The sequence below is a fragment of the Calliphora vicina genome, chromosome 1, assembly GCF_958450345.1.
Source record: "Calliphora vicina chromosome 1, idCalVici1.1, whole genome shotgun sequence".
NCBI classification, from domain to species: domain Eukaryota; kingdom Metazoa; phylum Arthropoda; class Insecta; order Diptera; family Calliphoridae; genus Calliphora; species Calliphora vicina.
Genome location: NC_088780.1, coordinates 110,679,943 through 110,745,629, shown reverse-complemented (window position 1 = coordinate 110,745,629; position 65,687 = coordinate 110,679,943). Strand labels below are relative to the sequence as shown.

The following is a 65,687-nucleotide window of genomic DNA, read 5'->3' as shown; positions in this document are numbered from 1 at the left end:
CCACTTCCGAAAATCATTTTAAAGGGTATAGATTCATGGTAGGCGTTCATATTGTTCAGGTTACGATGATTTTCGTCAAACAACCCGAATGTGAACAAAAGAGCGTAAAAATACACACATTTCATTCAGTTGTTTGATGTTGTTGTAGATATTTTATTTTTTACCCAAAAAAGCACACAAATTAAATGCCTCTATTTGCCTACCAATGGTATAGATTATTTAAAAAATATTTTATTCAACACAAATAGGTTTCATGTATACAGAAATCATGCCACCTAATTTTATGGCGATTGGTCCATAATTAGATTGGTGTCGGGCTTGACCGACTATACTTTCTTACTTGTTTCTCTTTTAAAACATTTCGAATTGAAAGATAAATGAAGAGTAAAATTCCACAACAAAATTTCAATATTCTGCTGGCCCGAAAAAACTCACTGGATATTTTTACTTTTTTTTGTGCGGGGTTATTTTCCCTGTCTCTCACCCCCAGATAATTATCACGAAAATGTTCAATTATAATTAAAAACAACCAACAACCCAAGTATTTATCGAATTTCAAGAAAAACTATCTAAAAAACAAATAATTTTAAATATTGCTTAAATTTATTTTTTAAATTATTTTTTAACTAATATTTATTTAAATAGATCTAAAATTTACTCAAAAAGCTTTACTGAAATGAGTCTAAAATTAATTTTGAATTATTTAAACCTCAATTTGCATAAAATGGTTAATTTTCCAATTCGTTTATAGTGTATGCTTAGGTTATTTCGTTGGCTCTATTTAGACTTTTTACTACAAACAGTATTCTGTAAACCTAAAATCTGACCTAACAATATTAATGAACGTTTCTTTATAAAACGACTACATTGATTCAGCCGTCTTTTTTACATATTTATACTCGTATATTCAAATGAATAAACTAATAATAAAAATTTGTCTTTTCAATCAGCTTATTTTTGGAAATATTTTGTATAACTATCTATATATTTATTCAATTTATTAATACTCATTAGAGCTTATTAAATGCAATATTACTTACTTACATACCTACATACATATATTTACATATAATACAATATTTACACTTAACAAAACCCCACACAAACAGTAAAACAATAATAATATTATCAATATAACTTGAACAAATTTTATAAATATTTTGCAATAGTATTTTAAGCACAAATAGTTTAATTTATAAGCCAACTTTTGTCTCATTTTGGAGAAAATTTGATAACATTATAAATCATACTTTGTTAGGCGTAAAAATGCTAGCGCGGATCCACCAACTTATTATTTATTATTTTCAGAAATTTCATATAATTTTAGGAGTAGTACCTAGCTTGTTAATGCCTTACTATGGATCCGTGTTTGTTAGACTGTCAGCAAGAGTAGAGCAAGCCTTGTTGATCTATGCTAAGAAACTATTAGAAAGACATATCTTACAAAATTTTATAAAAAAAAAATCAATCTTTAATTATTCAGTTTTCTTTTATATTCGTTAACCTTTGTAACATTTTTAAAACATAATTAGCAAAATTATTTTGAAATATTACGGTAAAATTAGCATTAAAGTAAATGTAATTTCAAAAATTAAAAAACCTATATTTTATATATCATGTAACTATTTCATTTCATTACTAGCATTTCAATATTCAAATTAAACTTAGTTTAAACCTAGAGTAGGCATTTTAATTGCATGTTTTTAGTTTATATTAAGTTCGGGATTTTTACTTGAAGATTGCAGATTAAATTAAGTATAATCTCTGAATGTTGTTTTTGGGTCGTCGATTATTTTGTCAACATTGGCCGCTTGATGAAAAGCTGATGAAAAATATATGTGTAGGAAAATATAAAAAATTAAATATTCCGGTGCTAAGGAACTTGAAAATATATTCACACCTATCGGCAATAACATGTGAAATTTATGTTCCCATGAAATATTAATTTCCCTCGAAGGGAAATGGAAATCATTCACAATAGTTGATTTTGTTCGTAACTGCTGTTTATTGTTCACAAAATTCCATCTAAAAATTTCACAACATGGGGAATTTGTGCACATGAGCAAAGTTAATGAACGAAAAATAGAAAATGGAAAAATATTCCATGTGATTATTCGCGATTATTTGAATAGATTTTTTAAATAAATAAATAACTCGCTGTTATGATAAGAAAATGTGAAATTTTCTGACTACTACGATGTTTAGAACGTTATGTAACGTTAATACACCAAAATGTATTAACATTACATAATCTGATTATTAATTGGCATTTGATCTTCAAGTGAAAACCCCGCCCTAAATGATTTATTTTGGCGGTTTAAACTTGCAATACCAACTTTCTAATTTTCCAATTTTTAAAAAATAGCCGGTATATCTTTGAAAATATCTCGAAAATTGCACGCACGATTTTAGTATTTTGGACAGATTTATTCCCTTTGACATTTTTCAAAAGATATTAAACTGATTAATAGCTGATTTCATGCTACAAAAATACGGCTTTCATTTTGTATAATTACGAAAGCAGTTAGCGCCAAATTGAACAAGTAAGAGCCGAATCTTGTATATAGTATTGGCCTTCTATGGGGATTTGAATCAGTTATGGTTGCGAACTCTACAGAATTTGAAACTTTAAATGACTTAAGACTAAATTTGTGTTAATATCATTATATATGAATTATTTATTGACAATAAAATATGTTGCTGATACAGTGGTTATATGTGAGGGTAGGGTCAATTATGGATCGATCCTCACAAAAATTGTTACAAAGACTTTTCATATAAAACTTGTTTATGTACAATTTCATCACTATATTAATTATTATAAGACAATTATGAATGTTCAAGTCATTTTCTGAGGAGACCTTGAATGCGGATTAGGGAAAATTTTTGCCCAATTTTCGCCATACTTTACAGTATAAATTCAGAGTACTTATACACTTTTATGAGGATTGCCGCATAATAGAAATACTTATGACTGCTCAGGCAGTATTTCTTGAGGACATTTGTATGGGGTGTAGGTGAAATCATGGACCGATATTGTCCATTATCAATACCAAACAAACCTTATCAGCCAGCTAGCAACTTTCGTTTGGGCCCTATCGTATTTTTAGCAGACTGACAGACGAACGGACATAGCTAGATCATCTTAGAATCTTATGAGGATCCAGGATAGATATACGTTTTGGTTCTACAATGTATATTTCAATTTCCCATTTTTTTAATGGGTATACAAATGTGGGTGAAAATATGAGTACCTACAGTGCTTAACCTTAGGCCTATTACATATATTTAGTAAGTTAGCGAGTACATTTTCGCTGTAGCACAGTGTTATTATCTAATAATTTCTTATTTCTTAAAACTTAACTTATATTTGTTTAACCAATAAGTACTCCTTTATATATAAATATATAAAATATCAATGTAAGTAAATGTATAAAATACCCAATGATAATGGTCCAAAACTACTTTCATCAAACAAATATTAATTTTATTTAATATAAAAAGAGATTAACCCCTAAAAAACACTCAAAATTAAATGTTGAAAAACATACAAGTGAAATTTTGTTGAATCATAAATAAAATCTGATGAAATAGCAAAAAATTATATATAACCATAAAAGTAAATGACTATGTAATTAAAACTATATACCTATACATACATATAAAATACATATTTATTGAAAATAAAATAAAATATACTATATATACATACATATATATAAAATTAAATGTAATAAAAATAAAATAAAAAAGCCCAAACATTCAAAATGAAGAAAGTTTTTATAGAAATCATAACTAGAAAGACTTGATGTTAGTTAATAAGTTTAATTTTAATTTTAAATAACAAAAAAGATCAACACAAATAACACGTACATACCTACATATATTCATATACGTATAAGAAATATTATTGTATACATACGAGTACATTTAAACAAAAATATAAATATTTATTCTTAAATTATATTATTCTTATTATTAAAAACAACCTGATATCTAGAAGATGTAACAAAAAATTTGCTGATTTGGCAGCAGTTTAAATCAATTTCAAATTACTTTTCTGCTACCAAGAAAGCTTAAAGCTGTAGCAAGCTTTAAAGTTTCTAGTCATGTCAGCTTTATTTTATTGATTTCAGATATTAAATTACTATATTTTACTTTTTACTTGCTAAATAATTCAAGAATTTATACTGACCTTAGTGGAGTACACCCAAATGATTTCTACTGTTAACAAATCATCAAAAAAAAGTAGCTGAAAATATGTCTGAATGTCGTATAATTTGAAACTGTAATAATATTTGGTATAAATATTTTTTTGGTTTACTATTTGATTTGTATTTAAAGAAATAAAATGTAAGACAACTTGTATTGAAAAAAACAATAAAAAGTAAATTGTTAAAAACACAAAATTTAATAAATAAAAAAAATATATTTAAAGGAAAGCAGGAAATTAGTGTTGTTTTATTTTGTTAATGCCGAGAATTTAAAATAAAAAATTTACAAAATTCTAATTAATGCGTCGTGAAATATATTTGAATATACACTTTACGCCTTGAAATTTCTTTAGTTATGATACAATTATAAGTACGGAACTGAAGAGAACTCAGCAGAAGTCTTCGAAAATGAGAAAATCACGACTTTTCGTAAAATTTCTACCAGACAAATTGCGAAAGACATCGATCGAAAAAAGTGGTAATGAATTTGTATTTTCCAATTCGTACATATGAAAAAATGTTAACATTTTTGAAATCGATGTCTTCCGATCGGTATGAAATTTGCACCAAGGTTAGTTCTATTGGATAGTAATTCAGACACAAACAAGATCGGTCGAGAACTCTCTGAGTTAGAAGGGGTCAACATTTGACATTTCGGCCCATCTGGTGTTTTTTATCATCCATGTAACTTATTACCTATTGTTCTTAGCAAGAGATGTCCCAAATAGTTTAGATATATATTTCTTCAATCTTTCGGAAAAAAAATTAAAAATAAATAATAAAAAATTTTTATATTTTTTTTCGCAATCAAAAACATTTTTGACTTTTTTTTCATAGGAAAGCTTAGATATTTTCCTTGAAGACCTATTTGGTCGCTTAGTGGGATGCGAGTGGGATATCTATCAAATTAAATGTTTTGTAACTCAAAACATAAAATTTTTATTTTTTTTTGCAAAATCAAAAACTTTGTTGACTTTTTTTCAAAATGGACCCTTTTTTCATGTTTTTTTTTTGCTCAAGATATAAAATTTTTGATTTTTTTTTTCCATAATCTAATTTTTTCAAAATGGGACCATTATACATTTTTTTTTGCTCAAAAAAAACTTAGGTCCATTCCGGGCTATCTATCAATATAAATATTTTGTAACTCAAGACATACAATTTCTGACTTTTTTTTGCAAAATCGAACTTTTTTCCAAAATGGGCCCATTTTTTAAAACAAGAAAGAAAGCTTAGGTCCTTTTCTTTAAGACCTATTTGTTCGGTTAGTGGAATGCGAGTGGGATATCTAAAAAAAATATAATATGGTGATTTTCCATGAAGAAAAAAATAAAATTTGAATTAATTTAAAATTTTAACGATAAAGATATCATAAAATTTGGAACTAATGTAGATCCAAATGTCCTTAAATCAATGACATTTTAAATTGGCAAAGTTTGGATAGTTCTGGGGGGGCTTGGTCCGCTTAAGTGAGCCAAGTTTTACTGTACACGCTTTTGTATTAAGTTCTCTTTTTGGATCATATAATAATTTTATATAGTCCTTTAGAAAATTTTTTTTCTACAAAAGAAAAAATATAAGAACCTATATTTTTTTTGAAAAAAAAAATACGGACCTTTATAAATGTTCCAATTTTGGATGAGTGTAACATTTTATAGGGATCAGATAACTGTTAGCAAGTTGATTTTATTTTATTTTTTTATTTTTTATTTATTTTATTCATTCAAGTAATACAAAGCCTTCAAGGCCAAAATTACATATTACTTCACAATAATACCTAAGCATAGGAAAAAAATTAACAAGGTGTTAAATATAAATAATACAAATAACTTATTAATCTGAATTTTCTTATATATAACGGTTCCCCAACCGTAATGTAAAAATTAAAAAGAATTTGAAAAAAGTAACAATAATTAAAGAAAAAAAACAAACAAAAGGCCCAAATCAATATTTAAATAGCTGATTTTTTTCTTTTTTAAATTCAACCCTCCTAGGCCCTTCATATCTAATCTAATATATATCGAGCAAAATTAAAAAAACATAAATATCTCTTCAAATAAAAGAGATAAGCGATTTTTAAAAAAAAATGTGAGACCCGAGGTGACCAAATTTGAGGGGCCACACACTGGCCCCCATTACCCCAAGGAAGCTGAACAATTATAAATCAACTCAAAAACAACCCAGCCTCAACCATGTGAAATTTCGTAAAAATATCTTCAATAGTTCCCGAGATACCGAATTATTTAAAAAAAAAAAACGTTTCTAAAACACTGTGCGTTGTAATCTTTTTATTAATGTTTTGTTTTTGTTTCAAAAAATTTGATTTTTCGAAACCGATTGTGAATTTGGCATCCGTTCTGAAGTGAAACATATCCCAGAGAGAGCGTACTGCATCGATTGAAACAAATATTAGTCGGGCGGCGCAAGGTCTGGACTATAAGGCGGGTGAGCCAAAACTTCCCACCCACTTCTTTCTAAATAGTATTTAAAATGTATTGCAACATGTGGCCTAGCGTTGTCATGATGGAATATTACAATTCATGTCTGGGCGTTTATCGGCCAATGCTCGCTTGAAACGAATCAGTTGCGTTCGGTAAAGGTTTCCTGTGATTGACTGGATCAGATTTCAGCAGCTCATAATAGATAGGTATCTATCGAAATAATCCAAATTAGCGTTATCTTTAGCTTTTAATCGTTTCGAATCGGTAGCCAACCTTGGTTAAAAATTAAATACTTTGAAAAAAACTATTTATTTTTATATAAATTTTAACTTTATTTAATAATTTTGTTTGTGGTTTTCTTTTTGCATTTATTAAACATGAAACTTTGAAAGTTTTTATATACAATTTACGTAATTTTTTCATAAACTTAATTGAAATGTTTTTTTAATAATTTTCTTAATTAATTCTTTTTTCTTTTCTGTTTCAAAAATTTTAACTCACATCTTATTTAAACGTTTTCAACGTATTTAATCATTCTTTTAGATTTAGATTTTTTACATATAAATATTTTGTGTTTTTTTTTTTTTTTTGAAAATAATCAGCCTACAATGTTAATATTTTTAGAAAATATTTATCAATCAACACAATTTTAAATTAGGCCAGTCAAGAAGAGAAGAAAAACATGTAACGAAAGTTAGTAATTTGAAAGTTGTTAGAGTTTTAATAGAGTTAAAAAATTTGATCCAAATCATTTAAAATCAAATTGAGATATGGAAGCTTAAAGGTCATTGAAATAACTAAAGAATGGTACAGATAAAAACATCTGCCGACCTTGTGTATTGAACAGCTGAGTTTTGATAACATTTAACAGTTTATTTAGAACGTAATTGTAAAAATTTACAATACATTATCTTCTTTGCTGAGTCTTAGCCTTTTTTCTTAAATTTTACTGGATCTAATCCAAATTGAAATTCAAACCGAAAATGTTTCTATATATGATTTGTTTTTTATGATTTTTTTAAATACTGTAAGTATGTTTTAAGTGTTTTAATTATTATATTGTTTTTCATTTGTTAATTATTTATTTTGAAAATGAGTTGATATGTGATTAAAAACTACTACCTTTATATTTTTCATGTACTTTTTTGTTTTGTTAAATATTTGTTTTTGTTTTTTGTTATAAAATATTTTGTTTTATATCAGCACCTTGTTTTTTTTTAAATTAATTATAGATGAAACTAAATGACTAAATTAATTAATTGTATTAAGTAAGTATTCTAGTTGCTCTTGTTTTTGTTATTTGTTGTAATTAATTAATAAATCAATAAATTAATTATAATAAATATAAATCAGGTAATTAAGCTGTTGTTGATTTTTTACGTTTTTTTTTTTTGTTTGTGTGTTTTTATGAAAATATATATGATATTTCTTAAATTAAATTAAAAAAAAACTGTCTACTGTTTAATATTTTTTTCTTTTTTTGTTAATTCTTCGCTTTGTACATGTAACATAAAGTTAAATTTGAATATTATTTTGTTTTGTTTTATATATAAATCAGGTAAGTAATAGCAAAGATTTAAAAGAGATTTTGAAGCATTATAAATGTAAACACTACTCAACAAGATTTTTAACTTCAAGTCTCATTTTTGGATAGTCAAATTTATATTTGCTTGCAAAAATGTTGCCCTTTTTCTGCCCTAATCATAAGCAACAGTTAAAAAGTGCATGTATTTTATTTATTGATGAAATTGTATCATTTTCAGAGGACAAGCAACACATATCAGTAATAATAACAGAACAACATTTATTTGTTTACAATTAGTTAGTTTTAGAAATATTCAAATTAGTTTTCTCTGCTGGCAAACATTTGACCTTTCTCTGTCCTTAAGCATCTTTTAAAAAGACCCTGTTTTTTGATTTATGAAAATTATACCATTTTGAGAGGCCAAGCTAAACTTGAATACATATGTATAATTAGTAAAAATTATTTCGAAAATATATTCGCTTAGCTTATTGAAAAAACTATAAAAACCGCAATTCCGCAATAAAATTACTTTTAAGAGAGACTGAAACTTTTTTTTAATCTTCGCAGTCATTTTAGAAATGAATGAGGAATTGAAAAAAACGACTGCATTTGTTTAACAATGAAATTCTTTTTCACCAGAACAAAGCAAGTGTGCATACTAGGGTGGCCCTTAATAATTGAAAGTTGGATTTTGGCCATTCTCACCCCCTAGTTTGGTAAACATTGGTAAAAAAATCATCCTGAAAAAATTTTAGGTAAATCAGTTGGGGTTAAGACGTGCCCAAGCCCTCTAAAGTTTTGTGATGCATTTACAAGGGGAAAAAAATGCATTTTTTTCAGTTTTTGTAAAAAATTTGCTATTAAACAATTACTTTTGCAATTTAATTTAAAAGAATAGAAATGTGTACGTAATTGTCGTTCTAATGAGACATAATAAAAAACAGAAATTGGTTAAAAAATGTTAAAGTTATTAAAAATTCGCCAGGCCATTAATGTATCTCAGGCCACTAGAACAAGAAATGCAGTAACAAAATTAACATATTTTGAGAAATATTAAAATAAAAGCTAATTTTTACTTAAAATATGTCCATATTTACTTGTATATGAGTTTTTGTCTTCGTAGGATACCGTTAACCTATTCTTAGGTATGAACAAAAAAATAAAATTTTTTTAACGGCAGTTTCAAAACTCCATTTTCAAATTTTTAAAAATTTTGTTAAACAAATTTCAGAATTTTTTGATCATCTCATTGGGATTTATTAAGAATATAATAGGGAATAAAAATGTGAAAAAATTATGAAAATATCTCTTATAGTTTTTCCGTACCTGCTACTTAAATTTTGAAATTTTCGAGAAAAAACAATTATTTGGCAATTTTTAGGCCAATGAGCAGCTCTATTTCCTTACACATCGCGAAAAAATTTGCGAAACTTTTTGTTGAACAAAACTAAATAAAATTGTTTTAAGATTTCTACCATATTAAGCACATCAGAATTAGGGTTCCATAGTTGAAACAAAAGGTTGACTTTTCGATTATTTAATCGTCGACCTTTCGACTTTTTAAATGATTTAGCTATTTATAAAAATCTACTTTTTTATCCTGTTTTAAGCAACCAAAGAAATGCACATAGGATCTAGCTTATCCCCCAACAATAAAGTTCAGTGAATTTATCCAATAATATTTAAAACAGGGAAGAAAGATAACAAAAACTAATTTAAATAAAAAGATACTTTCGATTGTTCGACTTTTTGACGACCTAAAAGAAGATTTCAACTTTACGACATTTGTTTGGTATTCTTCAGATATGTGCTGGTAAGTTACCATATCTAAAAAACATAAATAGTAACCATATTACATATTTCTCAATAGAGGACATTTTGATGTCCTTATTGATTCGCTACAGATAATTAATCACAAATATATTTGGCAAAACCTCAATTGATTTTCATTTCAATATTTCTATTATACATATTTCGGTGCAAAAGCTGTTTTTTGTTGAGTAGTGTTTTTTTTATTTAATTAATTCATTAATTATATTTTAAACAAAAGCTTAATAAAATTTAATAATTGATTTTAAAAATGTCGACATTTTATTTAAATAAAAAAAATTAAAAATGAGTAAGACCATAGAGAAATATACATAGAGTGGAAACTAGAAAAAAATTCAAACAAAGCAATAGATAGTGTTATATTCGGCTGTGCCGAACCTTGTATACCCACTATCAATATGTAGATTTGGCTTTCTATAGGGACTTGAATCAGTTAAGTTCCGAAATGTCGAAATGTCGAGCTTTTGTCAAAATACAAATTTTGTCGAAAATATAAATAAAAAAAATGTTTACTGCGCTTCATCTCTGGCATCACATCAAAACAACTTAAGTCAAAAATCATACTTTTTTCAATATCAAAGATTTCCGGTTACAGTAGCATTTTTAGTAAAACCGCAGCAATAAAATATAACTTCTAAAGAAGCGAATAATAACTACAACCTGTTAGATAGGGCTTTATGATTACTTTTTGATTATCTTTTTTATTGAACCGAAATTTATGCTTTTAATGCAATAAAAAAAACTGGACATAAGGGGTTTTAGAGCTATCATTTCTATTAAATATTGTGTGTATTTTTTAATGAATTTTTATACTCGCTAGACAAAACAACTAATGGTGCAATGATTTCTGTTAATTATTGGAGAATTCTTCCATTTGTCTACAAAATTACATTGTCAATATTTAAAAACATATAAGAAAGTATAGTCGGTCAAGCCCGACCATATGATACCATACACCGAGAAGATGATATTGTCCCCTCAATAAAACAATAGTGTATAAGCATATACACCATTATCTACATAACTGATTCTATATGTGGTCAAAATTTGGTGAAATTCTACTTCCACAAAATGGGTCAAAAGATCAATTGAAATATTAGTAACACAAAAATTTTAAACTCAATTATTTCGAAATGGCAAAAAAATTACACACGCTATTATATTGTTTTCTTTTGAAATTTATATGGGAGCTATGACTAATTATGGACCGATCGTCACAAAATTTGATAGCGCGAATTCGGCTTATATAAAACTTATTTGTATATAATTAAGATACGTATGAGAGCTTAACTATTTTCAGATAGGGCAGTTTTATAGGCTCTAAGAGAAATAATGGACCGATTCTAACCAAATTCAATAGGCTTCGTCCTTGGGGTAATAAAAAAGTTTCAGTTAAATTCTGTCGAATTATCTATGGAATTGCGACCCGTAGGTTGATTACAAGGTTTACATGGACGGACGGACATCGCTTAAGGTGGGTGTCGGAACAATAATATTTTGTACGTTACAAACTGACCCTCCCCACTATGGTGGTGTATCCTACATGTAATTTTAGAAGCTAGTTCACAAGACTTTGCCAGTTAATAAAACAACTTATTTACTGTGCTCTTATCGTGAAATTTGGGTTTATTGAATTATGACATTGTTGCAGCAAATGAGCGATTTGTATTTTATAACCTGTTAGAAAGGCAAGTTTAGGCAGAAGATAATTTATTTCAAATATTTACAAATTCAGCAATTTGTAATTGCTATCTATAGCTATAATGGACCAATCGTCAGAAATGTTGTATGTAATAGATTTCTATGTATTTTTTAGAGATTCTCGGTCAATTATGTACTGATATTTTCGGATACAAGTTACAGATCTCTATAAAAATTTAGTTCAATATCCATATTGTATAATTGTAATTGTACCTTGCTTGGCAGCAACCAAGGTATTTTATTCAACACAAGTCACTGGTTCTGACTCAGTCACATTAAGAAAATTTATACACATTTTTTGGACTTTTTTAGTATGAAAACTCAATGAATATGTAATATATAATAAAATCTTTATTTATTAACGAAACTCAATGAAAGCGTTTTTTAAGTTTGTCATTCTAAATAACAAGGTGTATAAAAACTTGTCAAAAGGTCAAAGGGAATCCCGCAATTCCTAAAAATTGGAGCAAAAATCCCAAAAATGGTATTTTTAACAATTTTTCCTTAGCGTCCACATTTCCTTCGGGGCTGGGAAAATACTTTAAGGATAAATAGGGAACACATCAGGGTTTCCAAAGCTGTTTTCCGTTTTCTGATCCCTGCTTTGGGATTTTAGAACATGTGGCCCAAAGTTGAAATTTTTATAAAAACTAGGTCAATTTCTAAAGGGCCAAATATAGAAAAACATAAAATTGTTATACGTTCTTAAAGAAAGTTGTTTTTTTAATAAAAAAAAGAGTTAACTAGTTACTATTTTTTGAATTTTTAAATTGAAAATCGGTTATTTTTGGATTCGTAATTGATATTGCTCTGAAATCTTTTGTATGTTATTGGTAATTTAGTTGTCTAACTAACAATTCGAGTCCATTCGGTCCAAAAGTGCGCCCTATATTTTTAAAAAAGCGGACCAAGGTATGGCAAAATTTTAAAATTTCAAAATATAAAATTCTTTGAAATCGGATGGGAAACAAAAAAATGGCAGGTGTTTAAAAATTTTACACGTCGAAGGTACCCTACTTTGAGCCCCCATAGCGCCGCCCCTGGAGTATTTGTTTTTATCCCGCTCGGACCAGCCGTTTAGAAATGCCAGATTTATTTCGAAAAAATTTCGATTCTGCCCCACTGTGCGTTGTAAGGGTAAATATTGACAATATTGACATAATTGTACCTGTTTGATTCTGCCATGGGTTGAATTTCAACCTTATGGAGATATGCAGAAGAGATTTACGAGTAATTAAGTGATGTTGTGAAGAGTTATCCAGAATTATGATTTTTGGAAAATTTTAGTTCGATCTCGGTATTTTTTAGATAATTATGTAGGTTAAGGAGTTTTTCGGATGTGGTCCATATATGGGAGTTATTACCAATTATTGGCCCATCTACATAAAACTGTGTACAGCTACTTTTATATATAATGGGATTATATGTGTCAAATTTCATGGCAATATCGATAGTTATAAGAGATTTCAGAGTATTTGAGTGAATTTCGGAAATGGACCATATATGAGAACTATGACCAATTATGGACCAACCTTTATAAAATCCAGTAGAATGATTTTCAGATACAAATAACAAATATGTGTGAAATGTTTTGGTTCGATATCGATATTTTTCTCTAAAAATATTTTCATGTGATTTCTTTTTATATGAAACTTAATTTTGCTGAATTTTGTATATTGCTATTCTATAGATCCATATTTCGGGAAGAAATTATGAACCGATTCTTACCATTTTCAATGTGTGCAAAATTTCATGATATTATGTATGTAACTGCAAAATATTTAGAGAAAATTTAAATTTGTGAAATATATATTTTTTTGGAGGTTGTCTGACAATTTGGTCCATAACTCGCGTTCAACTGGGCCGATTTTGTTGATTTTCAATACCAAACTGTTTGGTAAATTATAAACAAAAATTGTAAATTTAATTTATTTCGTTTGTGTAGTTTGGACGTAAGAGTGTTTTACACAGATGGACAGACAGACGGACATTGTTTTACTTTGTTGGGTCTCAGAAGAATATTTCTCAATGTTACACACTCATTCACCATTTTTGGTGGTGGAGAGTATAAAAAAAGCATAAACTAACTTGAAGTCTTAGCTGGATTTTTTTATAAAATTCAAATATATAAGTATGTAATTTAATTTAAGTCGACTTAAGATGTTTTGCTATGTATGTATGCATATTAACACAGTTATACTCAATTATTGTATGTCTGGCTGTATTTAAATAAATTAGCATAATTCGTATGTACAAATAATGTTTAAAGATATTTTTGATTTTTATTTGAATAAAACCGTTTTTCTTTTTTGCAAATTTTAATTAATTTAACTATTGTGTACTTTTGTGTTGTCTTTGTTTATTTCATTTGCTCATAATACGTTTTTAATATTTAATGAACTAAGTAAGTATTTCTATTTTAGTTTTATTCTTATTATAATTTTATATTGTTTTGTATATAAATTCAGAAACTCTTTTGTTTATTATTTTTCTTTTTATTTTTGTGTTTGAAAATTTAAGTATTTATCAATAATATATATATTTATTTATTAAGTAAGTTAAACAAATTTAACTGAACACAGTTAAATAATTGTACTTTCATTGTGTAACTATGAGATAAATGGTAAACTATTGTGGGAAAGGATTAAAAAATTAAACTAAAAATACGTCTGGATTTTAAAGAATTGGCACGGTGAAAAATGTAAAAATAAAATAATTTAAATAAAACAAAAATTATGTATTTTAGGGATTAATTTAAAAGTTTTTTTATTTGTTACTTACAAAATCAAAATATAAAGAATTAAGACTAAATTGTTACATTTAAATAAAATTTTAAACAATTAAAATTATAATAATTAAAGAAGGCACAAAAAAAACGTATGGAATATAGGAATTTGGGTAAATTTTGTTGTAGTGTGAAATAAAATTGAGTTTAATTCAGTCATTATGTAGAAATATGAATAACTTTAATTCACAGAAAAACAAACACTTTTTAATAAAGTGACTTTCACAAAGAAAGATTTTGAATTAGAATTACATTTAAAGAAGTACATTTTTAAAAGAGTGAGGACTTTTTGAAAAAAAGTTAAAAATAGGTATCTTTCATAGCTTAGAATTAATTAATATTCATAATTCAGCATAAGAACCTTTAGCAATTTATTCCATAAAACCATTCTCAGCATAATACATTATTTAGCATCATTCAAAGGCTTTCATTTGAATAAGAATCCAATAATTTTTCATAATAAAATTCATTCAACTCATAATAAAATTCATTCAAATTCGTCTAATACAAATTTATGTGCTGTTTTTCTATAGCGAACGAGCACTTTGAGTGGAAATTTAACATGTGTTTTGTTATTGTAACGAAAACAAAATACATGTAAAATTTCCACTCAAAGCACTCGTTCGCTATAGAAAAATAGCACATTAATAAAAAATATTTTTTCTTAATTCTTTTTTATTTTTGTTTGTTTTGGTTTTATTTAGCTATTCTGTAATCAAAAGAAAATTTTAATGATTCAGTAAGGTATTAATTCTATAAACAGGCAATTCTCTCATTACACGTTTGAAGTACTAACGAATTGTGCATAGTGAATTCTTTAATGGAATGGTTAAGAGAAAAAATTAATTTTGGTTTTGAAAACAGAATTTTGAATTCATTATTTTGAACTTTTGCTAACCTTTTAAAAGAATGCTTTTTTAAAATGGTACTTGTTTTTAAAGAAAACAACAATAACTTTTAAAAACGTACCTTTAAAAAAGTACTTTATGATTAAAATATGTATTTAAAAGAGTTCTTTTTTGAAGTTAGTTTTTAAAAGAGTACTTTAAAAAATACATTTAAAAATAATACTTTTATGAAAAAATTACCTTTTAAAGCAGTACTATTTCAAAATTATACCTTTTAAAAAAATGCATTCTAAAATACTTATTTTGAAAAACTCTTTTATAAAGTACCTTTCGTTAAGAAAACTATTTTGATAAAAGTACTTTTTTGAAAAAAGTACCTTTTGTTAAAAGTACTTTTTTGAAGGAAATATCTAAAAAATAACTCTTAAAATGGGAACTTTTTCGAAAAAAAGTTTGTTTTTAAGAGATTATTTCTGAAAAGAGTATAAAAATAGCATCATTTTAAAGGAGTATGTCCTTTACTAAAAATGTACTTTGATACCTATTATTAAGAGAACTTTTTGATAAAGTACCTTTTATTAAGAATTCTTCTTTGAAGGAAAATATATCTAAGACATATATTTTCAAAAAAAAACACCAAAAAAAAGTACAAAAGTATCACCACCTCTTTTCCAAAATAAAAAAAATATCTCTTAAAATAAGAACCTTCTATAAAAAATAATTTTTTAAATTAATATTTTTTTTTTTCATAAAGATTATTTTTTTAAAAAAAAGTACCTTTTTAAATGAAAATATCTTTAAACAACTCTTTTCGGAAAAATAACTCTTTAAATGAGTACTTTTGGGGAAAACGGTATATCTTTAAAGTTTGTACTTTAAGAAAAAAAATTCTTTTTCAAAACTTTTTAAAAAATTATATTTTTAAAAATATTCTTTGAAAATTATTCCATTTTAAAAATGTACCTTTTCAAATAAAATACTTATTTTTTAAATACTACATTTTTAAGAATATGCCTTATTAAAAAAGTAGTTTTTGAAACAGTAGCCTTGAAAGTCGTCTTTTTAAAATAGAAATTTTCAATAAAATCCGTTTTTAAAAAATATCGTTTTCCAAATTTACATTGTTGGAAAAATAAAATTTTATTTCAGCTCAAAAAAAAAATTAATTAAGAAATTACCAATAATTTTAATAAAAATAAAATATATTTAACTAAAACACAAGAAATGAATTACAACATAACATCATCATATTTGTAGAAAAAATATCGGAAAAATTTTAAACTATAATCTAATAAAAAGTACTACTAAATTATTTAAATGAAAACAACAATATAATATTAATAATATTAGGTCTATTAACTAGGTTATTTTGTTAAGAGTCAAAGTGGTTTGGAAAAAAATCCTAACAAGGGATTTTTTGTTTATGGTAGACGAGAGACATGGCATTTGGTTGCTCAATATAGGAATCGGGATTAATGTTTTATTTTATTATTATTTTTTAAATAAAATATTTCTTTTTTTCTTTTCATCTTTCTAATCAATCAGTCATATGTTAATAAATCTTAATATATAAATGTATTTTTATTTTTAACTTTATTTTGTATAACTTAGCTGCATATTTGTTTTTTTTTTCGGTTAAAAATTCTAATTATTAAATACTTAACACAGTCTTGTCTAAACTTTTGTAATTAGGTGGTGAAGATTATAGGAAAGTTGAAGATAATTTATGATTTAGAAAGATGTAATACAGAAAGTAATGTACAAATGAGCAGACAACGTGTTTAAGAGGTATACAGCATTTTTAGTAGCTGTGTTATATAGATTTCTACCAACACCTACACTAATTCTCCTTTCAAATATTTATATTTTTGTTTAATTGTTGTATGATTTTAAAAACCTCATAACGGCATAAGAATTTATTTTATAAATTTTAATTCCAGCATTAACTTTTCACTTTCCTATAAATTTTGATTATTTAGCTTGAAATTGTGTTAAGACAAGACTGACATAAAATGTATTATACATATTTATTTGTTCTTATGTTTATATTTTGTTTATTTACTTTTTACTTTCGTGACAAATAAAACTATATGTATTGTAATTTATAAAACAAATAGTAAAAGCATTATGAAAATCGTGTTATACAAAAAATGTTACACCATCATTGTGCGGCATTTTTCATATAAAAACGTTTCTCAAATGATTTAGAAACTAATTTTCTAAAACAATGATCCCTCCAGGGTCGTAAAATTGTAAAGGAAAACAATTTCTATAACATATTTCCCTTAAGCTTATTTTCTCAAAAGTCTAGAAAACTTTTTTTTTCTTTAAAAATCCCACTAACATAATTTTATTATGTTATAAGACAGTAAAAAAGTTAACTAGTTATGTATTTGAGTAAATTTAGCATAGGTTTTATTTAATTACTCGTATATATTTCTTTCGTAATAACGACTTAGAGGAGCGGGTTCAAAACTCAAAACAATTATTTTAATTAGTTTTAAAACAAACAAAAAATTCTATATAATTGTTATTAATATTTTTTGTATTTTGTGGCGCGCCTTTGTTAATATGTTATTTTGTATCACTCTTGTGTGCACTTTATATTCTAACTTAACGATTGTGTGGAAGTTAAAATTAGTAACAAGAGTGATTTAATACCTGTTCTATAAACTTAAATTGTTAGAATCTTTTGCATCGACCACGATATTGTTGGTATTGGTTTTAATTAACATTGTGGTGGGATATTTTTGCAGTTGTAGAAAACGTTCCATAACACAGGAGGAGGAGAGTCGAGCCTCGGCATCATGATCCCAACATTCTTCCATTGTGTCACAGATAATGCTGATGCCCTGTAATGTAGAAAATTTAATTTTAAGTAAAGTTTGTTCAAACATAACAAGCACCAATGTCAATAAAATGTTAAAAAAAAGAAATGTCCCGTGTCGATTTTAAATAGCAATCGAACCAGGACTATACCCGACATATTAATGTATCAATAGTTTTTGTAAGTTAAAACTTCCGAAAGTTTATTTCAACAGACAGGCGGATGCTATATATCCCGATCGATCGGGATAACATTTTGCACCAAGTTTAGTGCTATTGGATAGTAATTCAGACACAATTTATCAACAAAATCGGTCAAGATATGCCTGAGTTACCCCCATTAACACGAAGTCTGGTTATGCCTTAACTAATAGTTATACTGTCGGTTAAAATTATTTTTGTATGAAAACTGTCAGTATAACTATTAGTTAACAAATAACCAGACTTCGTGTTACTGGGGGTTACAGGGGTTAAAAATTTGACATTTGTTTTTTCTCAACCATGTAACTTATTACATATTGTTCTTAGCAAAATGTGTCTCAAATAGTATAGATAGCTATTTCTTCAATCTTCCGAAAAAAAAAAATTTAATAAAAATTTTACTTTTTTTCCAAAATCAAAAACTTTTTTTCGATTTAAAATCGAAAAAATCAAATTTTGATTTGAAATTTTTTTTCAACCCAATTTTTTCACTAAACTCTTTCAAAAAAAAAAATTTTCACCAGCATTATTTTTCTTAAATTATACTTTGGTGAAGGGTATAAAAGATTCAGCACAGTCGAATATAGCGCACTAGTAGTAGTAGTAGTGTTATATTTGTTATACTAACCGGATGTGAACGCCATGAATTTAAAATTTGTGGACGTAATTTTTTCATCACAACATTCTCTTGTACTTCATCCAAGGTAGGTCTTTGGCCCAGCTGGAAATTGAAAGAAAACCATATATAAATGTGTTACTTAAAACAAAAATACATATTAAATATTTAGTTTATATTGATATATCAAACCTCTGCTTCGAATGGCAATAAGAATTCTCCCACAGGTCCAGTATCATCGCAACGTGACACCATTTCCCACAGCACAAGACCACAGGCATACACGTCTATGCGTAGAAAAGCATCACGATTGAAGTTGATGGCGCCCTCTAAGACTTCAGGAGCCATATAACGTCTTGTGCCCACCTGGCCATGTGTGTCACCACAAGGTTTGCCTTAATTTTTTTTTTTTTAGAAATATTTCACAATTTATTTATTTATTTTTGTTTTAAATAGTTATTACATTTTTTGATTAAATGAAAATGAAATTGATTTCATGCTAGTTTGTTAGTAAATTCATTTTATTGAATTTTAATTTATGTAAATAAAAATTGTTTGCACCAATAAAAACACAAATAAGAAAACAATGAAATAAGGGAAATTGAGTAAACATTTTAGTAAGGCACTTGTTCTTTTTTTGTGTTACAAATGAAATGAAAATATAGTGCTCATGCTTGTTTATTAAATGCCTTTTTTAAATATTGAAATAATTTTTTATTTTTTTTTTAATTTTGACACCAATCACCAATTAATTAAAAAGTAGAAATTAAACATAAATAATGAAAAAAGGATATATCCACCGAAAATTATAATACTAAGTCTTGGAATTGTCTTTAATTTTGAAGTTATTTTTACTTTATTAATTAATAAAATTAATAAAATAAAAAATAATAAATTATAAAATAAATATTTTTACATTTCTTTTATCTAAATATTGCTCTGAAATACATACTGGATTTTTTTAAGTCTAATATCTATCTATTGCTTACTAAAGTTATTCTGCTAATTTTCAATAATTACTATTCCAAACTACAACATACTTAAATACTAATCGAACAATTTCTTATAAATAATTATTTGAAGAATGTAGAAATTATCATTTTCGAATGACGTATAATTCGAATAGTTTTAGAAAGAATAATCAAATAAAAATAATAAATATATTTGCTTTCATTTTTATTTTTTTTACAATTTTCGTGGTCTAAATAATATTTATAGGGAATTATTCTGATCGAAAAAAAATATATTGTTTTGAAACAATTGAAAATTTGGTTCATTAGCTCATTCTGCAAAATATGCAAAACAAATAGTGTTAGGTGAAGCGCCCAAGGTATTCAACTGTAGATTTTAAAGATTTTTAAACTAAAAGCACAAGTGTTTTTAAGAACAAATTCAATTCTTTATTTCTAATGTATACCGTTAAAATTCCTGGAATTCACATATTTATTTTTATAAAATTAAACAAAGATAATTGAAATATGTACATATTACTAAATTTTTCGTTTGGAAACCAAGAGACAAACTTCTTGATATTACTAACACGATTACAAATTCATTACAAGACCGCATATAAATTAAGCAATCCAACTATTTGCGAATGTGATTAACTCACGCGATAAGTAATAACTAAACTACAATAGCTACAATTAGTAATACATAGTAGTGATTAGGCTGTGACGCTAACAGACAGAAACATACATTTTAGCCTTCCAAGACGGGCAGCTAAATATGGTGGTGAAATATTGGCAGAATCGCTTTTATATATTAACTACGATATACAATTGACATTTGTTATTAAGTATATGATAAAATAAGTAATATTAATCAAAATGAAATCTGTGAAATTTTTAAAAATGGATTTAGACAATACGACTTGACAGACAAAGAGAAAAGTTTTATCTATTACTTTATTTAAAATCATTTGATTAATTGTAAACATGTAATCGAATTATTTGAACAAAGGAAAAATCTAGTAATTTGGATACCCTATAAAATACATCTTAGTAAATGCGAATTTATACAGCTGACGAGTCTTAACGAGTTTTTGTTGTTAAATTCCAGTTTTTATTCCAGAATTTAAATTCGCCTTACTTTATACATATACAGCTGTTATTTTTTGTCTGATGGGGTAAAAAGCAAAAACAAAATGTATGTGGTTTTTGTATTGTAACAGGTAACTTAATACATTTAATCAAAGATAACGTATTTTTAATTTGTATGAAAAAAATATATTTAAGCATTGATTAAGCCTTAGTTTTATATATTGTAAATCATAGAAACTTCAATTGTATTTTCTTTAGTTTTTTCTTATTGGGTGATATTTTAGATATTATTTAGTAAAAGTGCTATAAAATGATAATGAGCTATGTTTATTGGTTTGTCATAAAATAACAGTTTTTTGTTTGCAGAACAACAAGAATTTGTTTAAACTAAAAACATATTTTACGACATTATGACAATACGACCTAATAGCAGACCGTTTGAATCCCTCAAATATAATTGTAAAATATGATAAATTATATACATATACGTATCTGTATTATACTAGATCACCAGATTGTAATATATTTTATACATTGAATAAAAATATCTGAAGTAAAAATTTATTAGATAATAGGCTATATAGTTTGTAAAAGTAACCAGTATCTTAAGAATTCCTTAGAATCTGATTTCTAGTTTTTGGCATGCTTTTTCCCAGCAGTATAAACAAATTTCTATTAACACAAAATACAAAACTTAGGTACATGAATTTCAAGATAACGATGTGGAGTGGCGCTGTTTTTCGGGGCCAATGTTATGTATCCATACGACAATAACACAACTCTAGGACTCAATCGATCAGATGCGGTTATAAGAGAATGGCAAAATATTTAAAGGCAGAAATTGTTTTAATGAATCGTCGCTATGAAGCAGTAACAAACAAGTATGAAGGAATAGTCGGTCAAGCCCGACCATATGAGAAGATGATTATAAATTTAGTGTTGCGGCTTATTTAAAACTTATTTATGCTGAATTTGGTTATAACTAATATATTTATGAGAGCTTAACTATTTTCAGATAGGACAGTTTTATAGGGGCTAGGAGAAATATTGGACCGAATCTAACCAAAATTATGCCAAATTTCGTTGAATTACAAGGTTTACATGGATAACTCAGATTGATATACTTTAAGGTGAGTGTTGGGACAATATTTTGGCACATTACAAATATCAGCACTAAGCCAATATAATTCATTTATATTTAAACTAAAATTTATATTTTTTAAATTGATTAATTAAGTAAACTTAAAGAGGTAATTTTCTCAGTTTTTATCTCTATTGGACCTAAATAATACTTCATTCAAACCTAAAGTATACATATGTTCACCACCTTTTTTGACTGCTTCCAATGACAAATTTAAGAAAAAAAAAACAAAATAAATTTTATTTGCACACCAGGAGATAGAAAAAATACATAAAAAGTCTACTATCTCAATCGGTCCACTTTCAGAGGATTACTAAATTAAAGTATATATTAACAAAATACTAAAAAAAATATATACTTCTTAAGAATTTTTGCCAATTTATTGAATACTTGGAAAAATTTGTATTGTGTTGTAGTGATACTCAAAATTTTGACTGGTCATTATAGTTTTCTGCAATAATTTTGACGAGAATAGTTTTTTTTGTAATAAAATATATAAATAGAATAGCCTAGGAACCTAATAGATTTAACATATATCCATTTCAATATTAACGTGGCAAAAACAAAAATACATATAAATAAATTTACATTTACTTTTAGGTTTTAAACAAAAGCAAACAAAAATTACACAATTAAATCATAAAATATATAGGAAAAAGAGCTTTTTAAAAAGAGTTAAACAAAAATTATAAAACAGGACAAGTTTTTGCAATATGTAAAATGACAAAAATGAGCTTGATAATTAATAAAAATAAGAAAAATATAAAATGTTGAACTTACCCGGTTGAAATATCATGGCTAAACCAAAATCAGCAATGCACGCCGTCAAATCATTTTTGAGTAAAACATTTTTCGACTTAAAATCACGATGCGCTATGGACGGCTTAAGGCCTTCGGTTTTCGCCGACAAAATCTCCTCGTGCAGGTGAGCCAAACCACATGCCATCGATTCGGCTATTTTACACAGTTCCTGGTACGTGACCGTATGCGCTTTTAGATAATCACACAATGAACCATTATGTTGATAGGCCGATATCAGCCAGAATTCTTGTTGTATTTTTTCGGTGTGTTTCTCATGGCCCAAAAACTCCAAAATATTGGGATGACGCATGCGGGGCAATTTGTAGATTTCCAATTCAGTATTCCAGGATTCTTTCTCTTGCATGCGGAATATTTTCACAGCCACATCTTGATTGTGAAGTTTTCCCAGCCAGACGTCACCGAAACGACCGCTGGCTTTCAATTCTAACAGCTGAATGGGTCGGTTGCTGAGCAAAGGCGATGAATTGGTAATTTCAGCTTCGTTCTGAAATGTTTATTATTAGAAATAAGTGTTATTTGTGTTTGAATACTGGTTGACTTACTGTGGGTATCTCGTTAAAGTGGGCTTGTTTACGTCTACGGTATAAAAATAGACCTATACCCGTAATGGTTATTAATATGGCAAGTATGATGGAACAAATTATAATATAAATTAAATCCGCGTCCTCGGGAGTCTTCTCCTTGGGTACTGAAATAAGAGAATAGAAAATAGAATTTAACAAGAGCTAAAATTATATAACCATAGATAAATAGATATAGATCGGAAACTCTCCTGTCAAAGACCCTAACTCTGTTGTCAAAAACCTAAGTGCTGCGAATGTATTAGTTTAAAAAACTATGTGAAAACAAAAACAACATTTATATGTGTGATTATTTTGAGTAATTTATTTGTTTGAGTTATTTTCTAGTTTCCTCTCCAAGTATATTTCTCTATGTAAATAACTTTTTAAAATTTTTGTGATTTTTTTTTATTTGTTCAACATTTTATTAAAATCGAAAAACATGAATGCATGCATGTATTTTTGAATTTTTGAATTTTTTTTAAAAATTGGCCAAGTTTGTATACGTCCTCTGAAATTTTGGACGTGATTGGAAATGTTGCTAAACCCGACTTAAGTGATGTTGTTTTAACTTTTTTAAGTGTAAATTTATCTTTTTTGGGAAAAAAAGTAAAAATTACGGACATTTTGAGGTACATATTGTAATTATGTATGCGTGTAACCTTTTATAGGGACGAGATAACTGTTAGCAAGTTTTTTTATTTTATTCACAATTTTATCGCAAATATAGCTAATATTTAAAAAAAAATGTCTGTAGGAACGCAATGTCTAAAAAACAAAAAAAAAAGATTTTTTGTTGATCTTCTCAAGGACTATTTATATTTTAAATTTCAGCTCATTCGGATCATAAGTGGATTTTTGGCGATTTTTTTAAAAAATGTGCGAATCGAGGTGACTAACTTTGGCGGGCCACCACTGGCACCCATTCCATATACGTTGCCGTACAACAGTAAATCAACTCGAAAACACGTCAGCTCCAATTTTGTGAAATTTCGTTACGATATCTCCAATTGATTCCGAAGTACTGTGCAATATTATATAAAGCTTTAACTTTGAATCTCGATAAAAGACAAATCTAAGCGAATTTAAAATTTTTGAGCAACTTCAAATTGTATTTGTCCATAAAGAACCTGTGTAGCAAGTTTTAACAAATTTGGAATGGGTAAGGTCCAATACCTTGTCATAAGGATTTGAAATGATATCCCTCTAAAGTTATATTTATAGTAGTTAACAGTAATGTCCTTAAAGAATTGGAACATTTTATTACCTTTGTGTCATAAACATATACGAGTAAAATAAACACTTGTAAACAATTTGCATTTTTCATCTTTAAATGACAGTTTATTGAACTATTAAGACTCATCCATCAGTTGCATAAACAGTACCCTCCCCCCTTTTTTCCAAATACCCAAATAAATAAAGCATAAAAAAGTAAAACAACCCCTTTCATTTTCTTAAAAATTTTACATTTGAAAAAATAATTACAAGGTAAACACAGCGTTTTTTTTTTGTTGTTATTTCTTTTCGTTCGTGCATATTTCTAAGGAATAAAAGATTACCCTCCAAAAAAAAAAGAAGAAAAAATCATAAGAAACGAAATGAAAAACAAAAATAATATCAAGAAGAAACTAAAACAACCTAAAAAAGAAATACGGCCTACAGGTGAATAACATCACAAGTGGCCAAATACAAAAACTTAAGCCCCCCCAAAAAAAAGAAAAACAACACAAACTGCAAGTCAGAAGAGAGCTGCTCAAAATGGGGAAAAATATCTAAAACAGAAAAAAAAAACATTGTACTCGTACCTCTACTCTACTAACTGCGATACAAGAAGATTCTAACAAAAACACACATAACATCGCATCGTGTCCTCATCAGCCTCATCTCGTATGCAAATTTACAAACATACTTGTAGTGTGCAACGAAAACTGAAAAAAAAAATTCATAAAAATTCTACTCTATACAAAAAGAAAAATGAAAGTTCCCCCAATTTATTAAGAGAATGCAGAAAAAAAATTATGTATAAAATAAAAAAATAACAAGTGAATCAACAAGAAAAACGTGACTAAAAACGGAAAATTTTTATGAGGCAAAAGGCTGCCTACTACAACAACTACAGCAGCAACAACAAGAAAAACAGTAGCAACAGTAAAATCTAGAGGATTTTGCTTTACTTTTTTTTATTTATGTTTTAAGCATCACAAGGATAAGTAAATATGTGTGCATGAGTATGTGTTATTATGATTGTGTGTATAAGTGAGTGAGTGAGTTCCTTTTTTTTAAGTGGCAAAAATACAAACAAACACGAATTCATGATACACAACCAACCAATAAACATGATTTGCAACATATGGCAGCATAAGAAATGTTGCTGCAACTGCACAGATTCTTCTTCTACTGCTGCTGCTGCTCCAAATGCTTTGATTTTTTTTCTCATTTTACGGAGTTCATTAACTTCAACAACAACAGCAGCAGCAGTAAAAATAAAACAAAATGCAAAAGTATATTTAAATCGGTTAAGAATGGCACTCAAGCAACTGTACAGTAAATCGGCATATTATAATTCCGAATAGCTATTTATTAATTTATTTTATTGCAATGCTGTCATATACAAGCTGCTGTGAAATGGATCCTGCACATACCTCTGTATGCTCTCCTCGTATAACATGAATTCCATAAGACATCACAATAAAATATTCCTGCTCAAGTAAACTTGACGGGTGTGAAAAACTCTCGATTTTATTCGTAATTTAATGTTGTATCTTTAAATATACGTATCTTATGAAGCTGAAGTCAGAATGATCTCATTTAAAATATATATTTTTTTCTTTTAATTTTGTATATATAAATTCGTAAGTTTTTAATTTCTTTGCCAACTGTCCTCAATAATGTCATATGGACGCTGAGGCAATAAATTTTTTGTAATAATTACATACTTGAATAAATGAATACATATCCATATAAATATATAAATGTATTTGTAAGTTTGTTTGTTTGTTGGTTTGTTTGAGCATCACGCCTAAACGGCTGAACCGACAAAAGAGGGAAAAATTTGTACCACCCATACAAAGTAAATAGTTATTTTCGAATATCTGCAGAACTAAAATTGTGACTATCTTCAAACTTTATACGAATCAATTTCGTATCACTGTTTGAAGTTTAACTAAAAATGGGACGGATCGGAACAGGGGGTGTGACACCTCCCATACAAAGTAATTAGTTATTTCTAAATATCTTGAGATCTATAATTACTAGATTCTTCCAACATTGTCCGAATAGCTCTCTTATCATTTTACATAGAATAGCTGAAAATGGGAGGGAGTGGATAAGTGGGCGTGGAACTTCCCATGCAAAGTATATAGTATTTTCGAATATTTGCAGAACTATTATTGCGACAGCCTTCAAACTTTATACGAATCAATTTCTTATCAGTACATGAAGTTTATCCAAAAATGGGATGGATGGGAACAAGGGTTGTGACACCCCTTCTTAATTTCTGGCATAACAGGACACTGGCATCAACGTAATTTACACAAAGTTTAAAGACTCTTACAATTAGATTCACTTGATATTAATATATATTATCTACAATGGTAACAAAATAACTCATTTGAAGCATTACTTTAACTATTATAATAAATAGCTTTCATATCATTATAAAAAAAGCTTCAAGATTTTTTAAAATCACAGGATATTTTTTATACCTTCAACGGCATAGTATGCAATTAATCACAAACAAGAAATTCCGGTATTAATTATATTAATTTATTTGCTTATAAAATCTTTTGACATTTTTTTATTTTACTTCGACAGGGGTAGCGAAGCGCACCGGGTCAAGCTATTTTTAAATAAAAAAAAGAAAGATGCATTTGAAAGATAATTATGCAATCTTTGGACTACATAATTAAAATAGGAATACGTAGGTCCTGTCTGACATGCCACGGGGGAGACTCAAACTGTGTGATGGTGAAGTTTAAAACACTTTTCCGGTGACATCTCAGAATAAACTGTTGCTTCACCTTGACTTTGTGTTCCTTGACCGGTAGTCTTTTCGTGAATATAGGTTTCGAACGTTATTTGATCACACTGGAGCAGCATAACTGACCACTGACCGACCAATAGTATTGTAAGTAGCTACCAAGCATTATTTATCTAATCAAAATTGCTGCCGTCTAGTTCCCTAAGGGCCTTATTTCTATTTCGTAATTTGAGCTATCAAAAGTGACGCCGTCGATAATAATTCTTAAGTTGCGTTTGAACTCATTTGTCCAGGTGGTGAAGAGTTTTACCGATGACTTAATTATGCAGCCGTCTGCATAGGTTATTACCTCCACACCTTATGGGGACACTGGGAGTTTAGAGAGGTAGAAGTTAAACAGGAGCGGCGACAGGACTCCTTGTTTAACTCTTCACTAATAATAAATTATAATTTATGAAAACTGCGAAAATAATTAAATACGTACATATTTTTTATCAATTTTTTTTCAATTCAATTTATTTTTTGAATTTTCATATTTCTCAAAACGAATTATTCGTTTCTGTTTAAACAATTTATTAATTCTTCGGGGTTTGGGCCTTTGTCTCTAAACATGCATGACACTCAGATAATTCACCATCCATCGCTGAAGAATGTGGCGTGACTGACAGTGTCGAATGCCTTCCACAGGTCAAGTGTCACTAGGATAGTCCGTTTACATGGCCTCTGCTGCTTTAGCAGGACCTGTAAGATCCGAATGAATATGGTGGATAATGCTGTGTGTTGACGGGCCAGCTGGGGGAGAAGCAGAGGATCGAGTGTCTTCGCTACAGGTGACTGGAGAGAAATTGGTCTGAACGATTGTCCCTCACTCGCCATTTTTACCGAATTTTAATAACGGGTTCACTCGACCAATTTTGCAGGCTCTGGACATTATTTCGCTCCTTACTGACAGGTTAAAATCCGTTGTCAGGTAATCGACTCCACGCTCGATAAGGTGTTTTAACATCAGCATGGATAGTCCGTCGAATCCTATCACCTGCTGATATCTGAAATCTTAATCGCGACTATATCACCCTTCTTGAACTATATACCACAACTTGCAGTAATAACCTGCTGATATCGCTGATATCTTATGTGAAGAGCGACAGCACTACGGATATTCGACCAGCGGAGATTAAGCGATCGGCTGCTACGATCACAGTTTCGCGGAACTTCCTCTCTTAATCGTGTAGGTTGGAGGGGATCGGAAGGCCATTGAAGATGTGGTGGCTTTCTTTAGGTTGATGTTTATTCATAGGGTCTATCCAGACAAATGAGTATGTGTAAATGGTCTAATCGCTGAGAAATAACTGCACAGTTAGTCAAACCATGAATGGTGATATCTAGCCAACTATCGCAATTACCCATACTACATCATCATGCATCATCATTTAGTGTACAGAAGGTGGATTTGTCAATCAGTTTCCCCAGCGACTCTCTCTGGTGTTCCTAAAGACTTGAGCTGATGATGATCGCTAAAGTCCCCAAGAACCAGTAAGGTCCACGATGTTGTTTTTTTAACACCAGTGGTTGCTTACTTGACAGCCCTTGGACGAGTGACCTCTGGAATAGTCCACCAAGATATAGACGCTGCTGCCAATGATTTTTTTTAAAATTGTCACTATTTTTAAGAATGATTCTAGAACTAGTTCTTATATTAATGATTTGTATATGAAATATCCTACTTCTTAACAAATTTGCATAAAATTAGAAAAATTTGTGAACATATGAAGTTCAAAGTCACATATCTTAAAAATATACTTAGGAGGGGGTTTAGTCAGCAACATATATTTTTTTTAAACATATCTAAAAATGTGAATTTTGAGATATAGGCCTTTGAATTTAATAACTCAAGAATTGAACTTAGGACTTTTGAAAAAAATATGATTTATTACCAACATTTTGAAATAAATATCTTTATCTTTCAAATAAATTTGATGAATTTCGTTAAAATTGGATATGAGAAAACCTACTTCGGTTCGCTTTATGATGGATCATACTTATGTTGTTATGAGAAAGAAAGGTTTTATAAAAAGTTAGAAAAAAAATTTGCCTTTGGTACAACTTTTTATCTTCCAACTGTAACTTGTCAGGTGGTCGATCCTGTGTGCTAGTAAACCACACTGTAGGGTACTTAAAATTTTATGATTTATATATGATGATGAATAGATGAAGAAGAGGCAGTTGGAAAAAACAAAACTAAACCGAAACGAAACGAAACGAACCCACGCTTTTATATGTTGGAAGCGAAGGAATGAAGAAATAAAAAAATGTATAATACTAAGAAAAAAAACAAAAGCCCATGGAAAATAAAACAAAAGCAAGTTTAAAAAAAAAACAAAATATTGCTAGTATAAAATTGGGGTAAACATGGCATTGTGGCATCCAGCCTCCATCACCACTAACATCAGCATCAGAGCCATCATCAGCAACATTAACAATAACAACAACAATATCTAACAACATACATATTGTACACACGTGCCTTGCAATGAATTTGAAAAACAAAATAATAACAACTACAGCAGCAGGAACAATTGAGAATAGCAAGCAAGGATCCCTTTTCTATCTAACCTCCTCTACACACTAACATACACACATACGTTTGAATGTGTGGATTAGGGTTCTCACTTATTCGATTATAATGTTGATCGAATAAAAGTTTTTAATAATTCGAGTGATCGATTCATTTTTAAAATTTCCTCGATTATTCAAACGAATAATGAGTAAAAAATATTATTCGAATAATTAAATAAAATATATGGCACTCGTTCCACAATGTATTAACTCAAAAACTTTTAAGTGTTCTGGAGAGACAAAAAACTTCTATAACAAAAATTCCGCAATATTGAGAAAATCCATCAATTCTTTTTTTCCGCTGCATATCCATTTTATTTGTTCATTGTCAAAAAGATAAAAAAAAATTCAGTTAATACAGTATTTTTGAACTAGTGCGATACATATCGTTACGTCCGTTTGCATTTAAGGTGACGATATATATTCTATCTATATATATATATGTATATAAAAATGGATGTTTGTATGTATGTTCCGAATGAACTCAAAAACGGCTGGATCAATTTTAATGATATTTTCAGGGAATCCTCAAAATAGCCTAGCTGGTAACACTGTAAAGATTTTTGATTTTCGGTCTGTGGGCGGAGGGGTGTGGCAAAATCAAATTTTAAAATTATACCACTAATGACATCTATATATATATAAAAAACCGCTGGGCCGATTTTTGCAATTTCGTGCAATTTTGGCATCAAAAAATTATGATGTTAACAAGCTATGATGACCAAATACAATTGAAAGTGCCTGGCGAAACAATAAAATACAAATCGATTGACACAGTAATGAACGAAGAACAAGTCGTCAATTATCGTACTGAATTTTTGAATTCATTGGAACCAGCCGAAATGCCACCACATGTATTAACATTGAAGGTTGGATTACCGACTTTTTCCGACACTGTATATTAAAATCGAGCTGCAATATAAAACAGATGTTTTCTAAAGGCCAGCAACGCGGACCGAGTTCAGCTAGTATTTCATTTTTTTAGTGGTTTTGTATAATTAATGACATTTGATATCAAGAAAAATCACTAACAATTTTGTCATAACGCAGCAATAATACAAATAAATGGAGGCTATACCTGATAATTTTGCATCTTGACAACCATTTAGACGTTTATCATGACAAAAATTTATCAGATATAAAGAATAAGCCAGAAAAAACTTATACATGTATTAAGTTTAATAAAATTTAAAACGATCAATATAAAAACTCTCAAAATGTATTAAAATATTGTACAAATTCATTAAACATTAAAATATTGGTATATTACATGGTATTTATAAATTTATCCACTATTTCGGAAACCCTTCCATTAAAGATTTTATAGTTGATTCCGTTACCTATTTGGACGAGGTGTTTCACTTACGCTTAAAATCGTACATGTCCTGGGATGGTTGGTTGGTTTAGATGGATGGATGGATTTGCCTTCCGTGGTACAAAATTTACATTATTATTTTAATACCACTCAAGGTCCTTTTTTCCATAGTAGCATGATGCCAAATCGGGCCGTTTTTGTAGACACTCTGTAATATATATTTCTGTGCTTATCGTGCCTGATGTCATAAATTATCAGCTTCTTTTGTCACAAATAAATGGCCCTGCAAATGGCTTGCCACACAAGAAACTTTATGGGAAATTTTGTTTCATAAAAATCTTGTCCCGGAAGTTGTGAAAAGTCTACCAGTACATAATTTTCAGCACGCGTCACACAACAGGAGCATTTTTTAAAAAAATTTAACTCAATTTTTTCGGTTGATTTACCGCATTGCGATCTGGAACTTTCTGAACCTTATAAGACTTCAACCCAGCATTAACTTTGGCTATGCGCTCAAAAGAATCAGAGCATTTACGAGCTGATTTTCTGATAGAAGTGTTCGGTGCCCTTCGAAAGAATTGTTCGACTTTTTGTGCCTTACCAATATCTGTTAGACATTTTTCATCCTGATCCAGGTTTTCTTTCAATATTCAAGTTTTCCTTATACTTCTGAAAAAGTGAAAATGAACCTTGGAGTTTTTTGCAAAGTTTTAATTATTTTTTCACGTACTTTTTTTTCGCTGTTTTGCTGCATTTTGACCGAAATAACAGTTGCAAATTAATGATTTAGAACCAATAATGCTTTTAAATTGATTTTCTTATGAGTAGCTTTCGATCTACTTCCATTTTTCAGTATTGGATGTCATAAGTAAATTCGTGTGCCCGTTTCGTAATCTTATATGTACAATTCTATAAACAAATTGATACGATATACATACTTACAATTACTATAATTTTGGTATGAGAACTGTCAGTATATCGTCCCGATATGAAATAACCATATATTGAGAAAATGGGGCAAAGTGAGAAACACGTATTTCAATTACTTTAAGATGGTGATTAGGGCATTGAATAACCGTGGTTTCCAAACAAATGTGTATTAAACACTAAAGACTGTGGGAAAGCGGTAAAGGTAGGTATCGATACCGATAACAGCTTATTATTTATTGTAAACTTCTAAATCGAATAATATTTTATTCTAAATCGAATAATTTTGATTCGATTGACAACCCTAGCATATATGTATGTATGGTGTTATTCGGTTACCCGTATTAAATCATGATGCTGAGGAAATCAACAGAGAAACCAACCCATCATTTATTTTTATAGAAACATTTTACAGGAAAAAAGGGGGAACAACAGCAACATTGTCGTACATAGAAAGGAGTTGAATATTTATTTATAAATACAAAATAATAACAACAATAATAATAAAATGAAATGAAATTTACCTTGTGTTGTTGCTTCTGTTGTTGTTGGCTCCCATTTTTGTGCAGTGTTACACATTGATTGTTTGCAGCAACAAAAATGCAATAAATTCATATTATTCTTGCGAGGCTCCGAACTCGTAACACATTCTGTTTGATTACATTCAGGAGTTTGTGAGAAGCAACCCTTCATTTTGATATGGTCTTCGCCTGTAAAATAAATATGTATATAGGAAAAAGTAAAAATATATTAGTATATATACATAAATATGTATAAAATACATTCATGTACATTAATAAATAATAAGGATTTTTATATTTAAATACATATTATATATTTATAGAAAAAACATTGCTTTTTTACACCAATTGCTAATACTAGGATTCAGTTAACTTAACCCTACGAAAAATGTACACAGATTCATGAACTCTTAAAGTTGGTTAATTTTATCCTATGTTTGTTTTAATATCTGAAAGTTTGTTTTTATAGTAATTGCATGAGAAAAATATTTAATATCTGTTTAATTTTTTATAAGGCCGTTTCTAAAATATTTTCATATACTGCACAGTGGGATAAATTCAAAATCACACAGGTAAGGCCCTCAGACATGCAAACACTTGCGAATTTGTTGTGGTTTGACTAAAATTAATGATTTTAATCTATACAAATAAAAATCAAATGTCGTTCGTTGGTAATTGCATCAGTATAGAACAGCCGGACCGATTTACGCAAATTTTTTTTAAAATGTTGGTCATAGCCCAACTTAGGTTTCTACTGAAAGAAAAATTGAACACGCCAATTTGGCCAATAAGCGTTTAATCCAGAAAAGCAGCTCGATCTGTGATCACTCATATTTCTGAACAAAAATCGATTTTTTATATAAAAACTGAAAATATCTAAATTCACTAATAACTTGGCCAATAAGCGTTTAATCAAGAAAAAGAGCTCGATCTGTGATCACTCATATTTCTGACCAAAAATCGATTTTTTATATAAAAACTCAAAATATCTAAATTCACTAATAACTTGGCCAATAAGCGTTTAATCAAGAAAAGCAGCTCGATCTGTGATCACTCATATTTCTGACCAAAAATCGATTTTTTATATAAAAACTCAAAATATCTAAATTCACTAATAACTTGGCCAATAAGCGTTTAATCAAGAAAAGCAGCTCGATCTTTGATCACTCATATTTCTGACCAAAAATCGATTTTATGTATAAAATCTGAAAATATCTAAATTCACTAATAACTTGGCCAATAAGCGTTTAATCAAGAAAAAGAGCTCGATCTGTGATCACTCATATTTCTGACCAAAAATCGATTTTTTATATAAAAACTCAAAATATCTAAATTCGCTAATAACTTGGCCAATAAGCGTTTAATCAAGAAAAAGAGCTCGATCTGTGATCACTCATATTTCTGACCAAAAATCTATTTTTTATATAAAAACTCAAAATATCTAAATTCACTAATAACTTGGCCAATAAGCGTTTAATCAAGAAAAGCAGCTCGATCTGTGATCACTCATATTTCTAACCAAAAATCGATTTTTTATATAAAAACTCAAAATATCTAAATTCGCTAATAACTTGGCCAATAAGCGTTTAATCAAGAAAAGCAGCTCGATCTGTGATCACTCATATTTCTGACCAAAAATCGATTTTATGTATAAAATCTGAAAATATCTAAATTCACTAATAACTTGGCCAATAAGCGTTTAATCAAGAAAAAGAGCTCGATCTGTGATCACTCATATTTCTGACCAAAAATCGATTATTTATATAAAAACTCAAAATATCTAAATTCGCTAATAACTTGGCCAATAAGCGTTTAATCAAGAAAAAGAGCTCGATCTGTGATCACTCATATTTCTAACCCAAAATCGATTTTTTATATAAAAACTCAAAATATCTAAATTCGGTAATAACTTGGCCAATAAGCGTTTAATCAAGAAAAGCAGCTCGAGCTGTGATCACTCATATTTCTGACCAAAAATCGATGTTTTATATAAAAACTGAAAATATCTAAATTCGCTAATAACTTGGCAAATAAGCGGTTAATCAAGAAAAAGAGCTCGATCTGTGATCACTCATATTTCTGACCAAAAATCGATTTTTTATATAAAAACTCACAATATCTAAAATCGCTAATAACTTGGCCAATAGTGTTTAATTAAGAAAAGTTTTAAAAGTTTAACTTTTTTTACTTGTTGTTATACTTTTTAACAATATTTTCGTATCGAAATCTCACACATATTAAAATATATTGTAAAAACAAACAAATAACCGATGAAATTGATTCCCATTTATTTTCTTCTATCAATTAATTATATAATGAATACATTTTAGCTATCTGCATTTCAATAATATTTTATATCTGGTAATACTTTTGAGACATTTTCCTGATCTGGAATAGAACTAATAATCTTTGGCGAACAGTTTAATTGCATATTTTATATCTTTTTTCGAATTCGAGATGTATTTTTGAATAAACCTAAGCGATTATAAAATTAAGAGCAGTAGTTGTGGGAAACGGGAAATGCTTCTTTAGGGATGGTAATAGTGCGGAATACTTTTGTTGCATGTGCCAATAGCGGAATGATTCCCCAAGAGTTTAAGGTTTGTCTGCTTTCAGAATGCGAATTATAGGGTTAACTTTACATACATATATCGAGAATCAGTACTCAAGTTTCTAACCATTGTTATGCTGATATGCATTCACAATTTCATTAATCTCTCCTCAGCTACTCAGAGGAGTTTCCAGCACGTAGGATATCATGCTCTTGTGACAGAAACTTAATTTTAAATATTTTTCCACCAATTATGAATTACTTTAAAAATAATTGATTTCAAATTGATATAACATAGTACATAACATGTTTATTATACAAAACAATTTTCTCATTTCTTAAAAACGACATTTTTAATTCCTTTTCTTCACACATAAAATTTATTCGATTTACAGTGCACTCGCGATAATATGAACTAATTAAAACCAGGCCAGTTCACTTTTGCAAGATTGTTCATATTTGCGAATGACATCTAATTCCCATTAACAGCTAGGGATGTTCAAAAATTATTAAGCAGTTGACTTAGAATTTAGCCAATACCCCACCCCGTTGATTTAGATTTCAACTCGGTGTAGATAGATAAAATATGTTAAAAAAAAAAACAAAAATAAACTGTTCATATTTTAAAAAAGCTTTAAAATATGAACAGCATAATTCACTAAGTTCATATTTTAGAGTACTCTATGAAAGTAAAAAGTGTTCATATTTTGGGGGGTGTTAATATTATCGCGAGTGCACTGTATCTTTAATATTTGAACTTACCCGTTATTTCATCGCGAGACCATAGCACATAACAACTGGGCGGTTTATCCGAATCAAATTTACAATGTTCGATTGTTGTGGCACAATCACCACGCGTCACACATTCTTTCTCGTCGTAGTGTTCACAATCAACATTATGATCTGGCGGTAAAATGGCTGATTCGGAGAGGCAAAAACAAAAACCTAGTAGCAAGGATATACCTGAAAATAAATAAAAATATACATACATATAATGAATTGCTAGATTTAAAAAGCTTAGTTTAAAAATTATTAAGAAACGTTCATTATATTCAAATATTTTATAATGTAAGTGTGACCATTATTTATGATTTATACTACATTTAGGGACGTTTCCTATAAATATGTTTTTGAGCTCGTATGTTATTTTAATGTCATAATCATTATTCAATAATATGTAATTTGTTTATCCTTCGCCATGAGTGGTAATTGTAAAAATAACTTCCACAATATTTACTTCCCGCAAAAAAATGTTTAATGGAGTCCTTTCATCTTGTTGAACGTTTCATTTAAATATGTTTTGGAACTCGTATGTTATTTTAATGTCATAATCATTATTCAATAATATGTAATTCCTTCAAAATGAGTGGTAAGCGTAAAAATAAGTTACACAATATTTACGACCCACACATTATGAAGTCTTATGAATGGTAGCATCCTCTTTTTTAAACATTCCTTGATGTAAATTTCGGTATTTTTAATGCCTTTTGTAACAAATGTTTGGCTTCTTTTGCCGCAACTGCATATTGCTTGCCAAGAACTTTTTGGAAAAATTTTCTGTTTTTGGGTCCTAAACTTTTCGACAACATTCCCTCGAGCATCAGCAACATAACAATATTGAAAAGGAATCTGCGAAAAATTGTCCATACGTACGTTTCATCATCCATTATGCAGCAGGTATATTTTTGTATAAAATTTGACTTCAGTTTCCGTGCTCTGTCTATGGCCTCTAAGTTTTTAGCAGAGTTCCTGTCATGAAATTTTTGAGCAGAGATCAAAAGTAACTCGTCCAAATATCAAAAAAACCAAATTGTGATTTATATTTTTGTGATAAAAATAAATCACTGAAAATAACAGTTATAAAATGATTTTTATTTAAATGGTTTGGTATGACCTTTATTAGTTTTTGTTGTTTTTTAATGGTTTGGTGTGAGATAAACAATTTATTTGTTCTTGTTCTTAATAACTGTTACTCTCTCTTTTATTTATATACAATAACATATTATGCATTTTTGCGATTTATTTTTCATGTTCGCAAAACTGACCTTTACGAAAAAAATAAATTATAAATCACTCATCCAGATTATTTGTGTTTGCTTCTTTGACTTTTGATTGTTGGGCCAATTAAAGGTCTGCTCTGTTTTCTCGTCACTCATTTTAATCAGATTAAGAACAAATGATCATAATTGCATTAAACATAATAACTGACATGCTTTACAAAGGTAACTTTAAAATCAAATAATACTTGGGTTAAAAGTTTTAATGAAAAACGTTTGTTAAGGTTTTTTCGATATCAGTCCTTATACATATAGTTTTCTTTTCGATATTAGTGAAGTTGCCTGCACTGTAAACAAAAACTCCATAGTGAAAGGAGTAACAAAAAGTTATTTTCTCCAAAGCTGTTGTAATTAAAAAATATATATCATTTTATTTGCACTTTAAATTGCTTGCTCTCATTCCTTACTAACTAAATACGTTGACTATGTAGTGTAGTAATAATTTCAAAATTTCAATAAAAAATCCATTTTACTTATATTTACTGCAAATTTGAACTGTATACCCCGGGGTATATATAATGCTAAACTCTTTTTTTTTCTTAAATTTTTACTATTAGTTACGATTTTATATATTTCATATAAAAATACATATAAGCAAGTATTTACACTACAGATGCATCTAACTGTAGGAATGCATGAATGTATGTCTATTTGTTTGGCATTCACTATAATGTACATATTATAGTATATCAAGCATTGGCTGGTTGGTTGGTTGATGGTAGGGAGTGCAGTGAAAATAAATTTCTGTTTGTAGTTTTCTTTGTTCTCATATCAAATGTATTTTTTTTCCTTTTTTGTGAAGGGATTTATTTTTCCTTTTTTTATGTTTTTTTACTATCATACACTATACAAGGATATACATTGGCGGGTTATGAGCTGTGGATGGATATAGATGGTTATATTCAACTGCGATATACATACGTACACTGTGGTGCAAATGTAAGGCAATTTTTATAAACGTTTTAGGAAAATGTCAATAAATTTTCAGAGTATATTAGAAATTTAAAATAGTGTTTATAGATCATTAAGTGTATACTCTTCGATAACTAATAACAAGACTTCTATTTACACTTCTTGCCTGAATATATGGATAATTTTACATTAAGGTCTTTGCTCATTTTTGCATCAATGTTGCTCAATATTTGACACAGTTCAATAGTCTCAAACAAGATACTCCATATGTCGATGAATTTGTCGAAAAATCATAAATATCTGTCCTAAGTAATGGATTTCCTAGCATATTATTGGGTATATTTTATCTTTTGTTTTGAAACATTTGTACATTTTTATAGTTCTAAACAATAGTGATGATTTTCCGGCAACCCTACCATTAAGGTTTTAATAGTGATTTCTGTAACTTTGTTCGATCAGGTAGTCCATCCATAGTGACAGGGTGCCAAATCGGTCCAAAAATAAGTGGCCACATTTATATGCCTTATGAATGGAAGCCTCCTCTTTTGTGAACATTCCTTGATGTAAATTTCGGTATTTATAAAGCCCTTTGTAACAAATGTTTGGCTTCTTTTGACGGAACTGCATATTGCTTGCCATGCCAGGAACTTTTTGGGAAAATGTTCTCCTTTTGGGTCCTAAACTTTTCTATAACATTCCTTAGAGCATCAGCAATATAGAAATATTGATCCGAAAGCTGCATACGTTTCGTCATCTATTATGCAGATGGTATATTTTTTGTATAAAATTTGACTTGAATGTCCAATCTCAAATCGCATTTGCCTCAAAATTTTTAGAAAAGTTCCTGTCAGGAACTTGGCTTTAACTTTTCGTACCAAATAGTCCAAGTACTGAGCTAACCGGACTGCTTTCCTTCCGGATGTGTTGGGAGCTCTTTTGAAAATCCATTCTATTTATTGGCTTTAGAAACATCATGTGGCCATTTATCAGCGAACCAGTTCTCCCGATACTGTTTAATAACATTGGAATAAGTTTGACGTAGAGTTTCGTGTTCGGTTTTAACCACATCCGAAACCGCGGTTTTTCAAGGCCTAAAGCCGAAACCGACAATTATTATTTGGTTTTTACTTTTAATCTATTTTCAGCAGAAAATTCAAAATTGAGAAATGAAAAACAAACTTTTTCATTCAATGATCCATCCAATTTCTTTAGATTAGATTTCTTTAAATTTTTGAAATTGTATTACAATAATTGCATCAGATGATGTAACAGGCTGCCTTTCGTAGGCTAGACAAGGAAACCTTTTAATAAAGAATGACTCAAACTCATTTAAAAATATTGATCATACGAGTATTTCCTAACAATTAAAATGCAAATGGCTGGAATGCCAAATTTCTGGGTCCATTATTATAGAAAATTCAAAAGAAAAGTACCACTAAAGTCACCTTTTGTGAATTCTAACTCATTCAGAATCATGTGTGCCTAATTTTTAATTTTTAGGTTTATTATTATAAAATATTCAAAAAATACCATAATCAGTCAGTGTTTAATTTTCAGCTTATCGAATAATTTTTATAGAAATTTAAAAAAATACAATTTGATAAACAAAACGCACTTTTTTCTCGTCACTCATTTTAACAACAAATTGACAGGTAAACATAATATCAAACATGCTTTACAAGGGAAACTTGATCAAAAAATATTTAAGTTAAAAGTTTTAATAAAAAGCGTGTGTTAAGGTTTTTTTTCGATCTCAGTCCTTATTTGAATATTATTTTGACACATTTGTCATTTTCCATCTCAGAAAAGCATTCTTATTGTTTTATTTTCTGACCGCAAGATGTGGATGTTAGAATTGAAATATTTTTTTTTTATTAAGATTTTCATAATTTTGTATCGATTCAAATATTAGCATTAACTCATTTACTAAAAAATCCTATTTCTCATATTTCAAATAACAAATAAACCGATTAATTTGAGTCGATTAACCGATTAACCGAAATTACTTTTTTTTAAAAGATTAAAAATCTAATAAAATCCATGCTTAGAAAAAACTAAAAACTAAAAAATGCTTTACTTTCGATTTCTCCAACAACTACAATCAGCAAGAGAGTTTTTCCCAAGTCAAGTTTAATTAAAACTAAAGAAAAGATTTTATTTTTTGGTTGAATTGTTATCTTTTGTTTAGGTTTTTGTTCTTTTTATAATTGAGGAGCTGCAGAACAAATGGTACTTTTTCACACATTTAAAATTTTTGGGAAAATGAGTTTTATTTATTTTGCCCCCTTAAAATCTACATGATCCTGGAAATGGTAACAAGGTACTTATCAATAGATACATCTAACTGCCATAAGTCACCACATTAAATGTTAAGGATGTTTGATATAAAACCATGTTAATATCGGAAAAGAACCTTTTGTTAAAAAATAAAGAAAATTCAGACAAGAAAAGTTAATAGAAAGAAGTCTAGTTCTTCATTACCAAAAAAAAAGGGCACTAAAAAGTGTTTCAAATTTCTAAAATTCTCCAAAAATCGTTTAACTATTTTCTAAAAGTTTTATATTCATTGTCTTACTTTTGCACCGCAGTGTATGTGTAGTATGGCGTATTTGTTAGTTGTTTACTATTTAAACTCTATTTCATCCTTGTATGTTGTCGGTGTAAATTGAGTATCAAAGCCATGAGAAGATGCCTGATTATTTTCTGTTCATTTGTGTATGTTCCTTGTTGTTTTTCTATATTTACAGTTGAGTAAGGACATGCTCAATGTTTTTTTTTTTTTTGTTTTCTTTTTATTTATTTGCGTTGTTGTGTTTTTGTATTTACTTTTATTTTTCATACCACACATAAATACATAAATAAACTCACAGCCACCCACCCACAAATCAACCAACCAACCTTCCAAACATCAAGTGAATGTGCCTGGTTATCAAGTGTGGTGGGAGGAAAAGTTGGAGGTTGGTGTTAGGGTTGGTTTGTATAATAAATATAGCACATAATCAAATTTAAGTTGGGGTAGGTTATGATGTTCTTACTACAATATATGTATATTTGTGTAAAGAATCATTTTGAAATTAAAGTTCTTTTCTTGTTTTTACTCGGATTAAAGTGTTGCGTAGTAGAAAAACATTGTAGTTATAGCAAAACCAATTTTGTAAACAAAACGTAGATAACGCTATAGAACAGATACATATATTTAAAGATTTAAAGGGATTTACAATTAGATTAGGCAACAATTTACTACTCAGAAAACTAGACTTTATTAAATCAAAAGAAAATTTTACGCCAACAAATTAACCAACATTTAAGTGAATAAAGTGGTGTTTATTTAAAATGTGTTATTTAGGTACTCAAATAGTGGTAACTAGAAAGTAAAAAATTTAAATTGATAAATGAAAATGATTTAGTTTGTAAAGGAAATGATTTGGTAGAAATCAAGCACATTTGGCAAGTATAAAGGCATGATAATATTTTAATTTAATTTTAAAGACTAACTAAATTGTAAAATATTTGAACATTTTTCCATTTATACGAACAACCAATGAGTCCAAAGAATCCGCAATGTAGTTTACAGGTTCACGAAAATGGCCAACTGTAAAATGTCTCGCTATCCCGTGAGATAATTTGCTAGTGGAAATATATGGACTGCGTCTAGCTCGGAGACACTCTCGCTACTTATGGAAACACGCTTTCCTGGTTGCGCGCATGCTAAACTAGTGACGAAGATCGGAGTTATTGATACACAATCTGGCTGTGATGAGTACGAGAACACAGTTACATACACGATAAGAAGGTCACAGACGAACTAGCCACACAGGGTTCAAATTTGGACTATAGTAGAAGGGAATTTTCACTATTATTGTATAATATTATATTTTATTTCAGAACTGGATTTTAGCTGGGTTCTCAAAATGTCTTTATAATGATTTGAGAATAACATTTGACATAAATTTTACTCAAACAGCTTTTCTCAAATGAAGCTCAAAATTAATTAAAATGTTAAATTGAAATTATGTTTGATATCAAATGGAAATCAAATAATTTTTCTGATGTTAGTAAACCGTTTGGCAATTTATATCAAAAACAAACCATTAAAATTCGTGTTTGCCAAATAAAAAAGTATTTTCTCTTTATTACATTCGAAAATAAACGATATTTAGAAGTTGCAGCCGAATGTATAACAATGTAAGTAGTTTAATTTAAGTCTTTGTTTTCTTTTAAACACGAGCAAAAGTGAATATTTTTCTAACTATTTTAAATATCTCCAAAATAATCTTTGAAAACTTATACTAAATAATTCCAATAATCATTGATTCATTGTGGCTTTATCAATAATAATTAACCGCAAATTATTTTCATAATGCATAGTTTCTAATCAAGTAAAATTGATTACTTGACTTTTTTAATAAATATTTTATATTATTTTTTATATTAATACAAAAGTATATTAGTATTTTTCACTTAATTATTATTTATATGAGCTGTAATGAATCAATTGCTTGAATTTGAATTTACATTTTAAAGAAATTATGCTTGATTGAAAAAGGGTATATAATTCCCTGATATACAACAATTAGGAATGTTGTTATAGGCTCTATGAAAACCATAGTGAATGCGAAATTTTAAAAGCTAACTTGCTATATAAAGGCTTCTAAAATTCCAAACCACTTATTTTAAACATTGAATATTTTGTCATGAAATAAAAATCAAACTGTTTTATTTATTAGATGGGAATTATCAAAAGTATATTTTTAGACAAAAAAAAAACAAACGGTTGGTTTATCTAGTGTTTTAACATAAATTTAAAACTCTTCTTCTTTAGACGGAAAACACATTAATTTGTACGCTTAAGTCAAAAGATCCTTTTTATATAGGTTTTGTATTAAAAATTTGAATTTTCGACAAGAAAATTTCGTTTTATAAATCTGAAACGAGTTTTATTGGTTATTTTGTTGAATCAACTTCTTATTTTTAATATTCAAGGATTTCTTATTATAACAATTAAGAAAAGTGTATTATGGTGTTACTTATAACTTTTTAGATAAATATGTAAACAATTATTAACAAAATATTTTTTTTATATTTATTTAATCATTTCATTGTTGCAGTTTGTTTTAAATGCTGTATACATATTTGTTGTATATTTAATATTATTAAAACAAATAAAAACATGTTATACTGTTTAAATTGCAACTCATTTTTATTCTCCTAATTTCGATGATAAAAAAATAATTTGATTTCTTAATTCCCTGATACGATACGATAATTAGGAAGTTTCTAGTAATGATTCACTATCAGATTTATTAGTTAGATCTGTTAAAAATTCTGAATAAAATATTAATAAAAGTAAATATCGTGAAATGCATAAATTTTTCACGCAGTTTTCCGCATGTTTGTAAATGACGTTTGTAAAAGATCCATTGTCCTATGAGATTCAATGGTTATTTAAAGTTGATATCATCACAATAAGTGATGTCATAATACAAACACATAAATTATGGTGTCCGAAAAAAAATGTTGCGGATACTCCCAACTAAAATAAAAGCTTAATGCATTCTAAGATACCGTTTCTCAAAATATTTATACTGGCGTTAATATTTGCAGCGCTTAATCCAAGTACAACAAGTGTTACATTCGGCTGTGACGAATCTTGTATACCCACCATCAATATGTGACAATGAAATATTTTTATGATATTCCTATAATACTTGATGTCAATGTCATTATGTTAATTTTTATCACGATATTAATTATTATAAGACGAATGTTCAAGTCATTTTCTGAGAAGGGACTAGGGGCAAATTTTGACAGTATAATTTCAGAGTACATACTTGGAAATATTTATGACTGCTCAAACAGTATTCCGGGGGTATATTTGAATGAAAGATTTGTGATATCATGGACCGATATTGCCCATTTCATCATCATTGAATTTCATAAGGATCAAGATCACCTTTCTAAGATTTTTGTGATTTTGTTCATATTAAAATTCAAAATACATATGTACATTAGGCAGGGTCGATTAGTATGGACGATCAAAAAGTAAAAAATCGTATAGCAAAAACGCAATCTACGGAAAATTCTAATAAAGTTTCCTGAAGAAACTATAGGTCTAAAATCAAATCCTATCTTGCGCATTTCGTCTTTTATCCAATAAAAAAAACTATTAAAAACAAGTAAGAGTGCTATATTCGGCTATGCCGAATCTTATATACCCTTCACCTTTGTTGTGGATGCATTATTATTTTTTATAATTAGTATATATGTATGTACATTGCCCACTTTCAGCGTACAGCATCCTAAATTTATCAAGAACACAAAAAACAACAACAACGCCAAACGAAACAGAACACCAAAAGAAAAAACAAAAACAAAATACGCAAGGCAATGAAACCAACACACATCCAAACATACGTTTAATTGTATAAAAAACAACAACAACGCCAAAAGAAACAAAACACAAAAGAAAAACAAAATACGCAAAGCATGCACATTCAAACATACGATTTGTTGATTTTTTGTCAAAAAATCCAACACACAACCAAACATACGTTTAATTGTATAAAAAACAACAACAACGCCAAAAGAAACAAAACACAAAAAAAAACAAAATACGCAAAGCTTGCACATCCACACAACCAAACAAACGGTTAGTTGTATAAAAAACAACAACAACGCCAAAAGAAACAAAACACAAAAAAAAACAAAATACGCATAGCTTGCACATCCAACCATACGTTTTGTTGTTTTTTTGTCAAAGCATGCAATACATTGTGTTTTTTGATGAAATTTTCAGAGGTTGTCTCGGATTTTTGCTCATATCTCCGTTATTTATGGACGGATTTTGCTGATTTTAAATAGCAAAATTCTCGAAAGTATGTCTGACAGAATTGTTGAAGATTTGGATCCCGGAGATATCTGGGGCCTTCAGAAAATTGATTTCAACAGACAGACAGACAGACGGACAGACAGACAGACAGACAGACAGACAGACAGACAGACAGACAGACGGACATGGCTTAATCGACTCCGCTATCTATAAGGATCCAGAATATATATACTTTATAGGGTCGGAAATGAAAAATGTAGAAATTACAAACGGAATGACAAACTTATATATACCCTTCTCACGAAGCTGAAGGGTATAAAAATATGTATTGAAATATCATTGAAAAGACGAAATGCGCAAGATAGGATTTCATTTTAGACCTATGGTTTCTTGGGAAAAATTTCTTAGAAGAATGCGTTTCTGCTATACGATTTTTCGTGAAAAAAATCGACCCGCCCTAACGTACATACATATCGTTACCTTATAATATAGTAAAGCCCTAACTCGAGTTTTTTTAAGTGGATATTTTTTGACTAAATATGATATACATATATTAGCGGTCCATTTATCGAATTTAAAAAAATCAGGAATTATTAAATAAGTCCATGTTAAAACTGAAAAAAAAAACTTATGTGCTGTTTTTCTATAGCGAACGAGTGCTTTGAGTGGACGTTTTACATGTATTTTGTTTTTGTTACAATAACAAAACACTGTTAAATTTCCACTCAAAGTACTCGTTCGCTATAGAAAAACAGCACATTAAAATTTTTGTGGAAAATTTCAAAAGTCTGAATATTTTTGAATTTACTCGAAAGTTTTCAATACAACGTTGATAGATAGGGCCTGTCAGAAACCTTTCACATGTTACCATTATTTCATAGGTATCCTTTGCGAAAAATATTTAAAAATCATAAAAACCTTCAAAAGGACTGTTTTATATTTTGATCCAGCTCATCAAATCTAACCAAGGACAAACAATTTGAGAAATGGTATCCTCAAACAAAATAAACTTTCATCAATTTGTTCTGAATTTGGATTAGATTTGAATTAACAAAAAATTATTCATTCTGATGTTGTATAATTGCTGTTATGAATTATTTCAAGGATGCAGAAAAGAGAGAAGGTATCCCTTCTCCAGGTTCCTTAACTACATACATATATAACTATGTATATTACAAACTTATTAACTATTTCCAATAATGTACATTAGGCCGGGTCGATTTGTATGTACTATCAAAAAGTAAAAAATCGTATAGCAGAAACCCAATCAACGGAAAATTCTAAGAAAGTTTCCTCAAGAAACCATAGGTCTAAAATCAAATCCTATCTTGCGCATTTCGTCTTTTATCCAATAAAAAAAAAAACTATTAAAAAAATGTATATTGAAATATCATTGAAAAGACGAAATGCGAAGATAGGATTTGATTTTAGACCTATGGTTTCTTGGGGAAAATTTCTTACAATTTTACATAGAATGCGTTTCTGCTATACGATTTTTCCTGAAAAAAATCGACCCAGCCACAACATATCGTTAGCTAAAATGCAAAAAGGCGTAAGTAACAAAAATATAATTTTACAAGAGAAGCAAAAAACTTTGTAAAATGAAAACTATAAACATGTTTAACGAAGTTTTTTCGAATTTCACTTTAAGCACACTGACTAATTTTTGATCGAAGAAGTGTAAAATTTTGCCAAGACATGTAGTTTAATGGCATTTATAATAATCAATCAAAAACTCGATTTTGAATTTTTTGTTAGTTACGCCATTTTGCATTTTAGCGAACGATATACTTGTTTATTGGAATCAATTTGAAACGTTCTTTAATACATATCGCTCATTTGCTGCAACCATAATTCAAAAAACCTATAGGTATGTATTTGGAGTTATTAGCACTATTGTGTAGTTAATAAGTTGTTTTAATAAATGACAAAGTCTCGTGAACTAGTTTCTAAAATTACAAGCAAGATCGCCATTGTAATATTATGTGCTAATTTTTAATTTGTCTATTACTTTCAATAACATATTATTTAGTTGTGCGTTGTGATTTGTGTGTTCATATTTACTTTTTAATCAGATGTTGTCTTACTAAAATGGACCATATCGTATTGAAAACTTAAAATGCGTCTCCTGAAATATTACATTTTTTGAGTTTACAATTCAAATTTTACACATTTCAAAGGGGCGTTTAAAGCAACTTGAAGATAAAATTATACCTAGTTAAAAACAAAAAAAAACTTATTGGAAAAAGTAATGCTATTTTCTTATTTGATTTTATAATAAATTATGTAAACAAAATGCATACCTAAATATATGTAGAGTAAATACAATTAGTATTATTTTTTATTTTTACTCTGATTTTCGTTACAAAAATCAAAACAAAATAGAAAAACAAAAATATCAAAGGCCCACACACAGAAAATCGAAAAAAAAAATTACAATTAGAACAACAACGAAGAGTGATAATGGAAATTGAAGCGCAAAAGTAAAACCAAAATAAACACAACAATATCATACATACCAAAGGGTATTAAAGGTTTCCAAGATAACTGCAACATCTTGCTATTCCTTAAATAATAATGATTCTGATGAAGACAAAGAGACGTGGATACGATAATAAACAAACAACAATAAAACTAATCTCACAATAATTAAAAATTGTATTTTTATGTTGTTACTTTTCTTAACGCACAGGTTTATATTTGCCAAAAAACTATTTATGTAGATATTTTGTGAACACACGTTTAATGATTTATATTTTGTTCTTACATTAAAGTTAAATACATATTTTAATATGTAGTTATGTTTTGCTTATAGATTTTATTATGATTCTATTTTAAAGAAACACTTCCGTAACACGAAATTCTAACATTTGTTCTCCACATTGTTATGGAGACTTGGAATATGTATGTTATATGTACAATAATTTTTTTTGGAAAGAATACTGGCGCTCCTCTGGCGCTTATGTTGTTTTTATTGTTGTACGTTTTTCTACATTTCTTTCATTTGCGTGTTTTCTTAGTTTTACTTATCCGTAAGTTGTATTGTACACATTTTTAATGCAATTTATTTTGTTCTTTATTAGCACTTTTAAACACTTTTTATATATATTTCAGTATTAAACAATTGAAATTTATTTGGTGTTGCCGAAAATTTATTAATTTTGTTTAATTTAAATCACTATTTTTGTTAATTTTTCCGTACGAAAAATTTGTTGCTCCCGTTGTATTTGTGACTTTTTCAATAAATGACATTTGTTTTCTATAGTGATTTATATTTATACAGTACCATGAGAAGAAGTGCAGTAAACTGATAAGAGTAAACGAGACAACTATTTAACGTTATTAATAATAATCTGTGTATAGTGTTATAAGGTGTAAGCATGCCGAATTCATACAAGGTGGTGGCAGTTCTACAAAAACAACAATTGGTCTTAACAAATGTCAAAACACAAAAATGAAAAATTAAACAAAATAAGTATTAAAACTTAATATATTGTAGATAATTTAATAGTGAGGGCTTTACTTATTTATGTAAAAAATAAATAATTTGTTAATAAGCTTAGAAGATGTAGATATTTAAATATAAAAAAAAGCTTTGACAATTGTTAGAACCAAAAAGCGAAAAAAAAGTTATCAGCTGTTTGACTGACTCCACCTTGAATAAATTCGCTTTGGGTGTAAGGGAAATGAAAGAACTTTATCAAAAAAAGTTGCCAGAGAAATAGGAAAATTAATTTAGATATAGATTTGGTTTGAATTATTTTTTTTTTAATTTTATGCGAATATTCGACAACCATAGTTTCTAAAACACTCCTGCTGGGAATCAAGACAACTATATTGTGTGAAGCCGGTGTTCAGCATACCATTTAATTTAAAACTCTTCCGCCAGGCCGTCAGTCAAGGAATATATTTTATGTGAAGCTGGTGTTCAAAATAGAGTTTAAAACGCTTCCGCCCGGCAATCAGGAAAACTGTTTTATGCGAAGCCGATGTTCAACATACTACAGACTTAGAAATCTTTCCGAGAGACCATAGGCTGGCAGTCAATCAATAAAACCGAGTTTGTATATGTTATGCGGTCATGTAATATGTACCTTGAATTAAATGTAAAGTCGTTACAACTAACTAACTCTATATGGGATACTACAGATCTTTGTATCTGCTTTATTTCGAAATAATGCCAATTATAAAAATTAAGTGCATTTAAATTTTTAAAAATTGAACATTTTAAATCTGGATTTCTTTTATAATGGGTTAATGTTTTCGGGAGTTTAAACCACAGATGATGATAATCTGTGTTTTATTAAACCACGTATCAGAGATATTTTCTAATAATACACAAAAATGTATAATACAGTGGCTACTACTAAAGATAAAGAAACATTTATGTTTCAAATTTAAAAGTATATAACACGGAAAATATGGACTTCCGACAAAAAAAAATAGTAAAATCTAAATCAGTTTGTTTATTTATTTAATTTCTTCAGAATCAAGCCCTAAGGGCCAAATGTAATTCAAATTCCAATCGGAAAAATATATGTTATAAAAAATTTGATGCTGTTCCAATTTTACTTAACTATTATGTTTTTTTTTACAAGTTCTACGTCGTAATCCTTAAACTATAAAAAAAAAATTGTGAGAAATTAGGTAATTTGTTAAGCAATTTATAATAATTTAAATCTTTTTATTTTCCATTTTAAATCTATTCGCTTGTTTGAGCAGTCAGGCAACTCTTTGTCGCTGACAACTATAACAACCCCGTCTTTGCCACACATAAAAGTGGCATTTCTTCATTTTATTCTATTAGCGTCTTTGTGAAATTTTGTGTGCACAATTTTTTGTAAAAGTTGTAAAAAAGAAATTAATTTAATTATTTTTTTTTAGTTTGTTGTTTTGATTATGTTAAGCCGTAAACGAAGAGCTAGTTCGATAAGCAGTAAACATGATGAAGATCCCCAACAAACGGATGACTCTACGCCAGAACAGTCGCCGGTATTAATGAGTTCATCGACAGTAGGAGCAAGTTCAACGGTAGGCATGTCTGCGCGAAAAAAACGTAGACTAGATCCCACAGAAATGTGTCAGAGTCTGTATGACTCCATAAGAAATCTAAAAAAAGAAGATGGCACCATGTTGTGCGATACTTTCATACGAGCACCCAAGCGCAGGCAAGAGCCGTCATATTACGATGTGGTTAATAATCCCATAGATCTATTGAAAATACAACAAAAACTTAAAACTGACATGTACGATGATTTAGACGAATTGGTACAAGATTTTGAATTGCTGGTAAATAATGCGAAGGCTTTTTATAAGCCCGATACCACAGAACATCAGGATGCTGGCACGTTGTGGCAGTTTGTGGTAGCCAATAAGCAAAAATTGCTAGAATCCATGGGCATAATGATGACAGATGATGAGCCCAAGATGAAGAGTAGAGGTAGAAGAAGATTGACATGCAATACCGAGGAAGAGGTCAAAGACGATGAAGTCAATATTTATGAAGAGTTATTTGGTACGGTAATGACTTCTGTGGATGGCACAATGAACGATAGACCTTTGCATAGAATGTTCCTATTGTTGCCATCGAAAAAAGTCTATCCGGATTATTACGATGTAATCGAACATCCCATTGATTTGAGATTAATTGCTACGAAGATACAAACTAATGCCTATTCCAATCTACAAGAAATGGAAAGAGATCTTTTGCAAATGACTAAAAATGCATGTCAATTCAATGAGCCTGGTTCACAAATCTATAAAGATGCCAAGGCTTTAAAGAAAATGTTTACGCAAAAACGTATTGAACTGGAGACGGGTAAAGCGAAGTTAGTACGCCGTCACAAGTCGGTATCTAGTGCTGCCATTGCGGCCATGAAAGAGGAAGCCGACTCATCAGATGATGAGGAAACCAGCCGCAAAGGTGAAGGTCCCATGTGGGCATTATTTGATCATTTGTACAATGCTCCCGGACATTCTGAGCATCCCGGAGCTACTGGACCACCTTTGGGTACTTCATTGTGGAAACTGCCTGTGCGTAGATTTCATCCAGAATATTTTGAACTAATCAAACGGCCGATTTCGATGAGCCAAATTCATAATAAACTCAACAAGGGCGAATACGCCAACATCAGCGATTTGACTGCTGATCTTTATCTCATGCTGGACAATGCCAAAAAGGCTTTCCCGCCCACACACAGGACACACAAAGACGCAGTACGTATGCTAAAACTAATGAACATGAAATTGGTAGAAGATACACTGGATCAAGAGACCAGCGAAATGGAAGAAGATGAAGACGAAGAGGAGGAGGAAGAAATTGAGGATACTGAACAAACAGTACTGGTGACATCCAACGAGCCGCAACCGGAAAAGAAGAAAAAAGGCCGCCCAAGGCTCAACACTACACCCAACACGTCTTTGAATTCCTCCATAACTACACCCAAGATACAACGCATGACAATTACGCCGTATATGAAGAAAAAAGTTTTAGGTTTGCACAAATATCTGCTGGATTTTTCATTGGGCACCCGCAAGCCCATCGATTTGTTTATGGAGAAACCACCTCGTAAAATTTATCCAGATTATTATGATATCATACAGAATCCCATCGATATGAATACAATAGAGCACAACATAAGAGCGGACAAATATCGTGATGTGGAGGATGTGGTGGCCGACTATCGGCTAATGTTTGCCAATTGTCGTCAGTACAATGAAGAAGGTAGGGAATATAAAACCTAATTTTAAAAATTAAAAAAGAAATTATGTGCATACATATATACATAAAACAAGAACTAAGAAATTTTCAAAATAATTGGCTACGAATTAATGGTATCTTGAAATGTATTTATCGCAATCATGCGAATTGAGGTTTCAACCAAACCATATATGTCCCAATACCTACCTTGTGTATAAGTTGGCGTTTTTTTAACAAAATATCAACTACAAAAAAAGGTTTACACAAATAATTTTTTAACCAAAAAATTGTTTTCAACATTTATCTTAAAGTAGCTTATTTTTTTATTCTTTTTTTATCCCTTACAACTAGAAATAATGAAATAAGTATAAAAAGAAAAATGAAACTATGTATAATGTTTTTTTTCAGGTTCCAATATATATGAAGATGCCAACATTCTGGAAAAGGCTCTCAGTGAGAAAGTCAAGGAATTCCCTGGCCTGAATGAAATTAAGAAACCGTTACAAAAACTTAACAAACCCGGCCGCCGGCGAGCAAATGCTTTACCCATGACCGATAAATTATGGCAATTCTACGAAACCTTACGGGACTATCAAGAACCCAAAGGCAAAAGACAGCTTTCATTGATTTTCACCAAACTGCCTTCAAAAACTGAATATCCCGACTATTATGACATCATTAAGGAGCCCATGGACATGGAGAGAATTGCTAATAAACTAAAACAGAGTCTTTATGAAACCGTCGATGAACTGGCGGCTGATTTTCTGTTGATGTTGGAAAATGCTTGCAAATACAATGAACCCGACTCTCAGATTTATAAAGATGCTTTAGTCTTACAGCAATTAACCTTGCAATTGAAACAGAGTCTAAGGAACGATCGCGACACGGTGCCCGATGTGGGTTTGGCTGTTCAGGAGCTGCTACTGACCCTGTTTACATCTCTTTACAATCATCAAGATGAGGCTGGTAGATGTTATTCGGATTCTTTGCTAGAGTTGCCTGAATATGATGAACACCTGGGTGAAGCAAAAATACGCGGCATTTCGTTGGATTTAGTTAAGCGCAGACTGGACAAGGGTGTCTACAAACGTTTGGATGTCTTTCAGGAGGATGTATTTGCTTGTTTAGAAAGAGCACGCAAGCTGTCACGCACTGATTCCGATGTATTTCAAGATTCCATTGAGTTGCAAACTTTCTTTATTAGAAAACGAGATGAAAATTGCCAAGACACTTTGAGTTCTACCGCCTTGCACTATTCCCTGGATAAACTAATGGCAGAAGTGGAATTAATGCGTCAACAGAAGCTGCCACAAGAAGAACCCGAACAGGATCAAGAGGATAAAATAGTAGTGGACAATGCAGCCATGCAGGGCGAAAGCATGGTTATCAATCAAAAAGTCTTTTCTCCAGGAGACTTTGTGTATTACCAACATAATGAAAATAAAATACCCAGCATTGCCTACATCGAGAAGCTTTGGACTACCGAAGACAACATAAAAATGATGCATGGCGCCGTTTTCCTTAGGCCACATGAAACTTATCACGTGCAAACGAGAAAATTCCTCGAAAAGGAAGTGTTCAAGAGCAGCATGTCACAAACAATACCCATGGAAAGAGTATTAGGCAAATGTTACATTATGCACATTAAGGACTACATTAAATACAAACCGGAAAATTTCGACGATAAAGACGTATTTGTCTGCGAGTCCCGTTACAATGTCAGGCCCAGATCTTTTCAAAAGTTCAAAAATTGGCCATTTGTACGTGAAAATGATCCAGTGAAATTTGAAGCACGCGAAAAGCCGCTCGACATCAAAAGAGTCATGTCGGTCTTTAAGGAACGCATTGAAAAGCACAAAGGTGAATTGGAGGAACTTAAACTGCAGGAGGCCCTAACTGAAAAGGAGAAACCAAATGTTCCCTGTGACCCCCCCACTAATGCTGAACCCAATGCCGTGTACTATCAACAATACAACACTATTTGCAGTGGAGTCGTCAAGACGGGAGATTTTGTTTATGTAGCCACTCAAACGGGCAAGCAGTCCATTGCACAAATCCATCAAATATGGGAACAAAACAATAAATCCTATTTCAGAGGACCATGGCTACTGGCACCAACCGAAATTACACCATCCCTACCCACACAACCACCTTTGGGCAAACCCTTCTACCGCCAAGAGCTGTTACTCTCAACCGTGGAGGAAATTAGCCCTGTTATAGCCGTAGTAGGCCGCTGTTCGGTTTTGGAGTACCAAGATTATATCACCTCCCGGCCTACCGAATTCCTCGAAAGTGATGTCTACATTTGTGAAGCCAGCTACGACGAATTGAAAAAATCTTTGCGTAAATTTTCCACGCCCAATTCATTGCGTAAATTTCAACACTCACCGGAGGTATCACAAGATGAAATCTTCTACTTTAAAATGCCCATCAAACCAGGCAAGGAAGTTAAGAATGATTTCAATGAAAGTCTGGGCATAATGGAGGACTCTTTGGATGGCAATCCACCATCTGTTAGTTCGGACATTGCCACAATATCATCACCAGCACCCTCGGTGTCCTCGACACCTCTTTCTTCTAAAAAGAATAAAATAGCCAAGAAAAGTCTTACGGGTTACATACTATACTCAAGCGAAGTACGAAAAGGTTAGTTAAAAACAGCATAAATGTGAAATGATTTATTTTTAATTGTAATATTTCCTTTGGCAGGCATTTGTACCGCTAATCCGGAAGCTTCATTTGGTGACATTTCACGCATGGTGGGTAATGAGTGGAAGAACTTACCAGCCAGCGTCAAACAGAATTGGGAAGATCGGGCCTGTCGCATAAACGAAGAAACAGCCGCTAGACGTGAACTCATGGATGAGACATTAAATTGTGCCAGTCCTGGTCCCAACAGTGAGCAACAACACCCGAACATAACCTTCGAATGTCTGTGGAATAAATGTGATTTCCAATTTGAAGATTCCATCGACTGTATGGAACATTGTTTGGCCGAAAATACCGGTCACGTTCAACGTACCGCACAGCAAACAGACTCGGAATACTGTTGTCTGTGGCGCAATTGCATACGCATGCGGAAGAACATGCAAGCGTTTCCCTCTCTGGTGCGTCTCATTAAGCATGTACGTGAAGTTCATTTGTCCAAGCCGGGTAAATTTATTTCACCACATGAACGTAGTAAAAATTATGTCCCACGTAAGCAAAAAATGACAAACATGCTGGCGCAACAGATGAACACGACCGTTGGCATCAATGGTCAAATGATGGTGGGCAGTGGAGGAGGCGTTGCCCCAAATTCTCATTCTCCCCGTGGCATGGAGTATAATGCACAAATGCCGTATCAACAGGTATTGGGACCGCCACCAGAACCCATGTTTATTACAGTTCCTCCACGGCCTCAACGTGTGTTACACTCCGAGGCCTATATCAAGTATATAACCTCGCTGCAGGGCACCACTCAACAACAGCACGCACAAAATGCCAGCAACTGGAAGAAGGCTCTGACTACCGTCACCCCAGCGGATGTAACAAACCCCAAAAATCTCTTACCCTCTCAATGGTTGGGCAAATATGCTCCCACCAATCAGGATGACGTTGTAAAGGCTCTTTGCCATTTACGTAATTTCATGATGGACGACGTTTTGCAAATTCAACGTAGTTTTAATACATTTTAATTTGAATTCGCCTACTTGCTACTACATTAAATACAGAAAGAAGTATGTATGTATTGTAAAAGGACATTTATTAACGCGTGTATTAAGTTTAAGTTTTACTTTTCTACTTACACAGAATATAATAATATCGTAATGCTTTGTTTGTAACAAAAATATTTAACAACAAAATAAATAATGTAATTTGAGTGTTTTAAAATACAAATTTGGATTTTATTGTAAGTGATTATGGGAGCAATAGAGAATCTATGAATGCAGCTACATGGGGATTCAACAAAGTGCTTACAAAATTTAAGTCGTATCAAAATATTAGTAATTTTTAAAGCCTGATTTTAATTTTAAACGGTTGATGATGGGTTTCTTTTTTATAAAGAATTTAAAGTAAACTTATTGTGATATACGGAATCAGGAGATCAAATATGTAAACTTGACAGGACTTACAGGAAACTTACAAGCCCAGAATTTGCCAAATAATCTTGAGTTATTTTTGTTGTAACAGTTACACTGCAGTCTACAATTATAATTTCCCGTTGATATAGCCGTCGCTGGATAGACAATCTTTGACCGAGCAAGACCGGGGCCGTACCGTATCGTGGATTCAATTATCGTAGAAATATGTGGTATTTGAGTTGTTGTAGTTTACTACACCTGAAATAAAATCTAATAACTACGGTTCATGTTTAATAACTGCAAATGCATTTAAAATACATACATTTTTGGGATGTGTAAATATATGCCGAAATAGCTCAGTTGGGAGAGCGTTAGACTGAAGATCTAAAGGTCCAATCCCGGGTTTCGGCAAAAAAATATTCTTTTATGCACTTTCAACAAAATCAAGATATTATTATAATGAAAAATGCGTTTGTTCCAATTTGGGATACAGTGAAATACATACCGGGCTTCTGGAAACACCGAGTTTAAGATGTAGGCTCAGAGCGAGAGAAAAACTTCAGGGGAACTACGTCTTTATAATTTTAAATAAGCATTTAAATATGACATACATATGTATATTAATTTTTTTATATAAGTACACAATAATTTGCCCTTTCGAAACCAGTTTTTTTAATCTAGAAAATATACTAGTGAAATAATAGGTATATTTCGATCAGCTACTTATATGCCGAAATAGCTCAGTTGGGAGAGCGTTAGACTGAAGATCTAAAGGTCCCCGGTTCAATCCCGGGTTTCGGCAAAAAATACTTTTATGCAGTGTTAACAAAAACATATAGCAAGTTTTTAGATTATAATGAAAAATGCATGTTCGAAATTGAGATAAAGTAAAACCCGAGTTTAAGAAGTAGGCACAAAGCGAGAGAAAACTTTAGTCTCGTAAATAAAATAAATATCAGGGGGGAATAACAGATACCATACTCTACCCAAAGTATTCTTTAAGATAAAGAGATTAAGAAAAATTTGTTGGTGAAAAAAATTTTAAGAAAGAATAAAACTAAATTTTTGTGAAAAAAATGTTGGTTTCAACAGGCAGACTCCGCTATCTATAAATATACGGAATTTCTGTATATACTTTATGGAGTCTATGAATTCCATAATTATGAATGAAAATTATACATGTATATACATGAATTATATTCTTTGGTTAAACAGAGAAATATATTGTACATAGCGCTGAAACTCTTCTGTCAAAGACATAACTCATTTGTCAAAAACCTAAGTGGTAAGAATGTATTAGTAAGAAAAACCAAGCTTGGTTACCGTTTCCGCTAAATACCTGCTAAATTTAATCTAGATGAAACTTCCGTTATTCGAATACAGTTACCAAAATAACAGCAAATACCGTTACCGCTAATCCAATGTCACAGAAATACCTGCAATTACCATTACCGCTAAAATACTGTTACCGAAATAATCCAAATGAGCGTTACCGTTACCTTTTAACCACTTCGGATCGGTATTCAAGCTTGAGAAAAACTATGTGAAAAAACACAATACTCTAATTGTTTTTGTTTTATGGTCTTAAAATTTTTTATAATTTATTTTAATTCCAAATGATATTTTTAAAAAATCTTCGAATTTCAGTGATTGTTCATTGAGTTACCCTAAAATTAGTCATACATTTAGATGCAACTATGCATCAGACAAGCTAATTTTGTAGTACTAAAACAAGCAACCTTGTGCGTTGCTGAATTGTGCGGAATATTTTTTTCTACGTATTTCTTTTGTTTTGCTGGATTACAAAAAAAAAACAGTTAACTTTTGTTGAGAGTCGCCATTTTCGCTGCAAGCTGCATTAAAAAAGTTAAGGTAATTAAAAATTTGGAGTACATATTTTGAAAAAAATCAAATAAATAAAACAAAAATACCAATAGTGTGGCACTTTCTTTAAAATTTCTTATACATATTCTACTTTAAACAGAAAAAAACAAGAAAATTTTAAACAATGACTGGTCGTGGTAAAGGTGGAAAAGGTTTGGGAAAAGGTGGAGCCAAGCGCCATCGTAAAGTACTTCGTGATAACATCCAGGGTATCACCAAGCCGGCCATACGTCGTCTAGCCCGTCGTGGTGGTGTGAAGCGTATTTCGGGTTTAATCTATGAAGAAACCCGTGGTGTTTTAAAGGTGCGTAGTAAATGGCGTTTTCAGGAATATTCTCTGAATATTTGGCTTTTAATTTCGTTTTAGGTCTTTTTGGAAAACGTTATTCGTGATGCTGTTACTTATACCGAACATGCAAAACGTAAAACTGTTACCGCCATGGACGTGGTCTATGCTTTGAAACGTCAAGGACGTACTTTGTACGGTTTTGGTGGTTAAATTTTCCACCATACAAATTAATAAGTCGCAGATAGGCGAAAAGTATTATTATACACGTAAAATTTAACTTTTGAATACATATTCCAATAACCAGAGAAAAAATTAAGTATAGTATGAGTTTACCCTATCAATTCTTAATGTCGTTTAAAGAATGCATACATTTTTTAACTTAACTAAAAATATCTATTTGACTTGATTCATTATTAACTTTAAAATATATGACGTATTTCATTGTCTACATGTAATAATCATTATGATAAAAGAATAAAAATAAATTTTATTCAAAATCTTAGGGTTTTCATTCATTGTGAAATACAGGTAAGTATAGTTTATAGAGTCCGACTGAATATTTGGATTTGATAAAAAAAATGTCGGCCTAATACTAGTATTCGGTCAAAGTAATGGAATACAAACCATTTTTTTTTACTATAAAGTGTCTAAAAACTGTTCCCTCGAAAAACTTCAGTACAAGATGAAAAAAACAGATTAATGGAGTCGTAACGTAAAGTAGGTGCTACATGGCACCTAAAATGATCTGAAACATACACTAAAGTATTTTGGAAATTATTAGTTTAGGATTAGACCGAAATATTAGGTTCAGTTTTGGTCCAAAAAACCTGGGGGTTCTGCATCGAGGTCAAGGTCAACAAATTATGCTACTATATTATGCTATGTATTACAATATGGATTAATAAATAAATTAAGTGAAGTAGGATTGGCTGGGCAGTTAAATATTCGAGGGTATCATGCTCCAGAACTATTGTTTTCCGCGTTCGGTTTTTCTCCAAGTCCGGTACTCGGAACTTTTTTAATATTGCAATCGTCACCTAAAATGCAAAACAACGTATCATCAAAAAATTCGATTTTATTATTGATTACGATTCACTACATCATAGGGTGAATGCACCAGTAGTCGGCAGTTTAACTTTTTTTCAGTTTTTAAAGTGATACCATTATGAGTGCGAACATGGTATTATGATGTAAATGGGTTATTGTTGTTTAGTAATTTGTATAGTTTTAGACTCAATTAATTCTTTTCAAGCAGTTTTTATTAAATTTGAGCAATTTACGTTTTTTTTGAAAAAACACGATTTGTGCCCGAAGTCGGCACCCTTGATCCTAATGTCGTCAATTTGTGACCCAATTGTCGGCATAGCATTTTTTATTAAGAAAAGAATAAAATCTTAAAAGAATTCAAGTTATTTTTTATTTAAAATATCAGCCATTTAAATAAATACTAATAAAAAACATAAATTAGTGCATTTGAGGTGAAAACACTGTGGGCAAATATCATATCCTAAGTTTTTAGACCATTATCCTCAGGATCTGTGTCCAAATCCTCTTCACATGTGCCTCTAACTCGTTTTATCTTCCTTTTTTAATTTGTTTTGGTTTATTTTATTTTTCTATTATGGTCACTGTAATTATGTATATGTTTGCGGTAACCATTTATGTTTATTTTATGTTTAAGTTACCATTCACATCATTGTAGCAATCATATATACATATGATTGTAGTAAATATTTATGTGTTTGTGGCAACCATGTTTATAATGTAATACTTCAACATAATGGCCCTAATTTTGTAAATCACGTCACCAAAGTGATGTTTATGTGCAAAGCAAAAACAACAATTCACACATTTTAAAAATTTGTTTTTGTTTTGTGTACACAATTTTCAAATTATGAAAGGCAAATCAACGCTTGAATTTTTGTGCGTTTGCTTGGTTCACAATTTGTACATAAAACAAAAACAAATTTTTGAAATGTGTGAATTGTTGTTTTTGCTTTGCACATAAATAGCACTTGGTGACGTGATTTACAAAATTAGGGCCATTGTGTTGTTCTAGGATTATGGTTATCATATTCTGAGAACAACATATTATGATAAATCATTATCATGAAAATGATTGCCATAAATATATATTTATTTACAATCATGTTAATGGTAACGTAAACATATTATGGTTACCGCAATCATATACAATATCCCAGTGACCATAATATTATTAAAAAACTTTGAAAAAATTTGAAAAGTACAACTACAACTTGTTGGGATTGGACTTGAACAGTTAAAAGGCTGAAACCAAGTATTTGAATAATTATTTGATAAAGTTGGAGATGAGTAGTGAACAGGTTTCAACGTTTCATTGTGATTTACTGCAGCTAAAGTTGGCGATACTACCTTATTTTCAACTTTTCCTTGTTAATTATGAACGTGCCTGCCTCTATGGTAAGATTACTCACAATTTCGATAGTTTGATAATTTATTTTTAAGTTATTGTTCTCTTCGATAATGTCATTGGAATCAATTCTACGCTCATATTAGGAGCTAGTCGGTTGACTATTTCAAAAGCTAGATCCAAATCCGTTTCTTTTCTCATTTTCAGGCCGATCACCTACTAATAACTCCAACTGATTTAGTAAAGAGCCTGTTTATTAAGGTACCTTACATGATTATTTTAGAGAGAACAGTTTAAAAACCCCTTTATACCATTTCTTTCTGGGTAGATCATATACAAATGGTGTGGTTTGCTGCTCTTCCTTCACGATTGACTGAACCGTGTTAAGTTAATCCTCACTTTCTTTGGAATTAGATAACAATGTTTGCGGCCCCATTCTCATAGGACCTTCGGAACCGTATAATTTGTCCTATATTTTTGAACGCGGAACTCCATATTGTTTACTGGCACCTAATACAGAAATCGGGCCTTCTCTCGCATAGAAAATATTTTAAGGCTTTTTCATGATATTGGTGCATGGGTTTTTTATCTGGAGTGTCCATATTTGGAATTCTGAGATGTTAGAATTAATAATACCTACTGAATCTCTAAATATTATTCTGTTTTACGATCTCCAGTCAAATAAAAAGCTGCTGCCGAGTTCAGGATGCTTGGTCTCCTATACTCGGCAGTTCTTAAAATGCTCAATTAAAACTGTGCCGACTATTGGGTAAACTCATTTCAAACTCATTTTCTTCAAATCTATTGTCAAGAGAGATGAGAAATAAACAAATTTGTAGAATTTGAGCTTAATACAAACAATTTGCAATTTTCCTGAAGTCGGCATCACTATGCCGACTATTGAAAATCATAGAAATTTTTGTTCCTAATGACGGCATCAATTAAAATAACCAAAAAAAATATTTTTTGTGAAAACTTTCACATTGTAGGATATTTAAACAAAGTTTTATCTGTTAACACCACTCTGGTAAAAATATTACTTAAATTGATATGGTTACTAACTTGTTTTAGTTGGCCTTGCCACTAAAAAATTTCTTAAAAAACAGGCACTTCCGCACCAGTTGAAAGATGGTCACTTAATGAGGACAAAAATAGATGAAAATACTCATCTCACCCAAATTTAAATATTACATAAAGATAAATGAGTGTATGTTTAATGAAAGTTAAATCTTACTTTTGTATAAAATTATCGTTATTCTTATTTATTAAGCTTTTAAGTCAAAAATGCCGACTACTGGGTCATGCCGACTTTAGGAGCGTTTACCCTATTACATATGTGTACAAAATTTTAAACTTTTACTATCAAAAATAACCAAGTTATAACCAAAATTGAAATATAAAATATCATCAAGTATATGAACAAAATAACGTATACGCTTTGAGCAATTAATAAATAAATCTTTTTTACCTTATTTTAGGTAGTATCCTAATCTTTTTTTTAATAAATTGGTTACAATTGAATATTTGTTGCAGACTTAATGACAATTTAATGAAGAACCTTTTTTAGTTTAAAAAAGTAGTTAGTAATTAAAATAATAAAACATAATAAAATTAGAAATGTATATATAAACAGCTTTTATTTAAAAAAAATTATATAAAAAAAATATTTTTATTTAAGTTTTTATTTTTTCATCAAAATTTATATTGATACGTTTTTTTTCTTTCAGAAAATAACAATTCAAAAAAACGTAAGCCACATATCGCACTCGTTCAACAATACTGTATTAACTCAAAATTTTAAAATGTTCAGTAGAGGCCAAAAACAGTTTGTGATTACCAGGGAAACCAAAATATGCAAATGCATGTTTTTTCTGGTGAGCCTAATGAGCACATGGATAAGATATTTACACGTTTCAGAACTATTTAAGAATTTTGGCATCGATATGTTAGTGCATATTTTTGCATATTTTACCCTTAAATGCATATTTTTGCATATATTTGTTTTAAGAGCATATTAATGTCATATTTTTGCGTTTTTAGAGCATATTTTACTGTTTAATAGCATATTTTGACTTTATCAAACAAATTTTGTCTTACTTATTTTTCGCTGTTGTGTTACAGGTTTTTACTTCCATTGTTTAAAATTCAATAATAGATGGCTTTTCACCAAAAAAAAAATTTAAAAAACAAAAGATTTTTTTTAAAATTTAAAAAAAATTAAATTTAATAAAAAACAATTCGAAAATTTTTTTTCCAAAATATGAAAAAAAATGAAAAAAAATTTTTGTTCAGCTAAAAATATTTAAATTTTTTATTTTGAAGTAGAATTTGGTGAAGGGTATATAAGATTCGGCACATCGGAATATAGCTCTCTTACTTGTTTTAATATAAAATAAGCACTATTTTAATAATAGCGCCATCTAAATTTCAAATTTAGTTCTAATTCAAACTTAACCGTTCTAAAGCTACGTATACACGGTTGTCATATTCTTACAATATTGTCAGAAAATGTTCAATAAATGGTTATCACCCGTATGTTTCAACATAAGTTCTCATGGTTGTGTTAACCATTTTATGAGCATGTTATGACAATATTGTACTCTACATTGTGAATACCGCTATTGATTTTATTTAAATAAAAGTATATTTTTTGGTTAAAAATTATATAAAAGTTTGATTTTTAAGAGCATATTTTTTAAATTTTAAGAGCATATTTTAAAGTTTTTACTGCATATTTAAAGCGCTTAAAACGCTTTTTTTAGAGCATATTTCCGGTTTCCCTGGTGATTACATTTTAAGAGAATTTGAAAATCCGAATACATCATATTAAGCAAATTCCATTTGAAAATATATTTACATTGTTTTTCTTTAAAATGTTTGCAATTATTGCAAAATAAATCTATTTTTTGAGTTAATACCATTTATCTGAAACTTCTCGACATTTTTTTGTATTATTTTATCAACAAAACAGTATCAACTTTAAATACAACCAAATTTAAATAAAACAATTTGATTATTTTTAACTTGAATAAAGGCTCAATTCAAAATAATACACTTTTTTATGAAAGTATACGATGTATTTCTATTTAAATTTTTGTATTAACTCAAAATAATACCTTTTTGTTGATACAAGGTAGTCACTAATTATCACGAAAATGGTCTCAAATGTGGTTTTCGAGATAAAAGAGTAATCGGAATAAGTTGAAATTTTTACAGTAGATAAATATTGATGTTGTTAGTTGATTTCTTGCAAAAAGTGAATTTTTAAAAATTTTGAGTTAATACAGTATTGTTGAACGAGTGCGATATCTTAAAGTGTGCTTTGAAAAAATTTGTTTTTTTTTATAAAATATATTTCTAGAGTCATTGTATCAGATTTAAAAATATTGTTTCAATATCTCAAGTAGTTTTCATTTTATATCGTTTTTTGCTTCTCCTATAAACTTATGAAAAGTACTGTTACGTTATTTTGCATTTTAGGTGACGATATATAAAAAATCAATTTTTGGTATAAAATATGGGAGATCACAAATTAAGCTTATTTTCCTAAAATCACAGTATAAGATTTATGATTTTTTTTTATTAAAAATTGATTTCTGTTATAAAATATGAGAGAATCACAAATTAAGCTTCTTTACCATAAAATCGCAGTATTTACTTTACTATTTATTTAAAATAATTTTTTGATAAAAAATATTAGTGTTCACAGATTGATTTTATTTTCTCTAAAATCACAGTATTTACAAACTTAAAATATTTGAATAAATGACAGCCAATTCGACAGATGTAGCTTCAACAATATTTTCGCTGTCAATTGACAAAGTTGTATGGTCCCTATTTGTTAAAATTTTGAAATAACAAAAATATGAAATATTTGAATATCAATAAAAATTGGTCCTAACAACCTATGTATTTTTCAAATATTTTTTCTTTGTCCAGCATATGCATTTTGTTGGGAAGCTATTCTAATATACAATTTTTTTCTATGAAATTTAAACTAGAGTGCATTTTCAAAATTAAATATTTTCAATGAATTATTAAAAAAAATGCATAATTTTATTAATTACATAGAAAAATGTGTACAAATATATATTAAAAATAAAGTCAGGAGATCGATAAGTCAATAGATTTTGATAGCGATTATTCCACTATTAAAAATAAGTACTACAGTAATATACAATTATAATTTAATGTACCTCCGTATCACCAACCAATATCAATCATCGCACAATCCTAAAAAAAGAGATCGTGGTGATTTAAACACCTGATCACCATAATGCACATTTGATTTTTTATAGAAATTGTGATTTCTACAACTTTCCCTTTCATGATCGTTCGTTTTGGGCATAGGCGTTAAGGGCATTGGTTTCGCATGTCGTATAAACACCTTTAAAGGTTGGCATTCTGCTTCGTTACGTAATGTATCCGAATCACTTGAGTGCATATCACTACTCAAGCTACGTGTGGTTGGTATTGACAAATCGTCCAATTCAATTTTTGTTAGATTCTCATAATTATTTTGGCGAACTTTGCCATTGAATTTTTTCTCTTTATTATTACTGGCGATAGTGTCGCCGATGTTGGTTTCAAAATGTATAGCAGTCAATTGAAACTGTAAGTAAAAGAGAAGTATAAAAGTTGTTAAAGAAAATGTTAAAAAAAAAATTAAATTTAAACAACGTTTTAAAGCAAAATTTCCATACAAAATTTGATTTTAAAATGTTGTTTAAATTTGTTTATGAATACGACCTTAAATATTTTTTAATATTGTATATTTTATATTTTTTCAAAGTTAATTCCCTCGTTTACCGCTTATCTAATTTTTACAATATTGGCTTTAAAGTAATGCTTATGTGTCCTAGTTTCAATATATTTTCCTAAAAATCTGTTTCTTTTGTACACAGAATATTGAACCAAAAATTTGTCATGGAACAAAGGATATTTAAAAAAAAATATCTTCCATTTTCTAAAGACTTTCCTCAATTATAAGCCATTGTATGGCTAACAACACCGTGTACCCAATATCAATATGTGACAATAAAATATTTTTCTGATATAGGGTTAGTGTCAATTATGTGCCGATCTTCACAAAAGTTGAT

The 65,687-nt window shown here is 29.6% G+C and overlaps 4 protein-coding genes and 1 non-coding gene across 5 annotated transcripts in view; 3 read left to right on the top strand and 2 right to left on the bottom strand.

The window, feature by feature from the left end:
• Positions 1 to 16,465: 16,465 nt before the first annotated feature.
• On the bottom strand, positions 16,466 to 48,483 carry put (punt). Its single transcript, XM_065515513.1, has 8 exons — positions 47,779 to 48,483; positions 36,224 to 36,424; positions 32,914 to 33,099; positions 23,535 to 23,680; positions 22,951 to 23,476; positions 19,180 to 19,382; positions 19,000 to 19,092; positions 16,466 to 18,196 (listed from the first exon to the last, which is right to left on the bottom strand). The coding sequence occupies exons 1-8, from the start codon at positions 47,813 to 47,815 to the stop codon at positions 18,011 to 18,013; spliced, it is 1,578 nt and encodes a 525-aa protein (XP_065371585.1). The 5' UTR covers positions 47,816 to 48,483; the 3' UTR covers positions 16,466 to 18,010.
• A 1,585-nt stretch (positions 48,484 to 50,068) lies between these two features.
• On the top strand, positions 50,069 to 55,838 carry polybromo (protein). Its single transcript, XM_065515512.1, has 3 exons — positions 50,069 to 51,983; positions 52,368 to 54,605; positions 54,669 to 55,838. The coding sequence occupies exons 1-3, from the start codon at positions 50,159 to 50,161 to the stop codon at positions 55,634 to 55,636; spliced, it is 5,031 nt and encodes a 1,676-aa protein (XP_065371584.1). The 5' UTR covers positions 50,069 to 50,158; the 3' UTR covers positions 55,637 to 55,838.
• A 914-nt stretch (positions 55,839 to 56,752) lies between these two features.
• Positions 56,753 to 56,825, top strand: TRNAF-GAA (transfer RNA phenylalanine (anticodon GAA)). Its single transcript has one exon. It is a non-coding gene; the product is annotated as a tRNA-Phe (tRNA).
• Positions 56,826 to 57,979: 1,154 nt separating this feature from the next.
• Positions 57,980 to 58,693, top strand: LOC135963591 (histone H4). Its single transcript, XM_065515511.1, has 2 exons — positions 57,980 to 58,211; positions 58,275 to 58,693. Exons 1-2 carry the CDS (start codon positions 58,032 to 58,034, stop codon positions 58,404 to 58,406), a joined length of 312 nt encoding a protein of 103 aa, XP_065371583.1. The 5' UTR covers positions 57,980 to 58,031; the 3' UTR covers positions 58,407 to 58,693.
• A 6,006-nt stretch (positions 58,694 to 64,699) lies between these two features.
• LOC135955455 (protein Cep78 homolog) overlaps positions 64,700 to 65,687 on the bottom strand; it is a 6,288-nt gene continuing 5,300 nt past the window's right edge. The window contains exon 7 of the mRNA XM_065505807.1: positions 64,700 to 65,200. Within this exon, the coding sequence (XP_065361879.1) occupies positions 64,805 to 65,200 (396 nt within the window). The 3' untranslated portion in view covers positions 64,700 to 64,804. The remainder of the gene's footprint in view (positions 65,201 to 65,687) is intronic.

What these genes read in the sequence shown, in the direction of transcription:
- put (XM_065515513.1), bottom strand. Translation starts at nt 47,815, where the DNA reads ATGTTGCAGTTATCTTGGAAACCTTTAATACCCTTTG. An exon ending in ACTTTAACGAGATACCCACA is followed by an intron (nt 23,477 to 23,534) that starts GTAAGTCAACCA and finishes TAAACATTTCAG; the next exon opens with AACGAAGCTGAAATTACCAA. An exon ending in AGCCATGATATTTCAACCGG is followed by an intron (nt 19,383 to 22,950) that starts GTAAGTTCAACA and finishes AAAAAAATTAAG; the next exon opens with GCAAACCTTGTGGTGACACA.
- polybromo (XM_065515512.1), top strand. Translation starts at nt 50,159, where the DNA reads ATGTTAAGCCGTAAACGAAGAGCTAGTTCGATAAGCAGTAAACATGAT. An exon ending in TCGTCAGTACAATGAAGAAG is followed by an intron (nt 51,984 to 52,367) that starts GTAGGGAATATA and finishes GTTTTTTTTCAG; the next exon opens with GTTCCAATATATATGAAGAT. An exon ending in CTCAAGCGAAGTACGAAAAG is followed by an intron (nt 54,606 to 54,668) that starts GTTAGTTAAAAA and finishes TTCCTTTGGCAG; the next exon opens with GCATTTGTACCGCTAATCCG.
- LOC135963591 (XM_065515511.1), top strand. Translation starts at nt 58,032, where the DNA reads ATGACTGGTCGTGGTAAAGGTGGAAAAGGTTTGGGAAAAGGTGGAGCC. An exon ending in AAACCCGTGGTGTTTTAAAG is followed by an intron (nt 58,212 to 58,274) that starts GTGCGTAGTAAA and finishes ATTTCGTTTTAG; the next exon opens with GTCTTTTTGGAAAACGTTAT.